This window comes from Pongo pygmaeus, chromosome 2, assembly GCF_028885625.2.
Source record: "Pongo pygmaeus isolate AG05252 chromosome 2, NHGRI_mPonPyg2-v2.0_pri, whole genome shotgun sequence".
In the NCBI taxonomy this organism is placed as follows: domain Eukaryota; kingdom Metazoa; phylum Chordata; class Mammalia; order Primates; family Hominidae; genus Pongo; species Pongo pygmaeus.
Window position 1 is genome coordinate 172,718,725 of NC_085930.1, and position 72,089 is coordinate 172,790,813.

The window sequence follows — 72,089 nt, forward strand, 5'->3', positions numbered from 1 at the left end:
AACTTTTTTGAGTATTTCTTTTTATGCCTTCACCATATGGTTGAGATCAGAAATAAGATTAAAAAAATACAATGTATAATTTCAACTGACGTCATATATCTCATCATTACTGACAGCTGAGGTAGCTGAATATTTTTGATGTGATTTGCAACAAATCAACTTCCCTTTATCTGATAATTTTTTTTATATTAAAAAGGAACTTTGAATAAGAAAGGCAGTTCTGTGGAAAGAGCATAAACTTTGATGTCTGAGGCCTATTCCAAATTCCAAGTCATGTTTGGAATGTTTCCTCATGCTTACTTATTATACTTAGTACAAGTTACCCACCTTCTCAGATTCACTGACCTTTGTTTGTATCCTGCATGTGTTGCTATATGTGAAAGGCATTTCCGCTATTCAGAAAAAAACTCAATGTACTAATACTAATAAGGTTATCAAATTTTCCTTTAGAAGATATAACACACTCATGACTTATAAACGTTGTTTTTGATTAAACAATACCAAGATGAACTCCCATTTCTGAACGGCAGACTACACAAAAGCAACAATGGAGAAAGAGTTAAGTCTGCATTTCCTCTGCAGAAGTCTTCTCTTTTGTAGCAATTCCAGCACAATTTATCTTTTGAAATATATGTCATTATACAGAGATGAGAATTACAAATATCAATTTACAGTAAAACTAAATTTTCTCTTTGTATGTTTTATGGTTTCTATATTTATATCCTATCAAGTAATATAATGTCAGAGCAGTTCTCTGTTCTTCACCAGAAATAGCCCAGTGTTCTCCCAAGTGGCTTGATGGTAGGTTATGTCACATTCCTAACATGTCCTACCTAGAAAGGAATATGACATGTAGTTTCAAGTGGTAACAATATTATTAAATTATGATGCATCTTTTGAAATATCAGTTGAAAAATATACAATATTCTTAGTTGTGTTTCTATTGTTTACTATTTGCAGATTTTCTACTGTATGGAACACTATTAGTAACATTTAATCTTGCTGATTTCAGAATCTGCCACTGAAATAGAATTAGATTTTATTGCAATTTTAATACACACTCTTTTACCTCTATTACTACAAGTAAAATACTATTTATTACTATTCATATTACTATTCCTATTAGTTAGTAGTATTTAATACTACTAACTTATGACCTGTATTACTACGTTTTAAGGTAAAATGTGCAATCCAATCAAATTGCATGTATTCACTAACTAGACCATTTACCCAACAACCATAATTTTAAACCTAACTTCCAAATTTTGAGTGGAGAACAGGAATGTTGCAGAGAAATATGAATAATAAGAACTTGTAATAAATAGCAATATTTTAGATTATCTGATATTTTTATTTCTTATGCTTTATTTTAAAAATATTTTCATAAGCTTACATTTTCCTAGATATCTATATTTCTTGTATCCTTAACATTGAAAATTTTGATTAGTTTTCACCACTGCTGTCTTATTTATTGATACTTTCAGACATTTATTAGAGTCCGTGACAGCAGATATTACCAGTTGGTTAAATGCCTCAGAGGGTTAAGATTTATATTAAAACAATAATCACAATTCAATATCTAAAGGAGAATAGGCTCTGAATTACCTGTTTACATTTTAGAACAGATATTATTTAAATCAGCATACACAAACTGTGGAAAAAAGAAAGGTGGCATAATAAATAAACTAGTAGTTAATTTTTGCAAACTTGATTTTAATTTGGAAAATAATATACAGTTTCTTTACGTTAAGGATCACATACAAAGTGAGCATTTTTTCTGCAATTATTTTAAGTATTTACCCATATCATTTTTGAAACTTTTCTTCCATATATACACTGTTGTCCAGCTGACTTTAAACAAAGAATTTCTGATTCTGCTACCCAAGGCAATCACTGTCGGGTGTTATAGCATCTTATCAATTTCAAGTGACATAATTGTGTATGTGTCTATAAACACTATAAGGATTATGTTAAATAATACTCAATTATTTTATGGAGGCCCCTCTACCCTTTACTACTGCTTTGTTCAAATTTGTGTTGGTTCCTTTATTATTTTTTAGTTGCTCTATTAGTATTCTTTATAAAATAAGACTAAATGTCTCATTAGATGAATCAGCTTATTGTCCTGAGAAAGATTCCAGGCTGTGGGTCAAAGAGTGGGATCCCACTTAAAGCCTGGCAGATTCTCTTAGTTGAAGAGGCAGGATTGAGAGTCTAGAAAACCCAAAAAGTGTAGAGTAATAGGGAGTATTATCATAGAAAAGGGGCAGCATAGACAGAGAATTCTAGACCACTGTGTCAGGGACTCCCTCAAATATCCAGAGAATACTAATATTTCATGGATTTAAGGAAACTAGCCCAGGCCAGTAAAAAGGAAACACCTAAAAAGATTAGAAGAAGCAGAGCCTTCACAATATCAGGAAGAGTGATAATTCCCCCTAATCAAATTTGAAAAATGTTATAATTTATTGAGAATTGGGTAGAGTTCTCAGAAGAATCTTTCTTTAAAAGTGTGGAATAGTTAGCTACCTAGGAATACATTTAATCAAGAAGGTGAAATATCTTTATAAGGAGAACTACAAAACACTGAGGAAAGAAATTGTAAATGACACAAACAAGTGGAAAAAACTTCCCATGGTCATGGATGGGAAGAATCAATATCCTTAAAAGAGCCATACTGCCCAAAGCAATCTACAGATTAAATGCAATCCTATAAAAACACCAATGTTATTTTTCACATAATTTAAACATAATCCTAAAATTCATAAGAAACAAAAAAAGAATGTGAATCGCCAAAGCAATTCTAAGCAAAAAGAACAAAGCTGGAGGCATCACATTATCTGACTTCAAATTATACTACAAGGCTAGATTTAACAGCATGGTAGTGGAATAAAAATAAACACTTAGACCAAAGGAGCAGAATAGAGAACACAGAAATAAAGCTACATACCTACAGTCAACAGTTCTTTGACAAAGTTGAAAAAAACACTGGGGAAAGGGTACCCTATATAATACCTGGGCTGGGAAAATTGGATTGCCATACGCAGAAATGTGAAAAGGGACTCCTGTCTCTCACCAAATACAAAAATTAACTCAAGATGAATTAAAGACTTAAGCTCAAGACCTGAAAATATTATTAGAAGAAAACAGGAAAAATCTTTTCTGAACATTGGCATGGGAAAAGAATTCATGACGAAGACCTCAAAAGCTAAAGGAACACAAAGATGGACAAATAGGACCTAATTAAGCTGAAAACCTGCACAGCAAAATAAATAGTCAATAGCATAAAAGATAAACTACAGAATGGGAGAAAATATTTAAAAGCTAGGCATCTAACAAAAGACTAATATTAAGAATTTGTAAGGAACTCAAACAACTCAACAACAACAACAACAACAACAAAAACAAATAACCCCATTAAAAGGAGGCAAAAGACATGAACACACATTTTTTAAAAGACATACAAGTGACCAACAAAAATACAAAAAATGTTCAACATCACTAATAATCAGAGAAACACAAGTTAAAACCTAAATGAGATACCATTTTACACCAGTCAAAATGGCTGTTATTAAAAAGTAAAAATAAAGTAACATGTTGGCAAGGATTCAGACAAAAGGGAATGCGTATACACAGTTGGTGGGAATATAAATTAGTACACCCTCTATGTAAAACAGCATGGCAATTTCTCAAAGAACAAAAAATACAACTAACATTTGATCCACTAATCTCACTACTTGGTGTCTACAAAAATAATACAGAAAAAATTATAGATAGATAGATAGATCTATCTTTAAATTATGTGAAAAATAACATTGGTGTTTTTATAGGATTGCATTTAATCTGTAGATTGCTTCGGGCAGTATGGCTGCCGGTATAATATACCGGGTTTGGGTGATGGCTATACTAAAAGCCCAGACTTCACCACTACACAAAATATTCATGTAACAACATTGTACTTGTATTCCCTAAATCTATCTGTCTACATAAAAGCTGTTTCCTAAAAGCTGCTTATGTCTTGCTTGACAAATCTTAAAAACAAGACCTGAAACACCAAACAGTTATCAAGTTATTAAATCCCATCGCTGAACAACATTCGGGAATATGTAGAGAACTACAAACTGTTCAGTATGATTTTTTAGAACAGTCACAATTTCTGGCATCATATAAAAAATTACTAGATATGTGAAACTAGAAAAATATGAATGAAAGCACAATGTATCAAAAGTCGTGGGATGCAGGTAAATGAATATTCAGAAAGAAATTCTTGTAGCACTAAATGGTTTTATTAAAAAGAATGTAATCAAAGAATGGTTCAAATTAATGAACCCAGCTTCTCCCTAAATGAATTTTAAAAAAAGAGAGAAGGAGAAAGAAAAGAATCTCAAAATGGAGGAAAAGGAAAAAAATAAAGATCACAACAGAAATTGAATTAAAAAGTAGAAAAAGTAGGGGAGATAAATAATAGGAAGTGGATTTTATTGAGACGGTTAATATGATTGACAAACCTCTGGTCAGAGTAATAAAAACATTACAGAAATGACAAAAATAGTAATATCAGGAATAAGAGAATGGAAATCATTACAGATACTACATATACTGATAATAAAATAAAGAGCTATTATTTTTAAAACTGCATGTGAATAAATTGTACAATCTTGCTGAAATAGGCTTAATCTTTGAAGAACGCAAGCTATCAAATCTGACTGAAAAAAAAATAATGTGAATACGTCTATATCTATTGTCCAATAAACACAAATCTGGACTTTAAGGAACTATTTTATTCAGAAGAAAGACTATTGCAATAGGAAGAACACAGAGTTCAGATAACTGCAAGCATTTCAAATTCAAACAAAAAAGGCTTTTCTTTATAGGGTTAAATTAGAAGGAAAGAAAAAGAATATTTTAAGGAGAAATTTGCTAAACAAGGGGAAATGATAAGTGGGGTTTAACAGAGACATTGTTTTGCTGTGGTAAGCTGACCCTGAGGATAAGCTGATATGATGGTACTTTCAATTTTTAGAGTTTACTCAGGCTTAGTGACAAGAAAACTTCAGGATCCTGTAGAAAGGAGAAAAGGTTGACTGAAGTAAGACAAAGCAGAGAGTAACAAATGGACGTTTGTGAACCTCTGAACACCCTAAGAGACATTGAATTTGTAGTTAAAAGCCATTTCACAAAGAAAATTCTGGGTGCAGATAGCTTCACTGGTAAATTCTACCAAACATTTATGAATCAAATAATACCAATGCTAGACCTCTTTTTCTAGAAAATTAAAGAAGATAGAATAATTCCCAACTCTTTCTATGAGGACATTTTATGATTCATTATTCTAGAAACAAAATCAGACAAGAACAGTTAAAAAACAAGTACAATCCAAAATCTCTCATAAATATAGATACACAACTTCCTAAAACAATTTTAGCAAATCAAATGCACAATTTTGTAAAATGAATCAGAATTCATGACCAAATGACTTCTTCCTAAGAATGCTGGGTTGGCTCAATATTGGAAACTCCATATCAGAACCAAAAAAAACTCTTGTTCATTGCTGGTGGGGATGCAAAATGGCAAAGCTACTTTGGAAGATAATTTTGGTAGTTTCTAACAAAGCTAAATGTAATCTTATGAAATGGTACAGCAGTTACACTCCTAGGTATTTGCCCAACTGATTTGAAAACTTATAACCACACAGAAACATTCACATTAATGCTTATATCAACTTTATTCTTAAACACCAACAATTGAAAGATACTACGAGGTCCTTCCATTAGGTGATGAATAAACAAATTGTGTTAAATCAGTGCAATGGAATACTAATCAGCAATAGAGAGAATGAGCTATCTATCTAGCCATGTTGAAAAATGTATAAATCTTAAGTGAATGTTGCTATTTGAAAAAGCCAGCCTGAAAAGGCTAAGTACCATAGAATTTAAATTATTTGGCATTCTGGAGGAGGCAAAAATACAAAAGTGGCAAACATATCAGTATTTAAAGTGGTCTGTTGATAAGCTAAGGTTGAAAAGTGAATCACAGTCCCGTGAAAGTATATAATTCTGTATGATACTCAGATGGTGATTACATGACATTATTCATTTGGATAAGCCCATAGTTCCTCACAGCAAGAACAGTGAACCTTAATGCATGCAAATCATATAAAACATTTAGGAAATAAAGACAAACAGACATGCAATGAAGATTGTGACAAAATAAACCAGTTGTATTATAAATGTAACCGAATGCAAGTCCAGCTGCTCACAGCTTTAAAGCAAAAATAGGAGAAGTGGGGTCTGGTGAAAGGAAAGCAATTTTATTCAAATGGCAGGTCGGAAATGGCCAGGCTCATTCCTCTGAAAGACCATTTCAAAATACTAACCACATAAGTTAGTTTAAGAAAGGTAACCTGGCATGGGAAGCATGTGGGAGTGGGTCGAGGAACAGGATCTGTGTGTCTTGTTCTGATGGCTATCTTGAGTAAACTCCCTTTAGGAGGTCTTGTTGGTACTGTCTTGACTTTGGCCCAGTAGTGGTGTACTGATTGTTCACAACTCCCTCTAGGCAAGAGAGGATTCTACAGCTGAGTCTCCATGCGTTAGTTTATTTCAGGTTTAGCCCCTGGTATTTCTAAACAAGCACTTAATTAGAGAAGCTAGCACAGTGCAAGGGAATATCTGGTCGAAAAGAAGAAAAACAAAGGGTTTCAAAGTACATTTCAAGGTTAAGACTAGAAAAGAGAAAAAAAGTTTTAAAATGTATTTTGAAACTAAACTGCACAGTTACACAACTGTAGGAAACCTCATTAAGAAAAGGTTTGTTGTAAAATATGGAGACTTTTGGAAATAAGTGAAACCAAGAAGTTTAAAGATAAAAAGAACTGCACAAAAAACATACTGCACCATAGTTAATAAAGTTGCTTAGTTGTCTCCCATGGGGATACCATATAACAGTTCTGAAATTGATATACATATAGACTAAAATTAAACAATCAAGTAAATAAGTAGTAGATGATGGGAGCAAACTTATTCACTGTTAGAAGGGGAAGTTACTGATAAGCAAGGCAAGAAGGAAGTATAATTTATTTGAAAAGATTAGAGTTGAAGAGATAGCTGAAAGTATGTTTAGCTTAACATAGATATAGATGGAAAACTTCAGATGGATAGCTAGAGAGATATTTGTGTATACATGGTTTGTATGCACACATACATAGATTTGCTATGTCAGCTGAGAGGATCTAAAAATAATGACACTGGTAGCAATGAGCATATAGAAATGCTCATTAGAAACCAACATAGTGGTTTCTAATATTTTTCCTCAGTAAATGAAACCAGACCTGCTTGAAGAAATAGTTGATTTTAGGGTTGAGTCAGGAACTATTGAAGAGGTGCCTGGAGTATCTCACAATACAAGAAAATAAGAAAGTGTTCAATTAAAACAAAGAATCACCCAAAAGTTTGGGGGTATGGCAAAGAGAGAAGGCAACTGAAACAATTCCCAAAAGCCAAAGCTGGAAGAAATTGAGCAAGAAAATAAAGTAGTATTGAATTATAACCCAAAGTACAAAATAAGTATTTATGAATCATTGCTTATAAAAACAAATGTTGACTAAAAATAAAATTAAATGAGTGTGGGTAGGGAAATTGGAAAATTCTCCAGTGCAGAATTCTAAACAATTTATTTGGAGACTTTACCCTTAAGGAGGTGAAATAAAATTTCCCACTTGTCAAGTGTGAGCTGTATACATGACTACCAAAGATTACAGTATGGAGACAGGGAAAAAGAGTAACTTTCCAGTAGAGGAACCTGATAAACACTATCTCAACCAGGAATCAAGGTCAATATCAACTCTGTTACATTGTGTTGATGGTGTGTACTTTTGTAGTAATGTGATGAAATGGCACTTTACCTGTGTTGTTTTCAAAAACCCGTGCACTCAGTTTAAATGGGAGAACAACATCAGCCAAATTCTAATTGAGAGATTTTCTGCAATATCCCTGACTAATACTCCTGAAAATTGTCAAGGTCATCAAAAGTAAGGAAAGTCAGAAAAACTGTAACAGCAAAGACGTGCCTCAGGAAAAGTGACTGATAAATATAATATGATATACTGGATGGGATCCTGGAAAAAAATAGACATTAGATAAAAACTAAAGAAATCTGAATATAAGTATGGATTTTAGTTAATATTGAAACATAAATATTGGTTCATTAATTGTAAAAATGTGCCATACGAATTTAACATATTAATAATATAAGATAAATTGATTGTGAAGCATATGGAGAACTTCTAAAAATTCTTGATAATTGTACTGTAAACTTAAAATTACATAAAAAGTTTTATTAAAAATTTATTAAAATCAACCAATGTAATATATCATATTAATAAATTATAAAAGATAAAAGCATTATATTTTAATGCCTGGAGAAGTAGAATTTGCCAAAGCAAATATCCATTCCTTGGGGAAAAAAGAACAAACTGCTTAGCCAGTCAAACCTGGGATTTTGTGTGTGTGTGTGTGTGTGTGTGTGTGTATTTTAACCAAAAGATTTTTTCCAGCCACTAAATCTTAGCTCTAAGCTCTCAGCTCTTCCTTGGATTATATACAGTATGAAAAAGAGGTGATCAAGATTTATTATTGTTGGAATATTTTCAATTTGGAAAGAAAATTACTGTTGAGATGGATATTGCACATCTCTCATGACTATCAAGGGCTAGGATAAGTAGTCAATAATGGTAATAGGTAGATATCATAACATTTTGTGTGACAAAGCACAGATTTCAGAGGATGCATAATCTGAGTCTAAAGAGAAATGGATCATATTTTATATGCTTCATATATGCTTTATGGACTTCATAACAACATAATAAATAACCAATTTTGCGGTCCTAGAAGGGATTGTCATTCTTTCCTTGGCACCACAATTCCATCATTTTCACCAATCAGTAATGGATTGAGACCCCACATTGGGTACTAATTTCCATATTAGTTTTAACTTTTGGTTGCAATGACAGGAACACAACTCAATCAATCTACTTTTGGCAAATGGATAATGCTTTTACTCACAGAATCCACACACTAGATGAAAGATAACTCCAGAAAGATGCACACATCTTGGACACTGAATTAGAAGGAACAAGAAAGTAAATCATCTAGGGTCTCATTCTTTTCTTTGTTTCTCCTCTTTGATTGTTAAGATCAACCTATCTTACTTTATCTGAATTTTTTGCACATTGGTTTAAATTAGTAAAGATAACTCTAATATTACAGCAATTATTTAGATTAACTTGAAACTCTTTATAAATGAGGCCCAAATGTTACTAAGAAACTCACTGATATAGTTTGTCAGGTGACATATAGACCAAACCACTGAATCTAGAAGAATAAAGATTTAGGAATTTCGTATCATAGCATGGTTATTAACCTGTGGGGATGATAAGTTGAAACAGGATGTAAGATCCTGCACTAATATTTGAATAGGGAGATTGGCTGTTCTACAGGAAAATGGTAATGGGCAGCCAATTCCGTTTGTTCATAACAATTGATCAATAGTACAGACTTAAACTTAAAAATTGTATTGTATATATGTATGACTCTCTCTGTATACACACATACATACAAACACATACACACACAATTTGGCTTAACTACAGCCATATTATTTAAGCAAGACAAACTTTAAGATTGATATTTATAAATGAAGCAAACTAGCTGCTATAAACTGAATGCTTTTGTTGCTTCTCCCCCAATATAATGACATTTGTTAAGTTGGACCTTTGGAAGGTAATTAGGTTTAAATTTTGTTATGAAGGTGGGGTTACCATAATGGGATTAGTGTCCTTATATGAAGAAGAAGAGAGACCTGAGCCTTCCCTCTCTCTCTTCACCATATGAGAACACAGTTAAAAGGCAGCTGTCTGCAAGCCGGGACCCTCACCAGAAAAAACAAATTTGCCAGCACATTGATCTTGGACTTTCAGCCTCCAGACCTCTGAAAAATGAATATCTCTTTCTTAAGCTACCTGGCATAAGGCATTCTCTTATAGCAGCCTGAAGAGACTAGTAGATGAGGTTAAGCAAAGCATGATGTATTAGGAAGCTGAGGTATATGGAGCAGACCAATATTGATTTTTATTTCAGTTCTTTTTACTGTTATTTGTACAATGCTGAACAAATGGTTTCACCAGTCATGAATCTAACTATAATTTCCCTACTTGGAAACATAGTTAACATACCTTATATGATGTTTGTGAGAATTAGCTTTAGTATACTATAAATAACTGAGCATAGTCACGACTCAATTTCCAAACTTATCACACGGGATATTCTTAAGGGGTGTGTGTGTGTGTGTGTGTGTGTGTAATATTTTAACCCAAGGAATTTTGATGTTGATCTTATGTATCATTTTGGATATATTAAAAAATATATCCCAAAGCAATATATTAAATAGATTGTAGAGTTATAGTTATATATTCTACATAAGGAATGGGGGAAAACCCAGGATACTTATATAGAGAAATATTTGTTCTTTGTAATAAAATTTATGGTGAAAATTTCAAATATAAATTACTGATATAAAGAATATCAAGGAATTAAAAATATGTGAAAGTAAAAGCTATAAAATACTTTATAATGCTACATTTATTAGCATTAGAGCCATTTTATTTTATGTTTTTGTTGCTTCTCCACCAATACAATGGTATTTATAAGTTGAACCTTTGGAAAGTAATCAGGCATTAGAGCCATCCTAAAATATATGCAAACACAAAGAGACTTCAAAAAGTTAATAGAAAATGCATATTAAGAAAAAAGCTATGCATAAAATTCAAAATTTATTACACCAAAATAAACTCATACTAACTCATTAAAATATGTCTGAACAGGATCCAGTTTGAGGCACTAAGGAGAATTAAAACATGAGTTTGAAAAGAGCCCTTATTAGAGAAACATGAAGTCTGCTAAAATGAAAGCAAGAATGAACATCAAATTTATGGTAAAGGTTGGGTGGAAGAATAGTACAATTATTGATTAATACTAATTTTAAAAAGTTTATGGGGTAAATACTCTAAAGAAATCAGCAATTTGCAAATAAATAACATTTTTTAAATTTTCAAGAACTTGAGGGGTACAAGTGGTTTTTGGTGACATGAATGAATTGTACAGTGGTGATAATATTTTAATAAAGATTGAAATAATGTTAAAGATGAAGCTCACAGTGGCTGAACATTCACATCAATTTGCAAGGAAAAAAATTAATCTTGTTCTTGCTCTGATTGAAAAGCAGCTACAATTAAAAACAGAAGAAAAAGCATCTCTGTAATTAGCTCAGCTTACACAATCCTGACTGAAAAAAAAATAAAGTTGAGCAAACTTTCCACTCAATAGAAAAAAACCATTGTGCCCGGATAACCTGCAGACAAGAATATAGCTTTCAACTGAAATTTTAAACAAGTGGTATCAAGATTCTGAAGCATGTCTTTGAAGAATAATAGTTGATAAAACATGGTTTTACTAGTACAACCCTGAAGACAAAGCACAATCAAAGCAATGACTACTAAAGTTGGATGTGGTTCAGTCAAAGACAAAGCAGACCAGTCAAGAGAAAAGGTCATGGCAACAGTTTTTTGAAATGTGTGAGACATTTTGCCTGTTGACTTTCTGGAGGGCCAAAAAACAATAACATCTGAGTATTATGAAAGTATTTTGAGAAATTTTGCCAAAACCTTAGCAGAAAAATATCTGGGAAAGCTTAATCAGAGAGTTCTTCTTCACCATAACAAAGCTTCTGCTCATTCTTCTCATCAAAAAAGGACAATTTTGTGAGTTTTAATGGGAAATCATTATCCACCTTATAGTCATGATTTGACTCCTAACTTCTTTTTGTTTTCTAATCTTAAAAAACATCTGTAAAGAACACCCATTTTTTCTTCAGTTAACAGTTCAAAAATAGACTGCATTGATATGATTAAATTTACAGGACCCTCAGTTCTTCAGAGATGAACTAAATGGCTACCATCATCACCTACAAAAGTGTCTTGAACTTGACGGAGCTTATGTTAAGAAATACAGTTTATATTTTAAATTTTTACCTTCTAATTTTAATTTTCCAGAAACTTTTTGAAATCTGTTAACAATTTGAATGATTTTTTATGAAGTGTGACAACAGAAAAATAATATGTTCAAATAAATGTGCACAGTGATTTAAGATATATGGATATCTGTTTTCAAATAAAATAACTTGATATCAGACATTTATTTTCTCATTTCTGAATATTTTAAATTTTCATATTGGACCAACAACTCTTGTTTCAAATCTTCTCCCTGAAGAAATAGTGAAGAATTAAAAAAGTATGGCATATATTATAATTAAGCACAATCTACTCACCTTTTTTATTATATTAGTTAATTTCATAAGAAAGCATTTTCGTAAAGGAAAATGCTTTAAGTGTGATATCTTATTTTATTTTAGTTTGTAACTCCAAAATTTTAATTACAGAATTAACATAGAAGTATCACTTCAGCAGTCTTCAGTAGTCATTTCAAATGCCACCTCTGCATTAACCTCCTAACCTTTATAGCTGATTTAAATCATTATTTTCTCATTTTTGATCATAATGGTCATGTATATCATTTTTATTGGATTATTAATCTCTTTCTTGTATTTTTAGGTAATGTATACTTGACTTTGTTCCCTTAGTAGGAAGTGATGCATAGTTTTTTGGAGGTAGAGGGTAATTTATTAATGATATTAGTAATATTTTTTATTTACCTCTTTTACCAAAACCCTTCCTGCCTTGCTTCAATGCCTAGGACTGTTTCTCGTTCAGAATAGATACTTAATAGTATTCTTATTTGTTTGTTGTTTTGCGATACAGTCTCACTCTGTTGCCCAGTCTGCAGTGCAGTGGCTCAATCTCAGCTCGCTGTAACCTCCACCTCCTGGGTTCAAGGGATTCTAATGCCTCAGCCTCCCAAGTAGCTGGGATTACAGGCATGTGCCACCACACTTGGCTAACTGTTGTATTTTTGGTAGAGATAGGGTTTCACCATGTTGGCCAGGCTGGTCTCCAACTCCTGACCTCAAATGGATAGCCCTCCTAGGCCTCCAAAAGTGCTGGGATTATAGGCATGAGCCACTGTGCCCAGCCTTAATAGTATGCCTCAAACAAATGCATATCCTCATTTGAGAAACTGTGCCTAATAGCCTAAAAATTTCTTCAGTGTTGATTTTGTTGTGTTTACCTAAAACTTCTAGGTGCATCTTTCTCTAGATTTCAAAAGCACATGGGAAACAGCACTTTAGGTATTCTTTTGAATATATAACCAGGCATTCAAAAGAATGTGTTTAAAATGTGATGATGTGATGTACAAAAAGAACCATTATATGTTATTTGCTAGAAAATCATTCCTGGGCTTTCACATGATGCCTTTTCAGTCTGGCTCTCTTAAATACCTAGGGCTAAGGATAAGGCAATTTGTACTTCTGTTGATAAGAATAAAATATTTAGGACAGTGTTCATGTGTCATTGACTGACAACTAAGTTACATTTAAATTAGCTGTCATTAGATATTAATTTTTCGCATGGTCATATATTATTATAATCATCTACATTATCTTCATTAGGTTTATTTTCATGCTTTCTTACTGTGAAAAATTAAGTGTTTTAGTTTGTTTCTTTCAAGGTTCTGCAGCTTTATCTGTGAAAATTATTGAAGTGATTGCAAATATAGTACAGCACAATTCCATCCTTCCCATAAAAGGTATTTGAACATCAGAGAAAATATATTCATCATAACAGATATGTTAAATATATAATATCTGGATTTATACATAGAAATAAACATAGTTATATAGATATATGAGTAAATCATTCTATATTAACAAATATAAAATCTATGAGAAGATAGTATTCTCAGATGCTAAAAATTAATCTTAACTCACACAATTTGAAATGTACACCTATCATATTATATATTTGTGCTCTTCTTTTAATAATCACCAAGGCACTAGGACTAATGAAATATAGTGGCTTTTAGTTTGCAAAATGTATATTAATTATGAATAAATGAATAGGCCTATAATATTACAAGTAAAATGTTTTCAACTCAGAATACTAGAAGGGCAAAAACTATGAAAATCTGTCTTCTTAGGCTGTCTCATAAAAGAGTTGTTTTTAAAGCATTTATTTATTCTTTTAACACATCTTTAACAGATACTTAGTTTGCATATAAAAATGTCTTAGACTCTAGAATGCTTTTGCCTTCAAAATTTGAATAGTGTAACAAAATGCACATAAAACGCTTTGAAATTCACGAATAAATTTTATTCTTTTTTTTCAATTTTATTGTCAATTACAGAGGGTTAAAATCACTATATATATTTAAAAAAAGGACTGAAAATCACCATGTTCTAAACAGAAGTAACTGGAGTAAAATAAGTTTGCATCCTCATAAAATTCAATACAGAACTCTAGTAGGTTAGACTATATCATAAGATTATTAATTCTAATAATCAAATCTTGAACTGTGTCCATCTAAGGAAGCATTGTCTTGGGAAAAAAATATAAAATATTTTACTATAGCTGCCATTTGTATTTTCCAGACTAATCTAAAGGAGGGAAGTTGAACAGTTTGATTTCTCCTCTTGCTTACTTGGCAATGCTCTCCTTCCTCAATTTCTAATGATGATCAGAATAGCTCAGTTCTCCATCCCAGTGATGCCTAAATGGCTATTCATGCAGTTCAGAGATTTTTTGGACAACTTCTGTCTTCTTTTCCCTCTCTTTGGATTTTTAAATGTCTTTTTCTTTTAATTTCTCACATTCAACCTCTTCTTATCATGGGTTAATTGTTCAGCTCCATTAGGTTTATTACATCCTGGAGTGCAAAATGAAGAAAAGTAAATGAATTTCAGAGTTCACTGCCCACAATATGTGGTATCTGAAAGATAACAAAATCTTTTACACTAGTTATGTTAGCATTTGGTGAACATTCCATAAGATTTTTGAAAATTAAAAGGGATTATGCAAGTTAAGTATGTGAAAACTTATCACTCTCTCTCTCCTGTCTCTCTCTGTCTTTCTGTGTATGTGTGTGTATGTGTGTGTGTGTGTGGTGTGTGTGTGTGTATGTGGCACATATCTGAATACAATGAATTTTTTCCAGTATTTTGTGTTTTTTTCTGAAACATTAATTCTTGATTTCTACTTGAATTTAGCATTGTTTCGTAGGGTAAACGCAAGTAGATTCAGGTATTAAAAGCAAGTAGATTCAGGTATTAAAAGCAAGTAGATTCAGGCCATGCACTGTGACTCATGCTTGTAAACCCAGAACTATGGGAGGCCAAGGTTGGAGGATCTCTTGAGCCCAGGAGTTTGAGACCAGCCAATAAAGCAAGACACTATCTCTACAAAAAAAAAAAAAATCTAGGCATGGTTGTTTGTGCCTATGATCCCATGATCCCAGATACTCAGTAGGCTGAGGTGGGAGGATTGCTTGAGTCCAGGAAGTCAAGTCTGCAGTAAGCCATGATTGTGCCACTGCCCTCTGGCCTGGGTAACAGAACAAGAGCCTCCTATCTCAGAAAAAAAAATAGATTAAAAAAACAGATATTTGTTTTTCAGAAACCTGATTGTTCTGTAAGAAAATATTATTTCTATATTTTTAAAATATCATATTTATTTGGACTTAAACCCTACTTTGATTTTTCTATATGAATGTAATACTTATTACCTATGAATCAAAGAAGAAACCACAGTTTGAAAATGAACAATAAAAGTATGGCATAATAAGCCTAAAGAATTGCCAAAAGAAACATTTATGACCTAAAATGCATATATTTAAAAAATAAGAAAACTTAAAAATTAGTAACAAGCTTTTGTACTAATAAATTAGAAAAAAACATGTTGGAGAAAAGCTGAGTGTTGGGAAAAAAGCTGAGGCAGGACTCGCATGTCTGACATAATGTAAAAGAGTCTTGGAACATGTCTAGGGTCCAGGGTCTAAAACCCCTTATGGCCTTTGGAACACCAAGCTCTGTGCCAAAGGGTGGAAGGCTGCCCTGACGCACCACAATCTAAGCCCAGGGGATAAAACCGCTTGTGGCATGGATGGAATCCAGAGCTCAGGGCATAAAACCCCTCGTGGCTTCTGGAATGTGTCTAGACTTGCTGGCTCCTTGCTTCTGGCACTCCCAGGCTCGTGGATCAATTGTGTCTTAAACTAGAACATGTTTCCCATTATCTCAAGTAGCAGAACATGTTCCATATGCTTCAAAGAAAAATGCTAAACGGTCACAACTGTAGACCATGTGCTTGATGCACCACTTTCTCTCAACCCCCACATCCTCACCACCTGCTTCTTTGTTTTATCACCAATAAATATCATGGGCTCCCAAAGTGCAGTGCCTTTACAACCTCCATACTAGCATTGGCCCTTTGGTCCCACCTTATGCACTCTTAAACTTGTCTTTTCTCATTCCTTTGACTCCGCTGGACTTTGCCGCCCCCATGGCCTGGTGTTGGATCTGATCACCCCAACAAAAACACACTAAATTAAGAGCAAGACAGTAAAATATAATAAGTAAAGATAGCGTAAACAATTAAAATAGAAAGAAGGTAAAATATCAAGAAAACAAATAAAGACAAAAAGTTATTTTTGGAGAGAAAATACATCCATAGATCCATAATATTACACCTTTGTAATTTATCAGATTGATTTTGGAAACTGAACATACAGCTACAATTTCAGTCCTACATGTGTCTGATAGAAGTACATATGTCAGCCAAAAAGACATGTGCAGGAATTTTTCATAAACACTTTAGACATATTATACAAAATCTGGAAACAAAAAAGATAATCAATATAACAATGGGTATATAACCCTGAGATATTACTGAAATGGAATACCCCACAGCAATCAATAATAAAGAGGACGTCCAGCTATGAACAATATAGAGGAATCTTGTACATGTTGCATCAAACAAAGCAAGTCAGGAGCAAATGAGTATGTGTAGTACATGGTATAATCTCAATTTATTAATTTCAAGAATAGGTTAATAAAATTGATGGTGGTAGATCAGAATAGTGATAACTTGTTGGGGAAATATTAATGGGGAAGGAACAGAAGGCAACATTCTTGGATGCTGGAAATATTTATATCTTAACCAGGAGTTGTTTCATTAGTTACCTTTTTTGCATGTAAAACAGCATTGAGTTGTATACTTGAAGTATGTTAACTACATTGTTTTTATCCACTCAAAAACTGTAGTCATACTGCATGTGTGAGTTTCAGTTGACATGATTTAGTGAAGATGTCATTTAGATTAAAAATTAAATGGTAAAAATTGAAAAGTGCTGTGAGATAAAAGAAATAAAAATATGAATTAAATATCAGAAAATATGGTCACATTTAATAATAAAGATTGAATGCAAATTTAATGTGCATTTTTATCTTCAGAGTGTGTTTAACTATATTTAATGTCAATCTATGAGAATTCAAGCCACCTAATTTAACTACTATTAGTAAAATTATAAGTTAACAAAATTTTTCTGGAGGGGATGCTGATGTTGTGTATAAAGAATAAAATGTATGGATTCTTTAAAAACAATGAAATAGCTCTAATAAATACTTATCATAAGGCAATAATAAAAGAAGTGTGATCATGTTTGTGGGAAAGCAATTGTGTTTTTCCAATAAATTAAAAGTAAAAATGAAAAATTTTATTAAAAACATATTTATATTACAAATAGGATCTTACATAAGAGAAGTAGAAATAGATTGTCCCACATGAGAAAAGATAGTCTTGGTTCAGTCACTGTTATACATTTACTCCATCTATCTTTTCCATTTCTTCCTAACTTGTGAGATGAGAGAAAGCAGACAGGGAGGATTATGATCATCTCTGTTTTGCTTCTTATCTATGATAATGTTCTCATTGTATGTTTTAACTACCTTCTCTCATAAACTCCAGCAGTTGACAACTCCTCTTGCCAAATGTGGTCTATTACCAGTCACTTATACTAAGAAGAAGTAAGGACACCATCAAATTTCTTTATAAGGTTTCATGGCTGAATGGCAAAATATTTTCACTTTTGAAGGCACTAAATCAATATTGCCTTATACATTAAATATGCATATTATGAAGTTGTTTATGTACATGTAATTATGTATAGTATTAGCTTCAGCTGATATATCCCCTATGGACTTAATATATATGCAATAATTTTTGATGTTTTGGGAAAATAAAATGGTAATCACAAATGATATGAAAGCAGTCACTTAAAATTAAGAATTTTTTCCTAGGAATTTTGAAGATGACATTAAACTATGTTTTAAATCAGCTTAAACTCTGTTACCATATCCTTAATTGTGAGAAACCTTGGTCCAAAGAGATTTTATTATGAGACCAAGCAGATAGTTCATAACAAAATTGTTAATTGTGTAGTGATAATATTAAAGCATAGTAAGGAAAATAAGGAAATCAACAAATTATTTGGTTAAAGCAAAAATATAGTAAGTATCCCTCTGTAACTCAGTAATGAAAGATGAATTGAGTATAGTCTCTTGACTTTATTTTTTTAGACATTTTTTGGGGGGATTAAGGGGGAGAATATATTTTTCTAATCATTATTGCTTCACAAGTACACAAATCTTAGGAACAAAATTTAAAAATTTTAAATTTTCAAAAATTAAGTTAAGTGTATGCCAGTATTGGTAAAGATTAGACTAAACACTTTTCCTTCCTCCCTCCCTGCCTGCCTTCTTTCTTTTCTCTCTCCCTCCCTCCCTCCCTCCCTTCCTTTCTTCCTTCTTTTTTTCCTTCCTTTTATCTTTCACTTCCTTCTGCCATTGTTTTTTATTCCTTCCTTCCATCATGGACCTGAATATTTGTTTGCTATAACTTAAATATTCTATGTTTATAATACAGATTTTTGAAATACTGATAAAAAGTGACTACAAAATTATCTTGTAAGTTAGCCACTTGGAGGCAACCACATTTATCTAGTAACCTTTTCATTAAAATGCTGACTCTTATGTACTCACACATGCAGATATACATAATCATTCAATAAATACTTGTTGAGAAATTTTAATAATCTGAAATTCAAAGAAAGAGAATTTTTAAAAAGCAGTGTAATACTCCACAATATTCCAAGTACTTAATAAAAAACTAAATTAATCAAAGAGTAAAAAAAACTAAACAGTTCCCAAAAAATAATTAGGTAACTACTGCAGTTAAAAGACAAACCCTGACACCATGCAATTGCAACTCTGTCTTAACTACAATAGAACTGTAAACAGTTTTGCAGCCCCCTCCTGTTCTAACATTTCCTGGGCTTCCCTTTGCCAATTTAATACCATTTTTATGGCAAAACACAATCACAGAAGCATATCACATATTTCCACTGAAGCATCAAGCTTTTAAAAAGCAGGGAAAACATTGTATGTGTAGGTAGAAATCCATTATTGCTGAATTACAAATTAAATGTACATACTGTAATTTTCTGACACAGTAGGAACACTGTAAAAAGAATCTCTCTTGAATTGGCATTTTCTTTGTTTGTAACTGGCCATAAAGTATGCTTTCTAATTAAAACTTCTAAATGCTTTTAATTAATGGAATATAAAAAATAGACCCATGCCAAAATTAGTCCCATATCTACTGACTAGTCATTAAAATATAAGGTCATGGCCTTGTTTAGCAAAAGCGAAGATAAGATTCAGTGGTTGAAATCTTAATATATGGTGAAACTTCTTATGGTTGTCTGGCTTTTTAGGAAACCCTGTGTTTCTGTTGTCTTATTTCAATAAATTATAAACTAAATGAGATAAATTAAAATTTTTGGAAAAAAATTACATGAAGAGGAAATTGAAGATAAATTTTTGTTTCAAAGAAAGAATTAGTCATTTACCTTGCTATAATTGACTACTTGGTAGTTTAGTCTATGACCTACCTGGTCATCTTTGGGAAGAATTTGTCAGAAAAAAAGAATGAGTTGGTGTTAAGAAGGTTTGACATGCTTTAAAAATACATTGTGGAATTAGATTTGGATGAGATAGATGTTTCCACATTGTTCACAGATGTTTAATTGTCTAACCAGACAAATGGAGAGAATAACATCAACCAAGCACAAAGGCTGTTTCTTCTACAAGTGGAAGTAAGCACTTTTTGTGCTTCTCTACTAGAATGTCAAAATATTTTCTCCATCTTCATCTGAGTGTTATAAGTGGAAGACTACATAATACCAATAACAATAATTTCCATGATTATTTTACATCATTCCATATACAAACTAAGCTCTGACATGTCTTGAGAATCTATGATCCCATGTCTGATGTTTTTCTCATGATTAGACTATAAAGACAAGTTTTTTTTTCTTTTTTTTTTTTCAGAAAGACCAAGGAAGTAAGTTGCCATTTCTATCACATAATGTTAAAGGTACATATGATCAAATTAAGTTATTACTGCTGATATTAGCCTTGATCACCTGGCTGAGGGTTTTTTTTTATGTTTCTGTACCATAAAATTACTTTTTCTTTTTCTTTTGTACACTAACTCTTTGGAAGGATTTTATATGAAGCTACCACTTAAAGGGTATGAAGTGATACTCCTCCTTGAGGATGGAATATGTATGTATATATATATATATATATATATATATATATATATATGTTGTTTAAAATTTTTCCGCACAGAAATTTTTTCTATTCAAATTTATTTATTTATTCAAATATTTATATTAATGTGGCTAATCAATAATTTGTTTCTCACATTGGAAGCTTTTCAGTTGTCTCTGTGTCCCTTTGATGTGCCTTCATCATAGTAGGTTTTATTTTTTATTTATTTAGAACTTTACTTTCCTGCACTACAAAATATTCTGGGTTTATTGTATCTCCTGTCCAAACTCAAACTTAGAATCAGCCATTTCACCAAGGAATCCTGATCTCTTTTTTGTAAAATTGGTTTTAGAAATCAAGATATGAGTGCTGGGTGCACTCTTTGCTATTATGGTTGCTTGTAGCCCTTCTGAGATGACAGAGAAGGAAAATACACAAGAGTGTGTTAACCCATATATCTACACATATCAATAAATTTTGCTATATGTTATCATCTATGTATTATGCTACACAAGGCTTCAGACTGGTATCTCCAACTCTAATTCATAATCATATGAATCATTCTAGCCTCCTCCCCTTGACCATTTATAACTTCCCTCTTCAGCAATGAGAAACATGGCTCCCACTGTTACTGGTGGGTCTTTGTTCTTAGAGATCCCAAGATGGTGGCAGGCCACTCCCAAGTTGGGGGCAGACCTTTTGTTCTCTGACCTGGAGTTCTTGGCCTCATGGATTCTAAGGAAAGAAACCTTGGGCCATGCATGAATGTTATAGCTGTATTAGAAGCCGTGGGTCACAGAAGAGAACCATGGAACCCAGTGACTAGTGTTCAGCTCAATTAGGATGAACCCAGGCACATAGCCACGCAGGAACAATGGTGAGCCTCTAGCTTGATCAGGAGCGGCAATGGGAGCCTCGCTGGATCAGAAGCACAGTGGACACCCTGCCTGATCCAGAGAAGTGAAAGTCGACGTGGGTCTGCAATGGCAGTGATCACCAGTGGTGGACGGTGAGGGAAAGCTCAGTTTGAGCCAGAACAAACATGGACTGGAAGATTGTGCAGTTGCAAGATTTAGTAGAGTGAAAACAGAGCACCCATACGAGGGGAGGGGACCCAAAGGGGGTCGCTCACTCCTGGCTCCAATGCCTGGGGTTTATATCCCAATCACTGTCCCTCCCCCTCTGCTCTCAGATGATAGATGATTTGATTATTTGTTTATCTCCTGCTTTTAACCTAATTGTTATTTTGGTGAGCCCTCTCTACTACCTGATTGGTCAGGTGTGAGCTGAGTTACAAGCCTCATGTTTCAAGATGGACGTGGTCACCTTCCCCAGCTAGGCTTAGGAATTCTTAATCAGCCTAGGAAATCCAGATAGTACTGTTTCTCAGTCCCCCCTCTCAACAGGAAAACCCAAGTGCTGTTGGGGAGGTTGGCTGACGACCTCTCTAACTGCTTCCTGCTGAACTGGGGCATAGTAGGGGTTGTGCAGTTGAGATTTTGTCAGGAGGGATGCCTTCGATGTCATCAACATTGGAGCATGGGCTAGCAGACCAGTCCAGGGGTCTGCGGTAGATCTTAGTCATGGACTGCTTCTGGGGCTCCATTTCAAGAACCATTTGTAGTTTTATAGCTTTGATTCTGGAAGAGGCAAACTTAACAAGGAGGTTAAAGATACCGGGATTGAAATGTGTGGCCTGAAGTGCATAGGATTATTTCTTTGGCACACTTCACAGGCCCTGACTATCTGCTTGATAGTTTTGAAAAGGCCTGGTCCAGTAAATTGTGATTTGGCCATCTCATGGGTGCTATCAATGCCTAAGTGAAAGGTTTGGTGAAGAGTTTTAAGTAATTTACATTGGTTAGCTGCAGACAAAAGTATTTTTCCTTCTTCAGTGGCTAGCCATCCTGAGGGGAGGAAACTATGTCCTTGTGTGATTACCCATTCTGTTTCTTCTGCTGTGTACTGGGGCTTGGTTTCCTGGAGGGGATTACCCCATACTAGGGGTCCTTCTATAAGCATTTCTAAAGGAGGGTCCCGCATTGTGGCTCTTTTGGCTTCAATATCTGCTTGGTGGTTTTCTTCTGTTTACCTTTCCTTTCCTTTCTGACAACCCCGGCAGTGTAAGACTGCCACCTCTTTAGGCTTCTGTACAGCCAGTAATAATCTCCTAATGGCTTCTTGATGTTTGATAGGTGTTCCTTCAGAAGTTAGGAATTCCCTTTCTCTCCATATTGCTGCATGGGCATGGAGAACTAGGTAAGCATACTTAGAGTCTGTATATATATTTTTCCTCTTTCCTTCTCCTAATTCTAGTGCCCGAGTGAGGGCTATTAGTTCTGCCAGCTGAGCACTAGTTCCTGGAGTGAGGGGCTTACTTTCAAGTATTCCATTATCATTGACCACTGCCTACCCTGCCTTTCGAAGTCCTTTTTCTACAAAGGAGCTTCCATCAGTATACAAGTTGAGGTTGGGATCAGTCAAGGGAACCTTTAGAAGGTCCCCTTGAGCAGTGTAGGTTTGAGCAATTACTTGTTGAAAATTATGTTCCATCTTTACTTCATTGTCTGGAGGAAATGTGGCTGGGTTAAGAGTTGCACAAGTGAGCAGTCGCAGCACTGGCCCTTCGAGTAATAGAGCCTGATATTTAAGCAAATGTTGTCTGACAGCCACAAGTCTCCTTTAGCAGTGAGTATGCCATTCGCATCATGAGATGTCCACAGGTAAGATCTCTTCCCTATATTATTTTAACTGCTTCAGATACTGAGACTGCTACTGCTGCCACTACCCATAAACAATGAGGCCAACCCTTTTCCACTACATCAATTTCCTTACTCAGGTATGCCATGGGTTGCAAGCGGGTCACTTGGACCTGTGTTAGGACTCCTAGAGCTATTCCTGTTTTTTTCTCTGTGACATATAAAGAAAAGTCTTGCCCCATTGGCAAGCTTAACACTGGGGCTTGGGTTAAGGCCTTCTTTAGGGCCTGAAAAGTTGCTTCTGCTTCAGATGTCCATTCTACTAAATGAGTATTTGCTTTCTGAGTTTCTTTAATTAGTGTGTATAATGGTCTGGCTATTTCGCCATACCTGGGAATCCATATTTGGCAGAAGCCTGTTATGCCAAGGAAAACTCTTAATTGCTTCAGGGTTTTGGGATGAGTATAAGCCAGTATAGGATGGATACATTCCTCACTGAGGGCCCTGGTGCCTTTGGATAATTTTAGCCCTAAGTATTTAACCTGCTATAAGCAGAGCTGAGACTTTGGTTTGGAAACCTTGTAGCCACAAGTGGTGAGGAAGTTTAAAAGCACTTGGATGGCTTGATGATACAAGGTTTCTGCAGGGGCGGCTAGGTGTAAGTCATCCATGTACCGAACAACATGAGTGTCCAAGTATGAGAACTGGCTCAAGTATTGGGCGTGGGCTGATGCCTGGCCAAATAGATGGGGGCTATCCCTGAACCCTTGGGGTAAAACAGTCCAGGTGAGCTGAGATGTTGGGTTCGAAGGATCTTCAAAAGCAAACAAGAATTGAGAGTCAGGATGTACAGGAATGCAGAAAAAGGCATCCTTAAGGTCCAGGACTATAAACCACTCTGCTTCCTCTGGCATTTGGGAAAGCAGAGTATAAGGATTAGGTACAGCTGGGTATAGAGGGACAACGGCCTCATTGATAATCCTGAGATCTTGCACTAACCTATACTGTCTGTTGGGTTTCTGTACTCCTAAAATCGGAGTAGTGCCGGGGCTATTCCATGGTTTTACTAGGCCTTGGGCTTTTAGGTCCTTAACAATGTTTTGGAGTAATTGTTGGGCCTAGGGTCTAAGGGGGTACTGCCTTTGGTAGGGAAAGAGGTGGAATCCTTTAGTTTGACTTGAATGGGATGGGCATTCTTTGCTCATCCATACTGTCCTTCTGTTGCCCAGACATCAGGATTAATTCCTTCCTCAAGTAGAGGACAACAAGCAGGTGTTCCTTCTCCTATGTTCAGGTGTATAATGGCCCCTGCTTTTGCTAGAATGTCTCTCACTAACAAAGGAGTGGGGCTTTCAGGCATAATTAGAAAGGCATGTGAAAGAGAAAACTTCCCCAGTCACAATTTAGTGGCTGGGAGAAGTATCTAGTGACTGCCTGTCCTAGGACCCCTCAGATAGTGACAGACCTGGAGGACAGTTGTCCGGGACAGGAGAGTAAGACTGAAAAGACCGCGCCAGTGTCCAGGAGACAGTTAACCTCCTGGCCCTCAATGGTCAAGCATACCCAGGGCTCTGTGAGGGTGATGGCATGGGCTGGCGCTTGCCCCTGGCACCCTCAGTCCTGCTGCTGGATCATCTGGTTAGTGGCTTCTGACTCAGAGGACCATTGTCCCCTGGGGTAGTGGGCCTTCTAGTGATTCCCTTGTCATAAGGGACATGGATGAGGGGGTGGCTTATTTCTATTCGGACAATCTTTTTTAAAGTGTCCTTGTAGACCACACTGCAAGCAAGCCCTATTAGGCATTCTATTTTCCCAGGCTTTCTCTTTTCCAAAGCCTCCAAAATCTGCTTGCCTGAGGGCCATGACTAAAGTGGTGGCCTTTTTTTTTTTTTTAATCCTGTTTGTCCCATTCCACCTGCTCCTCCTGATCTCTATTATAAAAAAATGGAGGTTTCCAAGTTCAATAGGGTTTCTAAGTTTTGCTCTGGGCCTAAGGCAGACTTTTGAAATTTTTTTTCTAATGTCTGCAGCTGACTGAGTGATAAACTTATCCTTTAAGATTAGTTGGCCTTCAATAGAGTCAGGTGACAGAGAGGTATGCTTCCTCAATGCCTCTCTTAGTCTCTCCAGAAAGGTGGTAGGATTTTCTTCCTTTCCCTGTGTTATAGTGGACATCATTGAATAATTTATAGCCTTCTTTCTAGTTTTCCTTAGTCCTTCTAGCACACAAGTTAGCAAATATCTGCAGCACCAATCTCCATGTTCTGATTCTGTGTCCCAATGTGGGTTGACACTGGGAACTGCCTGCTGGCCTGCAGGGAATTGTTCTCTTTCCTCTGTTGTCATCCTATCATTGATCTGACTAAGATACCAGAGATCAGCAAACTCTTGGCTGCAGTTATGGAGGCACTTCTCTTATTTGTGGTTAGTGTCTGATCTAGCAGTAGGTTATATCTCTCCAGAATAAATCTTAGGGGCATTTTTGCCTTGGGGGAACATTTCTCATCTGAAAAAAGAACATAGGGATGCCAGCGCCCCTAGTCATTTCCCGATGAGCATTAGACCTAGAGTGTCCTCTATGGTCCTAATGCTTATTCCTTTCCGGGGTGCATAACCACCCATGGACCTCTGCTTATCAGATTCGTTACACTCACCCATGTAGCAGTCCTGCACTTGCTGACCACCTTTCTTGACCACAAAGGGGTCCGGGCTGTTGGATTCTAGTGATCCTTTGCAAGCGTGCCCAACATTGCCTTTGTACTCAGGGGTGAGTTCTAGAGCTGGACTGGGTTCCTAAGGGATTTCAAAAAACCCAGTTGCCTCATTAGATGCATTCCCATAAAGAAGAGTTCTTATGCAAATTCATTCCAGAGAGGGTGTAGGTAACCTTTTGAGTCGGGATTGATACAGAGTTTTTGCCCACCAGGGCCTTTTGTCGTTCTTTTCCTTTGTAGAAATATGCTCTAATTATCAATCTTAAACCTTTTGTTGCCCTGGATTAAGTCCTTTTGGGTACAAAATACGGGAGATGGATCCTGTTTATCCTATGTGCCTTTTTCCTACGAGAAGGAGGGTGACGAGAAAAAGATGTGCTTGCTGGTTTTGTAAGTACTTTAAGGCTTGGCTGAATTCAAACAGCTTGAACGTTTGAGCAGACCAATTATTAGGCAATTTTCCTAACTCTGCTTTACAATAGTTTCCCTATCAATTACTGAATACCCATTTTTTTTTTCTCTCATTCACCTGGGAGGAACCATCTACAGTCCTGTCCTTAAGGGAGTACCTCCTAGGTCTGGTTGGACCTTCGTATGGTAATTAAGATTTAAATTTCCTGTTAGGAATCTGCTGGGTTAAAGGAATTTTCAGTGATTAACATTAAATTACCTTTTTTTAACAGAATAGCCCCATACTTCAAGATTTTTGAGTTAGTAAGCTACCTTTTTGCTTTTTTTACTTAGGATACTTCTGGTGAATTGTGCTCACGATGAGGTTTCCTCTAAAGGTTATTTTTCTACTTTCTTCTATTAGCAAAGCAGTTGCCACTACAGATTAAATGCATTTGGGCCATCCATGGTTACTGGGTTAAGAATTTTTGATAGGAAGACTATGGGTTGTCAGTGGTCTTCGGGCTACGCCCTTTTTTACACTGACAACAAGTTGGTATTGGAATGTTACAGGGTCATGGAGAAGACCTTCAATTACTAATTATAGGTTCTAAATTTACCTTGCTTTAAAAGGAATAAGGTACACTGTTTTCTCTTTACTACTTCTATCTCTTTCTCTTGGACTCCCTCTGTGTCTCTCTGTCTCTTTCTCTCTCTCTCTGCCTCTCTCTCTTCCTTTCTCTTTTTTTTCTCTCTGTCTCTCTTTCTTTTTTTTCTCTCTCTATCTCTGTCTCTGTTTGTGGATGGATTTTGGAAACACAGTGGAAGGACGTTCGTTTGTTGCCCCCATTTGCCACTATAGGAATATGTGCCTTCCTTTAATTTACTTAATTCCTTTTTCTCCTGATCTATTATGTTGTTGTAGACACAGTTCCAGTTGTTAAAATACTGAGTCATCAGTTCTAAGGCCCTGGCTGAGGAGCCAAGGCTTGGAGATTGTATTGCAGGTGGGGTAAGCTGGGTAGGAATCTGGGGAGGAGAGCAATTTACACAATGGGAGAGCAATCCTCCTAGCCATTTACAAATTTGGGGCCCTGGCAAGGGTGGTGGGGAATGGGTCCCACATAACTGCCCATGTCGAGAGCTGTATATCTAAATTGGGAGGGACACCAGGGGCAAGATTCCCTGGGTTCATAGCCTAGATGCCCAAGGACACAGTGTACAACTTCCTTAGATCCCTTTGGAGATACAACTTGCTCTAATACTTGGGAGAGGAAGTGAAAGTCTGAAGGTGGGTGTGGTCACCTTCCCCAGCTAGGCTTAGGAATTCTTAGTCAGCCTAGGAAATCCAGCTAGTCCTGTCTCTCACCACCATCTGCCACCCACTCACTTTATTGTTAAATTCCAGTATACATGTAGAGTCATTTCAAAATGTTTAAACTCTATCGCCGCAGAAAAAAAAATTATCAACTACAATTCAGTTATTTTTGCCCATAGTCTTTCTTACAGACTCCACTTATTTCCAAAGTCACTTAGGACAGCACTGCTTTTTACCCACCTTTTTCAGTGATATTGTTTCACGTATTTCTTAAAAAGTGATATTATTTTGTCAAATTCTGTATTCCAACGTGGAACTCTCTAACTTCACAAAGATTTACAAGGTAAGGTTTACTTCTTGTACACTACTGAGTAGCTACTTATGCTTTTTCTCAATGTGCATGATAAAATAGCTTTATCTCCACCCATATTACAAATAAGCTTTTAACACTGGGCTCTTTCTCCTACCTTCTTGGCTGTCATACTAGAGAGTTTTAAGGTTTTCATTTATTGTACATCACTTTTCTGTAATGCTTCAATGGTGAACCTACAAAAACTTCTTGTCTGGCCGAGTTTTCAACTTTGCATTTCTCTTTATAACTTCCCAACTCGCTTTTGGGTTAATATCAAAAAGGAGGACTCATTATCTATAGTCATGTGCCTCATAGCAATGTTTTGGTCAACAAGAAATAGCACACACTATGTAGTCCTGTCAAATAATAATGGAGCTGAAAATTTTCTCTCCCCTAGTAACATCATAGCTGTCATAACATAGCACAAGGCATTACTCATATGTTTGTGTTGATGTTGGTGTAAAGAAACCTACTGCACTTTCAAGCATAAAAAAATATAGCACATACAATTATATACAGGACATATATGAAGATAATCAATGACTATGTTACTATTTATGTATTTACTACACTAGACTGTTTATTGCTTTTTTAGAGTGTATCATTTCTACTTATAAAAGTAAGGTAACTATATAATAGCCTGAGGCAGGTCCTTCAGGAGGTACTCTGGAAGAAGTAATTGTTAGTGGACAGGACAGCTCTATGCATGTTATTAGCTCTGAAGACCTTCCAGTGGGACCAGATGTGGAGGTGAAAGAAAGACAGTGATATTGATTATTCTGACCCCACGTAGGCCTGAGCTAATGTGTGTGTTTGAGTTTTAGTTTTTCACAAAAGAAGTGTAAAAAGTAAGAATAAAAAAAGCCCTTGAGAAACAGAAAATTTTGTAAAGAGAAAAAAGCTTATAGAATATAAAATAGAAAATATTTCTGTATAGTACAAATATTTTGTACAGTATGTGTTTTAAACTGTTTCATTACAAGAGTCAAAAAGTTAAAAATATTTAAAAGTCTGTAAAGTAAAATGTTACAGTAAGCTAAAAACAATTTATTATTGAAGACAAACTTTTTATAAATGTAGTATAGCTTAAGTATACAGTGTTAATAATGTCTATAGTAATATACTGTAATATTCTAGGCTTTCACATTCACTTGCCACCCACTCATTGATTTAGCAGAGCTTCCATTCCTGCAAGCTCTAATCCTGGTAGGTATAGGTATACCTATTCAGGTGTACCATTTTTATCTTTCATACTGTATTGTTACTGTAACTTTTCAATGCTTAGGTACATTTAGACTCACAAATACTTATTGTATTGTGTTACAGTTACCTACAGTATTCAGTACAGTGACATAGTGACATGCTGTCATAACCTAGCATCATATACACACCACATAGCCTAGGTTTGTATTAAGCTATACCATCTATGTTTGTGTAAGTACGCTCTACGATGTTCCTGCAACTATTAATAAATTGCCTAAAGACACACTTGTCAGAATGTATCCATGACGTTAACCTGTGTATGACTGTACATATATTTCAACCAATCTTATTTAAATTGATAAATGTTATGGAAGAGTAAGTATTATCACTTTAAAATTTCATATTACAAAGTTTCATTATGGAGAGATGTCTGCATTCACTTTTTTTGTATGTAGGAGTGTGTTGTGTGCTAACTTGTAAAATATGAAATTAAATATAGGTTTGAGTTGTATATCATTATGAAAGGTAAGCACAATACACTAAACAAACAAATTTCACAATTTATTATATTTTGTGCTTAAAAAGTATAACCATTTTAAAAACTCTAAACTTTGACTCTTTAGGTTAGTTTTTTCCATTAGTTTATCTTTTTACAAATATAGTTATGTTTTTAAATCATCAACTGAAAATATTATAACAAATTATATACTATAAAAAGCTCCTTTAATATTAACATCATTAAAGCTCATCCATTTTGTAACCAGGAATATAACATTTATAAAATCTGCTTCATATATTAATAAATGTAGACAGAGGCTAATTAGGTGATTTGCTTAAAGGTCAGACACAACTTTAATGCCAACAAATAATCTGGAAGCATATTTGTGTTAGCTTCATGTTTTTTTTTTCAATTGTTCAACAAAGAGAGAACTTTTTTTTTAAAATAGAAGAACTAAAAAACAAGAGAGAAAAACAATTCCAGATGGATGTCTGTGCTGACAACTGCACTAACAATCTGTCTCTTTAACTCAGATGTTAGCTTTGCTACCAAGGCTAAAATATTACTCATTCTTGAGCTAAAACTTGTTTTCTAACATGTTTTGTCTATATTCTTAAGATGCTATTAGGCTTACACATAATCAGCAATCATTCTTACCTTTACCTGCTTGTACCTTAATTTTGGCTCATGCTGTAATCAATCTTCACCTAACTTTATTTCATTTTCCTAGAATTGTCAAAACCTTTACCCTATATGAACTAAAGCTGTAGTGTAGCATAGCTTTACTTTTGCAAGGTAAGAACTGCTCAAAATAATTTAAATTTAGTGTTTCTAAACCCAAGTAAAATAATCTTTTTAGATATATTTGCTGAAAAAATACTTTCAATTCACAGAATACTTATGTATTGTTCTTAAAAAGAATTAGCTCTAGATTCAATTCAGACATATGTACACATTCTTTAATAGTTGTATTAATGTATATTCAGAATTAGAGATTTATGCCACAGCATAATTTTATTTTGTATGTCATTTTCACATGTACATATGGTAATAATTAAGTTACTTTCAGTTGATGTTTCACGAGTGGAATTTTAATCATTGTTAAAAATAGTTTTATGAGAGTTATATACACTTTTTCAAATAATTATTCACAGTTTATTTGAAAAGATCTTACCTCTATTATTTACTACATAGAGAGATAGAAAAAAAGGAGTCTATTATCTAAGTACTCCCTATTTTAAATCATTAATCAAACATTTTGTAATAACATTAATACTATAAAAGTGCCTCTAACATTAAAAGGGCTATTATCTATCTATTGTCTGTTGTGGTACATAGCAATTTCAATAGTAATTAGTACAACTTTCTGGATACTTAATATATTTTTAAGATAAGTCAGCTCATTCTGTGAAATAAAAGTGTATATTTTTTTCTAATAATATTTTCTAATGAAAAGTGTATTTTTTTCTAATTTCTAATTTCATTAGAAATTCAAAACAAAAATGTCTTATTCAAAGTTTTTGTGTGTGTACTTGTACATTTGAGAAAGTGGAATTCAAAACTGTAGGTCCAATGTCAACAGGTGCCTTCAAGGTAATTCAGTTCTGAAATACATAATTTCAACTCTATTTTCTTATTTTCTACCTTTTTGCCTACTCAAAGTGACTTAAATTTACTGAAATAAAACGAGTAATCTCGTATCCTCTGAGAACAAAAACAAACACTTTTTTCTCAAAATATGGTTCTTTTTTCAAAGTTGTATTCTGTAACTTACATTAAGAAACATCAGTAATTGTTAGATCATTTCCAAAAAGCAGTGCTATGATATTTGTTCTGCAGCAGAAATGAAGATTCTCAAGTAAGAGTATGCTTGCTATCCAATAAATGATTCTTAAATTTTCTGCTTTATTTTTAATAATTATATATATTTGACATATAAATATATTATCTTACATTTTATTTAAATTTAGTCTTACTAAATACTAAGTTCTATTCAGACAAAAGCATATTTTAAAATAATTCACATTCAAGAATCCGAATATTGCTTTAAATTTTTTTTTATCAATAGCAATTTATTTCATTTGTCATAAAACTCCTACATGAGGGACTAACCAATAACCCTTAAAACTTCTCTAACCAAAATACAGCCCACATATCATTTTTTCATATGGCTTTTTTTCCAGATGCATCGAGTGCACGTGTGCCACTTCCACAGTGGAAAGTAGCCTCTCATTGACTGCTTGTTCAGGTAGCTAAGCTTATATCAGCACTTTTCTTTGCAGTGGGGAACCTCTAGCATCAACAAATGCTCATTGATCCAGTAGAATTGGTAATCAACTGATAATTTATTAAGACACATATCATACACATAAACATAAACATGGTATGCCAATGTAGGAACTGATAGAAGTGTAAAGGATGTTGACTGGTGATTATGATTCATAGCTAATGGCAAAGAGACACTAAATATCCCACTTTAATGGATAAATTTCAATAATTTGGGCCATATACTTCACTCATGAAATTTTGGGAGGTTAAAAAAAAAAGAGCAGTGTTACCACCAAATAGCATCCTAGCTTTCTGAATACACAGTTTATCAAAGTCGATTAAGCAAGGGATGGAGCAAAGGAGGGAGAAGGCTGAGGGAGAGAGTGACTGAGAGAGAAAGAGAAGACTATAGAAGGAGGCTCTGAGAGACCTAGTGACCCAGAGTGTGTATAGAATGAGACTACATGACTACATGTTTGTTAATTTGAGAAGTCTGTAGGCCCAACCTGGTGGTCTAGTGGACAGGGAAGAACTTAATAAGTAATTTCTTAGAAGAATGTACCTTGAGTCCCCTGGAGGGTGAAGGCAAATATTAATGCAGGGAATAACATCCCTTTGGAGGCAGGCTCCAAGAGGTAGTTTGTAGCAAAATGATATGTAGAAACCATGATGTAATTGCCTGGGAAGAAGATGATGATGGCTAACTCCAGTTGCCTGTGACCTTCAAAACTCAAGTGAAGGGCTTTAACTTTTGCTGTGAATGCACTTAAACAAGTGTGGTAGTATTTAAAGAGAAAGGAAACCCTGGAAAGGTTTGGCTCAAGGAGTGGCTTTGATTTGATCATTTTAGTACACGCTATGTATTTGTATGCTGAAATAAGCTTTAAACCCATATCAACCATAATCATACAGACAAAATACTTTTCTGAAGCATTTTCTCATGCTTGAGAATTTTCAGTGCTATAGCCTTCCTGTGAGTAAGGTAAAGTTTCATATCTCTGATGACTAAATTGAAAATCACAGAGTTTGAAGAATTTCTCAGAGCTATACATATGGTAAAAACTGCATGAAATTTCAACATCGAATTTTTTATTACATCCAGTTTTGTCAGTTAAAAAACTGCTTCTATCCTATTCCTTTACATAAGTTTACACGTAATATCTTTATTCATTTTTACCATTCACAGTTTGTAAAATGAGTCATACATTTCAAAATTTTTTATAAAAGATTTTAATTATTTTTTACTTTAATTTTTATTGAGATATAATTCACATGCTTAAAATTCACTATTTTAAGGTGTAAAATCTAGATGTTTTATGTATACTTACAGAATTGTGCATCCATCACCACCATTTAATTGCAGGATATATTCTGCACCCATAAGAGAAACTGTGTACTCATAAGCAGTCACTCCTTATTCCCTCTACCTCTAGCCTGTGAACACCACTAATCTTTCTTTCTCCCAGCATTTGCTTTTTCTGGACACATCATATAAATGAAATGATATAATAGGTGACCTTTTGTGTGTGGCTTTTTAAAAATACTTCTGTCACAGCTTCATCCATGTTGTATCATCTATCAATACTTCATTCCTTTGAATGGTTGAATAATGTTACATCGTGGGGATATATCCCATTGCATTTATCCATTCATCAATTGACAGGCAGCTGGATTTTTCCACTTTCCAGCTATTATAAAAAATGCTGCTGAGTAATTCATATACAAGCACTTTCAATTCTCTTGGGTAAGTATCTAAAAGTAGAATTGCTGAGACATGTAGTAAGTCTATGTTTAACTATTTGAGAAACTGCAAAACTGTTTTCTAAAGTGGCTGGTACCATTTTAAATCCTCTCCAGCAAAATGTGAGTGTTCCCATTTCTCCATATTTTCACCAACTCTTGATATTGTCTGTCGTTTTTATTCTTGCCATACTAAGGGGTGTGAAGTGGTATCTCATTATGGTTTTGATTTCTATTTCCTTAAAGACTAATGATATTGAATATATTTCATGTGCTTATTTCCCATGTGTACATCTTCAATGGAGAAATGCCTATTCAAATAATTTGACCATTTATTAATTGGGTTATCTGTTTTTTATTGTTAACTTGTAATAGTTCTTTTCTTCCATTCTGAGGGTTGTCTTTTTACTTTCTTGATGGTCTCTATTGAAACACAAGTTTCTAATTTTGATGAAATCTAGTTTATCTATGTTTTTCTTTTGTCAGTTGTTTTAGTTTTTATATATAAGAAATGATTTAATCCAAAGTCATAAAAGTCCCAACAGACTTTATGCCTATATTTTCTTCCAAAGGTTTTATAATTTTCAATTTCACATTTAGATCTTTGATCCATTTTTTCACAACAAATTCTTTTACCTCTTAAAACTCTGTTTCTATAGTTCTACATTTAAATTTATTGTTAAAGTTGACACATATAATAAAACATTTCAAACAAAATAAATTTAGCAAAATAATACGTTCTCTTCTGCAAACATAGGTAATTCTTTAGTATTATGTGTTTATTTGAGAAATGACAAATTCTGTTTACATTGGTGTGTGGGTGTATACATACACATTTGTATAGAGTATTAGTTTGTCAAATAATACACTATCATATTACTATTCTAGTGAAAGAATATAACTGTAAGGTCAAAATGTTCTTTTTTTAAATATCAAAGCATTATTAAAAATCATGTTAACTTTTGCTTTGCTTCTTTTATTGGACCATTACTTCTTGAATGTATTTGCATTTATCTTAAAATATTTAATTCTTTCTTTTTTATGAGAAATATATCTTTTTCCTATAATCTCAAGATTATCTCTCATTGTATAAGGCCCTTTGGAGTAACTTTTTAGGTTCCCACTTACCACCATTATACATGGAATCCATCTATAAATCTTCCTGACTTTACTTTCACAGTATATTTCAAACCTATCCATTTCTGATATGAATCAACTCCTTGACTTTTAATTCGTATCTAGCCTGGATCATCTCATGCTTCCCAAATGGTCTCACATACATGTGTCTGCTATCTGTGCTCACAGACTAGTCACAATACAACATTCAGAGTGTTTCTTTTTAAAAGGAGACAAGATATGTCACTCAGTTTGGACTCTACTTTTGGCCTTCTGTCTTGTTCATAATAAAAGTGAAAGACTTTACATTGGTCTAAGTGACTTACATTAGCTGCGGCCCTGCTACTTCTTTGATGTCTTTTCCTCTCCTTCTGCCATTTTTTCACTCTAGCTACAAGTATCTCATTTTTCCCCTTAAATACACATGACAGCTCCCACATTGGGACCTTTGTAGTTGTTTGTCCTTCTGCCTGGACTATTCAACAAATTCACTCCTCCATTACTCTTGCTTTGTTTGACTCACAAATTAAACTATGAATAATGTGTTCTTTGACCATTTTATTTATAATAACAACTCCCAGATTGTTTTACTCTGATTTACAGCTTCACTTACCTCTTTATCACCATTGAACAGATTTTATATTTACCTACATGTATATTGCGATCCATTTCTCCCCTTGTTAGAAGATAAATTCTGTGAGTGCAGATACTATTCTTTTTCACTGCTTAATCTCCAAGTTCTAGAAAAACACATAATAGAAGCATGATAGATAGTGATTGCATGAATGAAATATCCATTCTCACAATCACACAATTGATGAAATTGAATTCCTTTTTTTTACCTAAATACATCCCTCTTGAAGTTTTATTTATTTATTTATTTATTTTATGTGTTTATTTTGAGACAGAGTTTCACTCTTGTTGCCCATGCTGGAGTTGAATTTTTTTTAAACAATATTTCTATCTGAGCTACTTTTACTCAAACCCTGCTATGTAACTTTTATGCACAAAATTGTTTTTATGGCATTTCTGAGAAGGAACCTTGGTTTCCATATCCCGTATGTTTCTGTGTTTCATCTTTATTTTGTTTCCTTGTATTTCTTATTGTGGTTTACTAAACTTTGGAAGAAAAAAATGGCGTATTCAAATTTTCACTGTTCAATTTAAATCAAATAGTACTTATTGAGACTAATTTTGCTTTTCAGTCATGTTAGGGAATGCCGTTAATAATAAACAATAGGTGCTGGAGAGGATGAAATAGAAACACTTTTACACTGTTGGTGGGACTGTAAACTAGTTCAACCCTTGTGGAAGTCAGTGTGGCGATTCCTCAGGGATCTAGAACTAGAAATACCATTTGACCCAACCATCCCATTACTGGGTATATACCCAAAGGACTATAAATCATGCTGCTATAAAGACACATGCACACGTATGTTTATTGTGGCACTATTCACAATAGCAAAGACTTGGAACCAACCCAAATGTCCAACAATGATAGACTGGATTAAGAAAATGTGGCACATATACACCATGGAATACTATGCAGCCATAAAAAATGATGAGCTCATGTCCTTTGTAGGGACATGGATGAAATTGGAAATCATCATTCCCAGTAAACTATCGCAAGGACAAAAAACCAAACACTGCATGTTCTCACTCATAGATGGGAATTGAACAATGAGAACACATGGACACAGGAAGGGGAACATCACACTCTGGGGACTGTTGTGGGGTGGGGCGGGGAGGGATAGCATTAGGAGATATGCCTAATGCTAAATGGCGAGTTAATGGGTGTAGCACACCAGCATGGCACATGTATACATATGTAACTAACCTGCACATTGTGCACATGTACCCTAAAACTTAAAGTATAGTAATAAAAAAAAAAATTGATATTAACACCAGCATCACCACTGTTAAATACAAGTGTTTGTAAGAGTTACAGTTTTTGAGACATGGCGAGAGTCAATAAATTATTATCTATTTTCTAAAAACTTAAATAAACTAGTGCCGCTATTTTTTAAAAAAAGTTACTTATTTGTTTGACTATTTCTGTAATTACCTTAAATAAATCATGTATATTTTAAAGTACACTTAAAATGTCTTCCATGCAATCTTAAAATGAATTTACCATTCAATTGATAAAATGGCCAAGATTGATGACTTGGCTTGACAGATTATATCTAGAAATCATTACATGCCCTTTTATAGCTCTGTAGCTTTGTGCAAGGCATTTATATTGTAAAACTGCCTTTTCTAATACCTAAACTAAAGATAATAATATCTACTTCCAGCACTATTGATGAGTTCAATTAGATAACGTATTTAAAATCTCTACCACAGAGTCTAGGAGTTTATGGGACATTGATAATTGACAATTTTTTCTTATTATGTGATATGGTTTGGCTCTGTGTCCCTACTCAAATCTCATGTTTAGTTGTGATCCTGAGTGTTTGAGGTAGGGCCTGGTGTGAGGTGATTGAATCGTTGGGGCAGATTTCCCCCTTGCTGTTCTCATGATAGTGAGTGAGTTCTCATGAGATCTGATTGTTTAAATGTGTGTAGCACTTCCCCCTTTGCTCTCTGTCTCCTGCCACCATGTGAAAACTTGTCTTGCTTCTTCTTCATCTTCTGCCATGATTGTAAGTTTCCTGAGGCCTCCCCAGCCATAACTCCTGTACAGCTTGTGGAACTGAGTCAATTAAGCCTCTTTTTCTTCATAAATTACCGAGTCTCAGTCAAGTAGCTCTTTTTTCTTCTTTTTCTTTTCTTTTTTTTTGAGGCAGAGTCTCCCTCTGTCGCCCAGGCTAGAGCGCAATGGTGCAATCTCGGCTCACTGCAACCTCCGCCTCCTGGGTTCAAGCCATTCTTCTGCCTCAGCCTCCCTAGCAGCTGGGATTATAGGCACGTGCCACCATGCCTAGCTAATTTTTGTATTTTTAGTAGAGACGGGGTTTTGCCATGTTGCCCAGACTCGCCTTGAACTCCTGACCTCAGGTGATCTGCTCGCCTCAGCCTCCCAAAGCACTGGGATTATAGGTATGACCCACTGTGCCTGGCTCAGGTAGTTCTTTATAGCAGTGTGAGAATGGACTAAAATATTACCTTTTCACAAATCTCCAACAAGTGCCATGTTTTCAATTGCATTACTATTGCTTCTGTGAGTTTTAAAATTCAAACCTTATATATTCTTATGAAATTATTTTGTTCCCAATGTTATATTTTTGAACTATCTGTATAATTGTATGATAGTATGAATTTTTTAATGACTAGAAAACTTTTTCTGAATATTTATATAAGCATATTAATTTATCTTACGGTCTAAATAGGTTATAGAGAAAAACAACACTCTCTTTGCTTATAGAAACATGACAAAATCTTATGAAGGTTGATTGAAGCATTTGATTTAAGAAAATTACTTTTCCACATGAAGAAAGGTGTTTATACAACAACATGACTATTAACTACCAGGCATGATAATTTCTCCATTCTACCAGCTGCTCACATTTAATATTTGCATAATAGTATGAATAGTTTCTATAGTTATTGGTCTATCTTTATTCCTGTTCTATGTGGACACAATTTTATCAAAATAATCACTTCTTTCATAAGCTTTCTGTTGGGTCTAATTTTCTTTTGTAGTTATATGGTAATGAGGACATAATGTTTTTCCTACAAGGTAAGTCTGTTGAGTATTCTAAAAGCATATCAAGTTTCATTTTATTGATACACACTGTGAAGACTATTTGATTTCAAATCTAATAAATATTCAGCACAGTACAAAACAGTTTGTGTTTCATGGTTTTTATAAGGTGTTCATATTTCTAATACTTTGTTGAACATGTTGTCTCCTTTGAAATAGGAACCAAATTACGTGTTTTCCCTGAATAATTATTCATCATTTATATTGTTGTATTTTTCCTTTTGCAACACATCTATAATTTTTAATAGAAAGCAACATCTTATATTTCCTTCCTCATATGACTTAGTTAAAATATACTGTGAATATGCTTGTATGTCAATAATTATATGTAAACACACATATACCCACATACATCCTTACACATACATGGGACTTTACACCCAATATGTATATCTGTTTGAGCTATAAAAGAAGAGAAGTAGAAAACATATTATTTCTGTCTCCTATTATGTATTACCCTGGATTTTCAGAACAAATCTGCCAATCACAATTAATACGGTCACTTTTTTAAAAATTTTTTTATCACTGACTTACCGTGAATATAAAAAGCTAAAAAAGAGATAAAACTGAAAGCCTTGAAAATTGATAAGATGCAAAAAATTTATATTGATGAATTTTTATAATATTGAGATCATGGATTTCTGGGACTTATGTGATAAATTCTAGTATCATCTAGACCAAGTAAGAAGGCTCACATTGCTTCCCCCAATGAAGAAAGGAAACCCAGAAAAGATATGCCTCCATCTTAAGGGGTGAAAAATAAAGTATCAACAAGCAAGCAACTTGCTAATGTAGATTTTGAAACTGGGTTTATGGGGATAATTCTCCACTGAAAATCCATGCTCATGAGTTGGACTTCACAGACAGTTCATCTGATATTCAAAGCATTTCAGGATCTATAGGTGGCAGAATGGGAGAATTCAAGCAGGTAATTTTAATTTAACAGGATCCAGATTATCTTCTGTTTTTATTTGTCTGACACGTAAAAAGGTAAATACTTTTCGGTATGATAAAATTTGACTTCAGCTGTAAACATTGCCATGAATTAATATTAATTTAGTGAAATATCACAAATGCACAAAGAAAGAAGCGTCCTGAGGCTTAACTAGATGAAACAAATGTGAGCAGAATCAAGAACCAAAAACACTTCCAATACTGAAATTATGAGACACAGACAGATTTTATTTAGTTAATTACATGAAAGATAAGTTAAATATATGAGAAAGGAAGAGGAATCTATAAAAATTAAGAAGTTTTGAAAATTTAGAAATTTTAAAACTTAAATTAATGACTAAATTAAAAAAATACTAAGTTAAACCACATATTAGATCAAGCTTAAGAGGTATCTGGTTGGTCAGTTATGTAATAGATTTGAAGCAATAAACTAGAATGCAATTCAGGAAAACAAAAAAAGGAAATGTGAAAGATTAAGGTGCATATCAAGGAGAATAAAAATATGTAAATTTTATTTGATGAAGTTTCCAAAGGGATACCTGGAAAATTATAAAAGAGAAAATTATCAAAACAGTAATGACTGACAGAATCTGTCAGAATTACTGAAAAATTCTCAGTTCTATAAACACAAAAGTAATCAAGATAAATGAATCCTTGACTAATCATGTAATAATAAAAATGAAAAAAAACAAAAACCAAAGAGAACCTCTTATAAATAAAAACCAAAGGAAAGAGAGACTATTTTCAAAACAATTCAATTAGATTGATGATTGATTTATCAACAACAAAGGGAACTAGAAGAACCTAGTATGTTTTCCCTACTTTAGCGTCCTACATTTTGATGTTTCGTGAGAATATTTTTATGAATATCGCAAAACAGTTCATTTAAGACAGTGTTTTTATTCGTGCAAAATTTCTGCTCATAGCAATTATAAACTCTAAACAAAATATACAAAACAACTATTTGCAAAGAATAAAATATTTATTTGGTTTTTATTTAATTTTATTTTACAGTCCTTCATAATACCACATAATATGGCAGAGATAGTAATATTTGACGCTGTGTTCATCAATAAAAATAACAGTATTATTTTCCATTCTTTAAAAAATGATTTTTTTTTAGGCATCACACATTCTTAATAACTGCAAAGGTGAAGAGAAGCCATTGTTTACTAAATTGCAAAGTACCTCTTGTTGTAAAAATAGCTCTATTCCAGATAGTATAGTGTAAGATTTTAAAGACAAGAATTTAGGTATTCTTAGGTAATACTGCCCATTTACCTTCTACAGGGATTATACAATGCTTTGTTTTTATCAGTCCAATGCCAACAATTTCACCACCAAGACGAAGAAGATGTTATAACATGAGAAGACATTAGAAAAACTAACCAGGAAGATGTTAGAGAACAACAATAGAAACAACACTTTCCAGTGATGTCCTCTCATAACAGATTTACCAGAATGTCTCTATCAATGCAGCTCCATAGCATTGCTTTCTAAACTCTCAATGAATGTTTCTAACGGCCTTCCAGAAGCAAAGGCAAATCATCCTTGGATAAGTCTCAAATTATCTCTATAATTTTTAAATAATATATCCAGCATTTAATTAAAAATTGATTAGAATAAGAAGAAACAAGATGAAATTTCCAAAATTGCAACAGAGAAAGAAGGTCAATATTCTTATAAGAAATTCAAATATTTATTTTCTCAAGAAATTGAAGACAACATGAAGGATTTTGAAAGAAGGAAGTATTGTTTTTACAAAAATTAAATAGAAATGTTAGAACTGAAAAATGCAATAACTAAAAGTAAGAACTAAAAATAGGGGTTTAACAATAGCGTAGACACAGAAGAGGAGAAGATTAGTAAATAAAAATAAGTCATTAGAAAATATTGTAACTAAAAGAGAAAGAGAAGGAAAGAAACTGAGTAAAAGGGCAGGAGTTATATATGGGATACCATGAAATTTCTAACATACTGTGGAAGATATAGAAGAAAGAAAGGAAAACATGCAGAAGAAATAGATAAAAAGATAGAAGTTTTCCAAAATCAGTTAAAACTTCAAGCCATATATTCAATAAACAAAATCCAAGCAGAATAAATACAAAGAAAGTAATATTTTAACGTAAAGAATTATCAAGAGATCCAGGAATGGAAAAAGCAAGAACCAGAGAGAATGAAAATAAAAAACCTAGTGAAAGTGTCATTCAAAACTGAAGGCATAATATAGACATTTTAGTACCAAAATAATCTGACCAAGTTTGTCACGTAAACACCTACAGCAAAGAAAACACAAAGGAAAGACTTCAGGCAGAAAGATTATGTGCCAAAATAGAAATAAAAAGATGCAAAAAGGAATGAAAATCTAAATAAATCGATAAATATGTAGGTAAATATAAATGAAAGTTAACAATATAAAATAATAACAATAATGTCATGTGGATTTTAAAATATATAGAATTAAAATACATGACAAAAAATAACACTAAAGTCACTAAGCTTGCATATTGAATTAGTTTTCTAGGATCCTAACACTGAAAAGAATATAACATAAATATTAATTTATACTCTGCTTTAAATAATCAGAGGAAAATGCTGTAATCTGTAGTTAAATTACTAAGTCAAATAATATATAGCTAAAAAGTTGCTGTAGAAGAGTAATGAAACAGGAAAATATAGTAAATTGAATGAAAAGAATGGAAGACAGTGAAACAAAAAGAAATAAAGAATGGATGAGACAACTAGAAAATGAATTTCAAGTTAGTAATTTAAACCACACATTTCAGTAATGTCATTAGGTTAAAATAATATAAAACTCCAGTTGTAAAGCAAATTTTGTCTGACTTATAAATACAACAAAATGTCACTCTCTGCTGGTTGAAAGAAACACAACTTAAATATATTTTAAAAATTGACAGTAAAGAAATGAAAAGGACATGTCACCCCTATGTTTATCAAGCGTGAGCTAGTGGAGCTATAGTTGATATCATGTAGTCATTATTAGAGATAGAGAGGTATATTTTAGAGTGATGAAGGGGCTAATTCATATGAAGATATAAAAACTCTTACTGGGCCAGGCACAGTGAGTGGCTCATGCCTGTAATCCCAGCACTTTGGGAGGCCGAGGCGGGAGGATCACAAGGTCAGGAAATCAAGACCATCCTGGCAAACACGGTGAAACCCTGTCTATACTAAAATACAAAAAATTAGTTGGGCGTGATGGTGCACGCCTGTAATCTCAGCTACTCAGGAGGCTGAAGCCTAGGAATCACTTGAACCCAGGAGGCAGGGATTGCAGTGAGATCGTGCCACTGCACTCCAGCCTAACAACAGAGCTGGATTCAAAAAAAAATAAAATCATCCTCTTACTTAGTATAAATTGAAAAAACAAATAGCAAAACATAAACCTACCCTCCACCCCCCAAAAATAAAACCATACTTATTGTTAGAGATTTAAATACACTTCATCTAGTAACTTATTGAAAAATGGGACAAAACATCAGTATGGTTACAGAAGATTTAAACAGCATATTTAATTATAGCTAGAATTTACTGAAAATGAGTCACTGGAAAAATATCTAAAGGTTTAGAAATTAAGCAATGTAACTCTAAATAACTTATGGGTCAAAAGATAACTCACAATTGAAATAAGTATTTAATCTGATAAATATTTTGTAATACAGCAAAATTTGTTGATACACACATAATCAGAGTTATATGGAGAGCCTTAAATGTATATATTAGAAGATGGAAATTATTCATTTAAGTACTATTTTTAGAAGTTTTGAAAAAAAGTAAGGGCAAAGAAAATAGTAGACAATAAAAAAAAGTATGCTAAGAGCAGAAATGAATGAAATAGGAGAAAGAAAATAAATAGAAATAAGAAATTCAATTTTGGTTCTTTGAAAACACTAATAAATTTGGTAAATACCTGACAAAACTAGTTGAGAAAAATAAGATAGAGACAATAGAGAATACTCACGTTTTTAATGGATAGTACTACAGATCCTACTAAAAATAAACAGAGATAAAGAAGACATGAACAACATTTTTACCAATAAATTTGAAAATACAGATCAAATAAATTTCCAGATAATCCTAGATGGACAAAAGATTTTTTAAATATTCAACAATCATTTAAAATATAAGGTCTAGATTGAGGGTCGGCAAATTCTTACTTAAAGGGCAAGATAGTAAATATTTCAGGTCTGTAAGCCATACAGTTTCAGTCATAACTCCAGCCCTGCTGTTGAAGCATGTAACTGCCCAGACAATATGCAAATAATCACTATTATGTCTCAATACAATTTATGAAAATAGACTATAGTTTGCTAATACTACTCTAGCAGGTCCTCACAGTGAACATAAGAGAAAAATTAACCGCAGCTTCCAGAATGGAGTGAGAAAATGCATTTTGCACTATGCCGGAACACCTTTCTCGTAACAATCCTGCTGTCAGAAAAAAACAAAACTAAACTAAATGAACAAACAAACAAAAAAGATTTTACCGGAGCCTAACCTGCTGGGGTTTTACCAGTGTCTAAACATTTAGAGGAAGGAAATACCCAACTTCATCCCCTTATAGTCATCCTATCCCACCTAAGGGGTAAAGTAAATACTGAGAAGCACAGATAAAGTTCACAATCCAGAGACACAGCTTACCAAAGGGTGACATAGTCATAAGACTATAAAACATGTCCTTATAGTCTTATGTGCCCCACCCCATGTACCCCACGTGCTTCACCATTATAATACTAAAAGCCTACTTACCCTAGTTTCATCTACCCAGTACATCATGGCAACCAACCTTTCAACAAAAAGTTACAGAATATATTAAAAATGCAAAAAATACCAGCTTAAAGAGAACGAATACACACCAGAACCAGAGTCAGAAATGACAGGAATGTGAAATTAGATAAGAAATTTAAAATAAATATGCAAGGGCTTTATTAGAAAAAGTAGAAGGCACGAAAGAATATATGCACAATGTAAGCAGGGAGATGGACAGTCTAAGAAAAAAATGATAATAATAGAAAACATTGTAACAAAACTAAAGAATACCTTGCATGAACTCATTAGTAGACTGGACTCCACAGAGGAAAATATTTCTGAGTTTGAGGATATGACATTGCCTACTTCCAAAACTAAAAAGTAAAGAGAAAAAAATGGCAAAAACAAAACAATACAGAAACAAAAATCAGAATAGAATTTACAAAAAATATGAAACAACTACAAAAATATATAATATATGCCTAATTAAATACCAGAAAGAGGAGAGAGGAATAAAGCAATATTTAAAGCGACAGTGTCAGCAAATTTCCCCAAATTTATCAAGCACCAAACCATAGATTCAGAAAACTCAGAGACCAGACGCGGTGTCACATGCCTGTAATCCCAGCACTTTCGGAGGCTGAGGAGGGCTGATCACTTGAGGTCAGGAGTTTGAGGCCAGCCTGGCCAACATGGTGAAACCCTCTCTCTACTAAAAACACAAAAATTAGCCAGGCGTGGTGGTGCATGCCTGTAATTCCAGCTACTCAGGAGGCTTAGGTGGAGGTTCACTGGAACCTGGGCTGTAGAGGTTGCAGTGAGCCGAGATCATGCCACTGCACTCCAGCCTGGGCAAGAGAGTTAGATTCTGTCTCAAAACAACAACAACAACAACAACAAAAAAAAACAAAACAAAACAAGGAAACAAAAACTCAAAGAATACCAAACCAAAAGCAAAGTGTAAAAAAAGAGAGAGGAGAGGAAAAAAAAAGAACACACCTGTATCTAGACATATCATATTAAAACTTCAGAAAATCAAAGATAAATGATCTTGAAAGAAGCCAGATTGAGGAAAAAAGGTCCACAATTATCTATATAAGGACCAATGTAAGATTAATACCTCATTCTCCTCAGAAACCATGAAAGCAAGAAAATAGGGGACTGAAATATCTACCACACTGGGAGATAAAAAATGTAAACCAAAATTTCTGTACCTAGCAAAACTATTATTCAAAAGTAAAAAAAAAATAATAAAACCTTTCTCTGGCACACAATATTGAGGAAATTTGTTGCCAGTACACCTGCCTTGCAAAAAATTGTTAAAAGAAGTTCTTGGCCGAGGCATGTGGATCACCTGAGGTCAGGAGTTCCAGACCAGCCTGACCAACATGGAGAAACTCTGTCTCTACTAAAAATACAGAATTAGCTGGGTGTGATGGTGGATGCCTGTAATCCCAGCTACTCGGGAGGCTGAGCTGCGAGAATCGCTTGAACTGGGGAGGTGGAGGTTGCAGTGAGACGAGATTACACAATTGCACTCCAGCCTGGGCAACAAGAGTGAAACTCCATCTCAAAAAAAAAAAAAAAAAAAAGAAAGAAAGAAAAAGAAAAAGAAGTTCTTCTACAAAGATGGAAAATGATGTAGGTCAGAAACTGAGCTCTACATACAGAAAAGAAGAATGTTGAAGAATAAATAAGATAAAAAGTTTCACGTTTCTTATTCTAAATTGATCTAACAGATAAGAGTTATTCAAAGTAATAATAGCAAAATTCACACAAGAAAGACAATCTGCATAGGTCTATATATATATCTATTAAATAAATTGAATCAGTAATGAATACGCTTCTTAAACAAAAAGCACCATACCAGGATGAGTTCACTGGCAAATTTTATCAAATATTAAAATAAATAATTGCACCAATTATTTGTAACTTCTTCCAGAAGATACAGAGAGGCTTTCTAATTAATTCTATGAGACCAGCATTACCATAATACCAAATCCAGATGATAACATTACAAAGAAAGATAATTACACACCAATAACTCTCATGAACATGAATGCAAAAATCTTCAATAAAACTATTAGCAAATTGAATCAAGCAAGGTATAAATAGCATGATATATCATGAACAAGTAGAATTTTTCCCAAGTATTCAAGGCTGGTTCAACAATAGAAAAACAGTTAATGTAACCCATCACATCCATAGGCTCATAAACAAGAATCACATGACCATATCATTAGACATATATTTTTTAATTCACACAATTTAGCACTCATTAATAATAAAAACCCTCAGTAAGCTTGGAATAAAGGGAAAGTTTCTCAACTATATTAAACAACATCACCAACTAATATCATATTTAATAAGGAGAAATTCAACCGATGGTTTTTCACTAAGGAATAAGGTAAGGATGTCTCCTCTCACCCCTGCTTTTCAACATCATCTTGAAAGTCCCAGCTAAAGCAATAACAAAAGACAAAACCCAAAACATGAAAAAAGACAAAAACATAAATGGTACACAGCCTGGAAAAGAAGAAATAAAATTGCTTTTTTTTTTTTTACAGACTACATGATTACTTTTGTATTTTTTAAAATTTATAAGTAAAACAAAACTCCTGGAACTGATAAGCAATTATAGCAAGTTTGTGGGATATAAGATTATACACAAAAGCCAGCTGCTTCCCTGTGTATCCGTAATTAAAAATGAAATTTAAATTTAAAAAGATATTACCATTTAAATTAGCACCTCAAAAATGAAGTACTTAGGTATAAACCAAATATGTTCAAAATTATATGAGGAGAACTATAAAACTCTGATGAAAGATAACAAGGAAAAAGTAAATAAATGGAGAAATACTCTATGTTCATGGGTAGGAAAGAAAAACATTACCAATATGTCAGTTTTCCCATCTCAATATATAGATTTAACATAATTTTCATCAAAATTCCAGCAGGTTATTTTGTGCATATCAACAAATCAATTCCAGATTATATGGGAAAGTAAAATATCCAGACTAACAAGTCAATATTGAAGGAAAAGAACAAAACTAGAGGACTCTCTCTAACTTAAAGACAAACTATAATGTTACAATAATCAAGACGTGGCAATGATGAAAGAATAGACAAATAGATTAATACATTAGAATAAAGAGTTCAGAAGGAGACCCACATACTTATAATCAACTAATTGATCTTTGACAAAGAAACAAAAGCAATGCAATGAAGCAGAGAGAGTCTTTTCAATCAATGGTAAAACAATGGATCTTAGACATTACATGCAAACAAACAAATAATCTAGACACAGATCTCACAATATTTACAATAATTAACTCAAAATAGATTACAGACACAAATGTAAGAGCCAAAACTCAAACTCTTTGAAGATTACATAGGAGAAAACCTTGATAACCTGGGATATTGTGATGACTTTTTAGATACAACATAATCAGCATCATCCACGAAAAAAAAATTGATAACCTGGACTTCATTAAAATTTAAAACTGTTGCTCTGTATATGACTATATGTCACAAAGATTAGGATAATATAATTACAAACATATATTGATAAAGGTGCAGTATCCAAAATATACAAAGTAACTCAAAATTAAGAAAACAAACTGATTTTAAAAACTGGGCACATTGCGCACATGTACCCTAAAACCTAAAGTATAATAATAATAAATAAATAAATAAATAAACAAACAAAACTGGGCAAGGGATCTGTACACATATTTCACCAACGAAAATACACAAATGGCAAGTATGAAAATGAAAAAATATTAAAAATCATGTGTCATTAGATAATAAAACATTAAAATTGAAATAATAATTAGATTTCAACAACATTTCTGTTGAACTAGGCAAAATCTGAAACACTGATAACACCAAATCATGGCAAGCATGTGAACAAGATGGAAGTCTCATTTATTTCTGGTAGGAATACCAAATAGTATAACCACTCTGGAAGTGAGTTTGGTATTTTCTTATACAAATAAAACATATTAATCCCATATGATCCAACTATCACATTCTATAATATTTACCCAAATGAATTGAAAACTTATATCCACACAAAAACTATATGTAAATATTGATAGCAGCTTGTCATAATTGACAAAATTTGAAAGCAACCAAGCAACCAAGATGTTCTTTAGTAGATGAGTTGATAAACTATGGTACATCCAGACAACAGAATACTATTCAGTGCTGAAAAATAAATGAACCACCAAACTATAAAAAGACATAAAACAATATCTTAAATGCATATTACTCAAAGAAAAAAGCCAATCTGAAAGGCTTTGTACTGTATGATTTCAACCATATCATTCTAGAAAAGGCAAAACTATGAAGACAGTAAAAAGATAAGCAGTTCCCAGGAATTAAGGGAGAGGGGGAGATGAATAGGAAGAGCAAAGAGGATTTCTGGGGAAGTGAAACTTTTCTGTACATTGTGGATACACATTACTATATATTTTTCAAAACCCATAGCATAAATAATGCCAAGAGTGAACTGTAATGTAAACTATGGACTTTCGGTTATGATGATGTCACAGGATCCTTCAGGTGTTGCTTTGCCAGCTGGAAACCTCTGTGGCGGTCAGTGTCTCTGCCTGAGTTTCCCTCATGCCCACTGGGCTCGTTCCACCTACTGGGACCGGCAGGCAGTGCTCTGCTTGTACTACCAGCCTGGATCCCATGCCTGCCAAGGGCCAGCCAGGTGCAGAGGAATGAGGGATGTGTGAGCACGAGTGAGTGCAGGCCACTGCACACAGCCAGGCATGCCAGCTGCTGTGGCAGGGTGGGCAGCTCCAAGTACTGTCACAGGCATCGGCTCCATGCGAGGCAGTAGCTGGACTAGGCGTACAACAAGCCACTTCTGCTGCAGGTGCCAGCATCAGGTCAGGAAAAGGGGAATGCCATGGTCCCAGAAAACTTGGAGATGCCAACAGCTGCAGAGCTCCTAGGGTTGGGGTGCGTGCTACAACTCTCTCATTCCCACCACCCACAGCTGTGCAAATGGGCAGGGACATGTTTCAGCTCCTTCAGTCCCATGCTTTGCTCTGTCCAGTGTCTCCCGGGCTCCCCTCCACCACTTCGTGTCACTGGAGCAGGAAGGCTATCGTGTTAAAACTCTGGCTTGGAAAATCCTGAGGCCTGGGCCCCGCAAAGGGTTGCTGCACTTCACTTCTGGTCCAGCAAACAGGAGCATGTCACCACCCAGAGCTCAGCAATCTGGCCAAGAACGTGTTACAGCCCTTTTCACGTCCTCCTTTTGGTGGATCCCAAGTTCTTGTCCTGTCTCCAGGAAGAATGCAGTTATGTGGACAAATGGAGAATGAGCAAGGCAGAGAAGAGTTTTACTGACAGACAGAACAGCTCTCAGTGAAGAGGATCCCCCTAGTGGGTAACTCCTACCTACAGGCAGGTAGCCCTGAACTTGTGGCTGAGTCCCGGGTTTTATGGTCTCAGAAGGGAGGAAGTGCATTCTGATTGTTCTATGGGCAGGAGGAAGTGCATGCTGATTGGTCCATGGGTGGGCCTGGAAAAAGCACCATTTGATTGGCTAAAAAGCATCAAGGAAGTTTTCACTCCAGGTGGTGAATTCTACCCAGAACTGGCAGCCTACTTTTCAGGCTTCAGGTTGTCTTTGGCTTGAAGCTTGGGCTTTAGTGGGACCCGCCCCTTCCTCCCTAGGAATTTGTTTGCCTCCTGCCACTATCGATATTTCAATGTAGGCTAATTGATTATAATGTACATACCAGTGTGGTGCAGCATATGGATAGTGGGAAGTTTGTGTGTGTATGAAGACAGGGGGTGTATGGGAACTCTGTATTTTCTGTTAAATTTTGCTATAAAGCTGAAACTGCTTTAAGAAATAAAGTTTATTAATTAAAAAAAGAGACGTATATTTTAATAGAAAATATCTCATATTTAAAACATTGTAGGGTCCAATGGAAATATAACCAAAGGCTGAATTTTAGTCTGTAGGCAAATTTCCTCCTATGTATGTATAGAATGCTATGTATCACAGCAGAAAAAAGAAAATAATCTTATTCACTTTCACAAACTATTTCTGTTGGAAACAAAATACATATGTTTTCAGAAAGACCTGGTTTGGGACCTTAAGTAATTTTTATAGGATTAAATTCTCATTACCACTTAAAGTATTAAGTCCTATAATGTATAAGATCAAAAATTACATTGAAAGTGATTTTTCAATCCTATTGATCTCTTCATTTTTCATGATTGGTAGTTAAGATGGTAACAAAACATTTTCAAAAGAAAAATTATATATTTAAGCCAAAACTTTTAGAAAAACTCAAATTCCCTTAGTATATAAATTTACATAATATTTTCAGTGACTAGTTTCTAAAGACATAATAACAAAGAATATTGAACATACCTATTACATGTTATAAAATGAAAGGTCATTACTATTTATAATTCTCTACAATGTTTCATTTAAAAGTAAGTATGTAAGTTATTTTATGCAGGAGACCCAACCTAATTTAAGAATTACCTTGAAAATCTTCTCTAAAATTGGAAAATCAACTATCAATAATTTGGTCACATATTTAGCTAACTTCCAATTGATGACATTAATTTATATTTCTCATATCTTAATGTAAATCTTTTTGGTGTATTTATCAATTTACTAGAAAGAAAATTAAACACATGAGATATAGAAAGAGTAATGTTTGCCTGTGTCACTGATATAAATTGGGAGCATTGTTATAAATGATGTCTTCAAAATTCATTAATTTTTTTACTCTTGTCACACAGATCTCTCATCATGAATAAAAAAGCAGAAATTTTAATGAAAGAAATACTGCCCCTCTTTTTTTTCTTCTTCTGTTGGTTGAAAAGTTGCTTGAAAATATGTTGAAAATACGTTTGTAGCATTTCTATGTGTAAGTAAACATTCTGAGCACAGCAGCATGTATAAAACCATGGGAATAAAATTCAACTACTTTAATCTTTCCATTTACTTAATAACTAAATAAAAATAGGTCTAAAGACTAAATGATGAACAGAGTTACATATAATTTGTTAACCAAACTTATGTTTCTAGATATGTTGGAAGTGTAATTACAATGAATGACATTTTTTCAAAGAATATTGCTTTGTATTACACATCGAAAATGCATATAATTATTTCAGTTTCTTATTTGCATAGAAGAAACACAATTAGTTTTGCTTCAATAACTTAAGCAAACCTTAAAATGATAAACCAGCTCATCATGTGTATATATTTATCATTGCTTTTTATTTGGGAAAACTAAGTCTTCTTCAAAAGTAAAACTACAAAATTATGTTTATTATTTTTTGTTGCATAAAAACTTTTCTATGTCATATTATCCAAGAAGAGAAAACTCTTCAGGGAAGTCATATGGTCTTTATTAGTTTAGGCACACCTAGCACAATGCATGACTCCTACAAGATGCTTAATAGTCATAGTTTGTCATATAAGAAGTTGCAATTGATGAAGTATAGTTTGTTCTTTTTTTTTTTTTTTTTTTTTTTTTTGACGAAGTCAGCCTCATGGATTCAGGCAATTCTTCTGCCTCAGCCTTCCGAGTAGCTGGGATTACAGGCGCATGCCACCGCGTCCAGCTAGTTTTTGTATTTTTAGTACAGATGGGGTTTCACTATATTGGTCAGGCTGGTCTTGAACTCCTGACCTCATGTGATCTGCCCGCCTCAGCCTCCCAAAGTGATGAGATTACAGGTGCGAGCCACCATGCCTAGCCAGTTTGTTCTTTTTTATAAGGAGCAAAACTATCTCTATTCATATTTAGCATAATCCTGTATATAGAAAACCATAAGCAGCCTACACACATTAAAAAAAACAACTATTAGAACTAATGAATTCAGCAAGTGTCAGATTATAAAATCAAAATATAGAAAGTATTTCTGTTTCTATACACTAACAATGAACAATTTGAAAATAAAGGAAATTATTTTATTTACAATAGTATTAAAAACAAATAGCAATGCCCTTTAAAAAAGAGGTGTAAAACTTACTCCGTGAAATTATAAAACATCATTGCTATTGAACATTTTTTTCCTTTTAGTATGTCCCAAGATCTAGGTTTTAGAAAAACAAGAGTTAATACTTCTTAAAAATTATGAAACCATGGAAGCTTAAGGGATCAGTAGACAGGTTCTAATTCTGTTTTCATCACCTATTAATTGTGATACCTTGGACAAGTTACACAACTCCATTTGACTTTTCAAAGAACTGACTTTAAACATGTAACTGTATTTACCTATAGGTGTTGTAACAAATTACTGCAAATTTGGTGGTGTAAAATACAAATTATGTTACAATTCTAAGTTCAGAAGGTCTAAAATCAAAGTGTTGGCAGGGCTGTATTCCTTCTAGAGGCTATAGATTAGAGTCCATTTTCTTGCCTTTTACAGCATCTAGAGGCCACCTGCATTCCTTGGTTCATGACCCCTTCCATCATCTTCAAAGCCAACAACACAATATCTCCAAATCTCTTCCTCTCCACTCTCACTCTCACTCTCATTCTCCTCCTCTCATCAGGCTCACATCTCTTTGTCTAATTCTCACCCTCTTGCATGCACTGATAAGTACCTTTGTAATTATATTTGTATCACCTAAATAATGTCCCTCACTGCGAGATTCTTCATTTAAGCATATCTACAAATTTCCATTTGCCATCTAAGGTAATATAATCACAGGTTCTGGAAATTAGGATATGGATATGTTGAGGTGGAGGGAATATTATTTGGCTTACTATAGTAACATTTACCTTAATTTGAATATATAAACATTTAGCATAAAGGATTGACCTACCATAAAGGTCTAAAACATAATTTTGTATCTAAAATATAATTTTAGATAATGTATGTAAATATTAAAATTTTAATATGACTATAATACTCAATACAAAATATTTATTGTTATATATGTACATATATATCATATATTAAATATGCAACTTTAATTAACAAATATATTTTTAGATATTATATTAATATATAAATTATATTGTATTATATATAAACATATTTTATATCTGTTTATTAACATTTCCTCTAATTAACACATTAAATAATATTTTTGCATTTTAATATACTGTACTATATTTTCATATGTCTCATTTTGAGAACATGGTTCCACATATTAATACAATGTTAATTTATAGAAAACAGGGATTTTGAAAGATTGAAATTTATAATACTAACATATCTTAAAAATCAAACAATAAGATGTTGAAATAGGCTTGGGAGCCTAATATAGTAACATGATTGAAGTAACTGGAGTATACTGTCTTGGTAGCATGTCCAATTTTACACAATAATGGATTGTGCCTAAGTGTTACATCTCAACCTGTTTAGCCAGAAGTCGCAGTCTTATTGTGTCTGTGTCAAGTCATTTAGCTTCGATCTGTCACCGTTTCCAATTTCCATCATGCCTTCTATCCCTGCTTTGGAAAGGACTAAAATAATTAAATACAGCATTTCATTCTTCACCATGACAATTTTCACACTATCATTTTTAAATAATAAAACAAAGGTCTCAAAATCTATTCTTCTTAAATTAATTTGTATACTCTTGTGAAAGGATTTTATCTAGTTATTCACTTTATTTTATATTTCACAATATAAGCTCCTACTGATCTCTAAAAACCTTTTAGTAAGTCACGATATTTTATCTACAAAAGCAGTGGAGCAAATTGTAATTTTATCGAGTATTTAATATATGTGTTTGGCAGTATGAAATCCACTGAAAATGGTATATTAAAGTTAACATTAAGGAAATCTTAGTGTCACACTTGAAAACAAGGCTGTGATGCCTATTTTCTGTATAAATAAACTTTATTTTCATATATATGCCATAAAATCTTAATTTACAGGTTACATTTATGAGTTTTATTTCATATTATGACTTACTGCACTTTCTACAATCTATGAATTGAAATGTAAAATGTCAGTTGATTCCATAGTGTGAGCAAAATCACAGCTGATACAGTATAATGTTGACTATTTAGGAGGGCGGAACCAACTGGTAAATATGTACAGATACACAGACACAAACTCAACATCAATCTCAATCCATAAATTACTACTTGTGAACTTGAGTGAACTTGGCGTCAACCAGATAACAGAGAAACAGACATTGTACATTCAATAGGTATGATACCTTGTTTATTGTACATAACATGCAGATACATTTTGTATTCAGCTAGATATTGTACATTAGTAAAGTGATGCTTCTTTCTAGGAGAATAATATAAATACAAGCTCAGTGAAGTGACAGGAAATATTATTTAAATAAAAATTAAACAGTACAACTCAGCGCAATGTTATAAGGAATAATTGGAATAAAGGCCATTACTATATTTTTACATATAAAATATATGTAGTTCTTATTGATATCGTGTTAAAAAGTGAATTTTTCATTAAAATCTAATAAATAATGGCTCTTTTAATAAAAATAAATGTAGGATTTATTCTTTTGTGTGTATAAATTTGAGATAGCCATATTAACTCTGATAAAGCAATATTTTTATTACTAAAATTAATTCTTATTTCTTCATAATCATTTATCAAAACAAAATGTTAATGATCCAAATATCTGCTGGTATTGAATTGAAAAAGAAAATAATTCTGTAGGGATGTTTGTAGAGTAGCCACATTCTGAAATATGGATTCACAAATACAGAAACTGTTTGAGAAATCTGATAATTTTTTAAATTATATTTTCCTAAGATCTATAACCCATGGTTTTAAGGAATGATATCTGCTCTAACAAAAAATAGTTTATGATAGACAAAGCATTATGTCTTATTTATTCCCCAAACAGTAAATAACAAAAGTATTCCCTGGAAGAGCATTATTCTAGTTAGAAGATAAATAACACACAAGTCTTCACATTTTGATTGTAGGTGATACTATTTTGCAAACCGAAGACACAAATGAATTAAAATGGCTCTTCAAAATGTGGGTTTTGATGTTAGATGCCATGAATTAAACATTTAACTCCATCAATTACTACTTGTGTGAACCTGAGAAATGCACATAATCTGTTTATCTATAAGTGGAAATACTTATAGTATTATTCATAAGGGTATTTATGATAATTAAATTCTTGTTACTGTGTCTGGTATGGATAGCATATACATAATTCTATCAATAGAATACAAAAATATTAACATTATTACCACTTTTAAGATAGTTCTCATATTTTACATGTAACTTATTTCATGACATCTATATTCAGATTATCTAACATACTTTTCTTTTTTGCTTTTGTTTGATTATTATTTATCCATTTTCTTTTAAGAAACGTGATGCCTTGTTTACACATTTAAATGTATTCTTACACTATTCACTGTAATGTGCTTTAGGCTTGTTTTTAAGCTACAGCTTTTGTCTTAACTCCTGGACTACACATTATTTAAAGATCTTTTCTAAACATATTTTCTAACCATACATATATGTAGTTAGTCAATAAACACTTGATGGCTGATTGCGGTTAGAAGAGAAGTGAAAAAACTCTTATATCTTTATAAATCTTAAGCAATTAATTTATAAAGTGGTGAAACTGTTCTATTAAAAAAAGATGAATATCTTACCTATAAACCAAGGTAATAGGAAACTTGCTAGGAATCATACTATGTTAAATGGTCACGCATTTCTCAGAGTCCAGAAAACCCAGAAAGCTTGCAATAGAAATAATCTCATTTTGAGACATTTTATAGTCATGAGATTAGTCTGCCACAATATCATTATAGTGCATTTATGTTTTTATTATTGTACTACTCTCATAAAGTTGTCATTATTCCTACACCTTGTATGAAGCTCCAATATCCAGACTCATATATGGAAAACTACTAACAATAATTTTTTTAAAACAACTTTTCATTGAAAAACCTAAGTCACTCATCAACTATAATCAGTTTTTTGGGAAATATAACTTTTTCCACAGATAGTGCATATACCATTTTATTTTTATATTTATTCAGAAGAAATGAAACCAAGCCTTCTAATATTTTCTCCAAATATTGCAGAATAATAATTTTCAGCAGAGTAAATAAAACTACATAACAAGTACCATCTCCACACAAACTGAAAAGAGAGACCATCCACACTTCAAAATAACTAAGAAAAGAAAAAAACATCAAATTCCAGTGAACTCCCTCTTTTACTCAGTTCCATTACAAATTTTTGTGACAAGCAATGTCAGCCCAGGAAAAAATTTAGGGGAAAGAAAAGGAAATCTAGGTAAATCCCAGTTTTCAAGAATAAGTTAACCCTAAGCGTAAAATATTTTTATAAGTAGTGGTTCTCAACTTGGGGCATTTTCCCTTTCAGAGGACAATTGGCAATGCCTGGAGGCATTTTTATTTTTCACATTGGACAGGTGGTTACTAATGGTACGTAGTGGGTAGAAACCAGAGAGGCTGGTAAACATTCTACAATACAGAAGAAAGCCCCCACAGGAAAAAACAAAAAAAATGCAGTGCAAAATGTCAGTAAACCTGTTGTTGTAATACTTTGAAGGGAAGGAAATTAGGTATGATTTGCCACAGAATTTGAAAGGCCTAGGTACTAGGGCATATAAACATGTAAAGAGAGGGGCACCAATTAGCATTTCAGTGCTAATGGGGTAAAAGTGCAAATGACAGAAAATTTAGAATCTAATAAGAAAAAAAAATCACAAGAAATAAAATTCTTCCTTTCATCAACAAAAAGAAAACTTTTTTGAATCTGTAACTTGCTACACTGATAAAAAAGATAATATTGAACTAAAAATATTATAAATCATCACAAATTCTCATAGTGCATGGAAAATTGAAAATATTTACACATCTTTTTTGCAAATATTATAATATGTGCTTAAAATAATCTGAAGAAAATTTATTGCCAAAGTCTATAGCAAAGTAGAAAAACTATGTGGGACAACCTTTTAAATAAAATATATTCAAACAAGTATTTATGGATATGAAAAACACACTGAAACAAGAATTATTTTAAACTTAAAAAAGACATGAACAAAGCACAAAATATTGAAAGTTTATTAAACTCAGGATATAAAGAAAGAGAATAATGAATAGAAATAAAAACTAAATCGTAGGAAGATAAATAAATAATTGATATTTTATGAGGAGTATTGGGTAAAGGTAAAACAGAGAGTGAGTGAAATGAGATAAAGAGTTAAAATGGTCATAAATATAGGCAAAAAAAATCAAAAAAAGAGTAACATTTGTATAATAGATGGCCCTGGGAGGGTAGCGGGAAGCAAAAATTAAATAGTGAAACAAAGCTAATGTTTGAAACTATCATTCAAAAAAATTTCCAGAAATATACTGAACTTAGAAATCTAAATATTGAAAGGATCCAAAAGTCACCTGAGAATATTATCCCCAAACAATAATCTTCTATATATATTCCAGAAAAATACATTACATCAAATAAAAAAATTCATTAAACTTTTAGACAAAACATCAAATAAAGTACAAGAGTAAAATATTTAAAGTGACATCAGACTTTTCCAACGCAACATATAAAGCAAGTCATCAGTGGAGCAGCAGTTTCAAGACCCAATGAAAGAAAATGAAGCCTAAATATTTTATAGCTAACTAACGTGAACTTCAGATGTTAAGGCCATGAAAAAGTCTTAAACATACGAGAGGTTAGGGAATTCTGTACTGATAAGAATTTCTTGGATTTACTACAAGTTAATCTTTATTCAACCAAGACAGGACTGAGAAAACCTTAGTAAAAGAACTGTAGGTGAGCATGAAACATTTATATATTAATATGCCTCAGACTAAGATGATGATGAGGGTAGAAGACTAATGCACAAATAGATCTGTTTGACAAAATAATGCAACCTAAAAGAAGGATGATGGAAAGGAAAACAGGGAAGGAGAATAGTCTCCTTGATTTTTCATATTAGGCAATAGGTGAGAGTTAAAGTGTACCATTTAAAAATGACAAACTAGTTAAAATCTAAACAGGGAACTTAGGGTCTTAAGGTATAAGTCCAAAGCTAACTGGAACAAAAATATGAACCATGTGAAATATAAATTTATTCTTAAAAGATGATAATACACATTTTGTCAAAAAATGTATTCACACACGTTTAATTATAAAATAGTATGATGGGGTGGATATTAAACTTATCAATAAAAAAGATTTTCTTTAATGGACAAATAAAAAAGTTCTAATCTAGCTGAAAAAGCAAGATGCAACTATTTTCTGTAAAATGGACATAAATTAAAATTAATCAGAAATACTGAAATTAATGTGTAGTCAAAGGAATATGCAAAATATGGGAGAAAAAGTAAGAATACTCATCATGATATTTTACAAAATGTAATTCAACTAAACAGCATCAAACGTGAAAAGTTTGTTTTACTGATAAAAGTCATAATTTACAATGAAGAAATATTGTCCCTCAATATTTATGGACTAAATTAGTCAGAAATTATCTTTATGAAACAAAAGCTACAGAAGACGTAACGCTATATCTGGAGAAAAACATTAATAGTAGGGGAATCAGTACTAGAAAAATCAAATGAACATTAACAAAAAATAGTTGAGTATTAAGAAACCTAAAATAATGAATAAAATGGATGTAATAACTATATAACTATTAAACTTCACTTCTTATACTAGAAAATATATCTTTATACCAAAAAAAGTGGTTTTTTTGTTTTTTTATTTTTGCATGGCAACACTGCTATTTGCCCAGCCCACATCCATTCTCACTTCACTCTTCATTTCCCAATAATCTCTTGTACCAGGTGGTGATCTTGTGACCCAATACTAGCCAGTAAGTTGTTAGACAATCTTTTTTGGGACTTTCGAGATGTGGATGTTATTGTGGTTGTCTAATTTTGTTGTTTTAATTTCCTTAGGGGAATAAAACCAAAGCCTTCATTTTTTTTTTTTCTTTTTGGCATCTTACATTTTGCCTGTATACAATGAGAAGCTGAAACTTCAAGAACAATTCTTAACCGTGCCATAGAAATAAATGGTACGGTTAAGAATGTTGGATCAAAAGCAAAGTGGAAGGCTGGAATATTTGCAACATTGAAAAGTCTCCCATCAGCTCTGGACCATCCACTTAAAAGGAAACATCTTGTTATGTGAACAAAATTAAATGGGGATTTGTTAAGCCATTGGAATTAAATACGAGTTATTTGTGCTGTTGCCAATTTATAACTGCAACTACCTTCTCGTACATGGTTGATTTTATAGATGTGAGTGTAGAAAATGAAGTGACTTTAATACAATTAGAGTTTCTAAGGATCAGTAGTTCCTTGTTAAATGTTTATATTAAATTCCTTTCAGTTATTAACAAATGATATTTCAATTGATATGTCTTAGTGCTCAGTTTTGAGGTAAATATTCTGGTTTTCAAGGAGGAACATATTTTAAAGGTACCCTCTGCTTTATTCTATAATTGTGAATAACCAATGAGAATTTATTTCACACAGCTGTTTATCTTGGAAGTTTGGGCTTTTATTCACTTCTGTTTAAATAATCTTCAATAATGCATTAACACATTGAGGGCTAATGACAGTTTTTTATATAACTTACCACAATAAATATTTTAATAACTTCTTCATTAGAACATTCCTTGAAGTATTTATCTTTTTCATTAAGAATACTTCAAGGTAGTTTAGCAGAGAGGAAGAGGTGGAAAAACAAGAGAAAATATTTTTCTTCTTATGTTTAAATAATAAAACTGTGAAAATAATTTAATTTCAGGATAAATATTCAAAACAGAGTTATATTTTAAATAAATATTTTCACATGTGTTAAATATTGTTTTTCTTTGTATATGAGAAAGTGAAAATCTGAAATTTTTAGTTGTTCCTATCCCTCAGAATTCTTAAATTTGTTATTTTAATTAAATTAATTATACTGAAAACCTAAGAATTAAGGGATATGCTGTACTAATAGCTCTATGTGGGTAGTGACTTCAGATACTTAAAAATTTAAAGGACTTTTTCTATGGCCTCTCGTTTTCTTCGCATAGCTGATTAAATTAATACAGAACCAAAAGGGGTTGCAAACAGATTCTGAAGCTGAATTACAACAGTGACAAAAGTCACAGCATATTTTGGCTTCAGCATATTATCTTCACAGGGTTGAAAATGTGAGCTTAAAATGATAGCAAGATTGAAGAAAAATTTCCAGCAGTTGCAAAGATATTAGGATTTAAGTAGACTTCAGCATTTTTGAAGAAGAAGAAATCGAGTTACAGATGGCATACATTGAAATACATTAGGCTTTGAGGAATGGAGATTACTTAAGATTTGTGAAGGAAAATTGAAAACCATAAAATCTATTGAGAGTATAACATTCTATTCAGGCTGGAGAGAATGTTTAAGATTACCTTGAATGTGTCTCTAAGTTTGGTGAATACATGTCTCAGCATTTTAGTGTATTTATAAAAACGAAAAAGAAAATGAAGAAGCACGAGTATGCAAGATAAAATGTAACCTTAGTGTCTCTTTTAATGAGAATATTTTTGCTTGCTTAATTAATGTAAGAAAACAGATGATGCCAAAAACATATTCACTGAAATATGTTCTTTACCTTTACTCCAAAGTATGTGCATTAATTTATGTTTAGCAAACTAATAGGTTTTGATGACAATTAAGATAACTAAAGTCTCAATCTATCAGCTGAGACTACAGTTGTTTACACAATTCATTAATGCCCGAATTCATATTGATTCAGTCTCTTCCTTATCTAGGGGTTTGGGATACAACTATGAGCAAAGTAAAAACATATCTCCTTTATCCTAGAGGGATGATGAAGGAACAGACAGAAAGATTGCACCGCACTGTGACAGACAATAAACTTTCAATATAAAAATATTAGCAAAGTGTATTTATATATGAACTTGATAAAATATTTTGGGAGAGGATGAAAGTAGAACATGTAAGGGACATTAAGCATGTTATGAATTCCTAATTCATTGGTATCTTTAGTTACTTTTATCTAAAAAATAGAAAGACACTTGTATTATTACAGCTACAGTGATATCAATTTCTCATTCAAAATGTCTATAAACCACAACCACAACAAGAACAACAGAGCCTTTCTCACCCCCACCCCACAAAAAAAAGAACAATAAACACACAACAATTGCCATAAAGTTGAAAGAGAACAGTGTTGCCTTGGCTGAGGAAAATGTGGTTTTAGTTAGAATAGATATTCACCCTCCTGTCAATAAAGATGTAACAAATTATTCTAAAGTGGATCTTCCTCATGAGCATTGGAACAGAGATCAACATTACAAATGTATTTTATGAGAAGATAAAAACAGGCTCACTAAAACTTTGTCCCAAAATTAACTAAAAGGAAAAGCTGGGAATTGCTGTGTAACTTGAAAGAACACTTAGGAAAATACTAAAGCATCAGTACAGAGTATTGCAGCACCACGCACACCCCTAACTAAAGAATCTAGATCATGGCTTATAAAATCATTCTTACCAAACACTGCAAAAGAGATTTCTGTCTATTGTAAATTTTTGTTTATTTATTTATTTGTTTATTTATTTATTTTTGAGACGGAGTCTCACTCTGTCGCCTGGGCTGGAGTGCAATGGTGCAGTCTCAGCTCACTGCAACCTCTGCCTCCCATGTTCAAGTGATTCTCGTGCCTCAGCCTCTCGAGTATCTGGGATTACAGGCATCCGCCGCCACACCCGGCTAATTTTTGTATTTTTAGTAAAGGCAGGGTTTTGCCATGTTGGCCAAACTGGTCTCGAACTCCTGACTTCAGGTGATCCACCTGCCTCGGCCTCCCAAAGTGCTGGGATTACAGGGGTGAGCCATCTCTCCCGGCTAAATTTATTTAAAAGAGTAAAATAGTCTTATAAGTATAGGCAGCTTACTGAGGTATCCTTTGTTTGAATAGCAACTTTGCCATTTCAAAAATGGCATAACATTAAACGGTGTTAGGTCAATGAGAGGAAAAATCTCATCTTGAATTTTAAAATAGCTCTTTTGAGTTTTTCAATGAAAGTCATTTATAAACACATTTCAGCCCCTAAGAAGTTTTCACCAGTGATGATGAAATCATTTTTGTAGTGGTTTGCAAAATTATCCTCTAGCAAATGCCAGAAATCAAGTGCCTATGGATGTAAGCAAAAAGAAACAGAATGACTGGTTAAAATTTGCATAAAATAAAAGAAGTTATATGACTGTAATATAAGCTTGTCTGAAGATATTGAAGTAATTTATTTGCTGGAAATTTGTACTATTTACAAAAAATAAATATAGCATATGTGCAGAATTTGTCTTGCCTTCCAGATTTATTTTGTTAATTTAATGTATTTATCAAAAGGATATTTAACATATAAAACACCATTATAGAACTTTTTAAATTCTGTGAAACTGTTAATGGTGTAATTAATCAACATTGATTATTATCTGCTATGTTTAAAATCATAACAGATAACAATTATTTTAAAGCATAGTATGAATATTTTTAAATTTAAAAAAACTGATTGATGAGAGTAGGTCAAATAGAATCCGAGTCTTTTGTTAATGCCAAACTATGAATAAACTATATGTTTTCTCAAAAGTTCTCCAAAACATTTTACATAAATTTCAAAATCAGCATATTTTCATTACATCATACTAACCAAATGGGAGTAGATTTGAGACATAAGAAGTTTATTTCAATGATTATAAGATGTTTGTGCTACACTGTACTAGTGGTAAAGACAGCAAAGGTTGTCCTTCACAAGGAATCACAAATATGAGACCCAAAAATGGCAATAGTAAAGATATGGGGTTTAGTTCTTATATAGGATGCATTTTAGGAAGATAAGAATCAGTTGGGATAATAAAACTTGCATTTCTGATTTAATAATATTTTTAAACCCAGCCATGTTTCACTAATTCACTCATGTGCCTAGATTATTCCCAACATCTTTACTATAATATTTTACATAAATATAAACTAAAATGAAATAGATATTTTTTCAAGGTAATATGGTCTCGTAAAAAATATCCAATCAGTTTCCTATTTCAGTAATTCTGCACCCTCTAAGTTACAACAGAATCTATAGCATAGTCCAATAAGTAATGTAGGACTACACCATAAAAATACTCCAGACATTCCTGCAACACACATATTTGGCATGCACATATCCAAATATATAAATCACACATATTAAAGACCAACTATGATGTCCATGCCACTTTCAAAAAAATATTTTGGCTGATATAAACTTCTCCTTTCCTAAGATTTTATAGGCATATATTTGCCACTTTTTGTGGTATTTATCATTTTTTACTATGCACTGTAGGCTTTTAGATATTTGTCTTTATCTTTTGAAATATGCATAAAGATCTTCAAAGATATTATACACACTGAAATTTAAAACTTGATTTGTATCTATTTAAAAATAAAATTATGCATTTATTTTATACTACTGACACATTCAAGACAGAAAATGATAATATATTTGTAAGTTATGAACTTTAACATCCAGTACAAAAAAAGGGGAACACATGAATTAACATCTAAAATTAAAAACTTAACACTACAAATAACCTTGAACCCCCTCTCATCCCCTATTCAATTTTCCTGACATTTTGGGATTGAGAATATACTGAATTTTATGTTTTCTATTCGTTTGCTTTTCTATAATAGCTTATAAAATAATGTTATATATCATTGTGCAACATATGGTTTGATTTCTTTTTAAAATGTTTCAAATGTTAACATAATTTATGAAGTATTTTACAGCTTGCATTTTTTCTTTGGACATTTTGCTTCTGTGATATATATGTACATATATATATGGCCTATATATTTTTATCTATGTATGATTTTAATGTATTCATTCACTAATAAATAAAATGTTTAAATACATTGCTGCTATATGCATTATTATAAATGTCTCCTAAAGCAAGTATTCATAGGTTTCTCCAGATTATATAGGTAGAAACAAAATTATTGAAACATGGTTTAAATTACCAAATTTTTAAATGTTATTCAAATTAATATTTTCACTAGCAATATATACAAGTTGTTCCATATCTTTAACAATACTTTTCATTATTAGACATAAGTTTTGACGAGTATATTGGATGTATTATGTTATCTAAATTCACATTTCTGTGATGACTAACAAACTTGAACTTTTTTGCATGTGAGTACTCACCCTGGTTCTCTTTGTAACATTCTCAATCATGTCATATATCATCTTTTCATTTGGTTTTATTTTATTTATTGACTTGTTAAAGTCTAATAATAATCTCTGTGTGCTGTACTAACATTTTAGATGCTGCAAATTGTAGAGGTTACATATATGCTGCAAAGATCTTCTCTGAGCATCTGAATTTTTTTATTCTTTTTAAAGTGTTTTAATTAACAGTGTTTTTAAATTTCAACTATTTGAATAAATTTGCCTAATTTTTTATTATTTGGGCTTAAGAAGTCTTAAAATAAACACTTCCCTATGCACTTAGCTTAAAAATATACTATATAGATAAGTGATGTCAGCAAGATTTCAGAAGAAGGAATCTCAGACTTCACTACATCTCACATAAATTTTATCTAGCAACTATCCCCAGGCAAGAACACCTTGTTGAAAACTTCTAATCTTGGTAATAAGTTGGAGACTCCTGCATGGCGCACTAAACTGATTAAAAACTGCATTAAAACAGTGAAAGAAATTTTCTTACTTTGTGTCATCCCTACCTCTTCCTGAAGTTGGCACAGGAGCACACAGAGAGGATTCCCCAGGGCCCATGGTTTCTACAGTGGAAACAGAGAACTGGAGGTGGACATACAGCTTCCCTAGCATTTTGAGATACTTCTCAAGAAGCCCATTCCCATCTCACCTCACAGGAAACACAGGGGTGACAGTGTAGCTAGACCATCTAGGGTGAGGTAGAAACAAAACAAGTAGCCTACACCAACAAGTTTGCAAATCATGGTGGTAGCTTTGTATACCTGACAATAGTGGCAGCCAGTCATGGGTATCAGCTAACAGCACAGTCGACCCACAAAGCCAAGCTGAAGTGGTGGAAATTTTTACCTGTCTTTAATCCCTAGAGGGCATCCTTTAGAAGCAGCTTCAGATCCCATCTCGGGCTACCCAGTGAAACAGATGCATGCTGCTGTGTACTTCAGCAGGGGGAAGGGACTAATTTTGCCACACCTGGGAATTTAAACAGCACTCTGCTGAGATTCAGGCAGGGAGGCAGGCAAACCTCAACCATGCATTTTTATTGAGTACGTAGCAGAATGTCTAATTCATCTAAAGCAGTGACTCTAACTGAACTCAGAGCCCCTCCAGAAACACTGTACAACTGAGGAACTCAAATAGAAGTCTACATGGCCTAGGAATACACCCTCTAGGCTAACCTTATCAGAGGCAATTGCAGAGTTCATCCAGTCTCTCAGCCTGATTGATGAGCTCAGCCAGTGGTATCAGCAGACGGCAGAGCTTATGCAGCTGTTGCACTCAAACTCAGAGCAAAGGCAGCAATGACAAAGAATTCAGAAGAATTCTACAAAAGTTTAGCCAACTCCAAAAAATAGATGAATAAGAAATAAAATGTGGAAAGCAATAGAGGAATTAAATGAGAAGTTGGACAAACAAGGGGAAATAATTTAAGAAAGAAAATAGAAATCCTAGAGATGAACAAGACAAGTGATATCAAAAACACAATAGAAAGTTTTAACAGTAGGCTCAATCAAGCTGAAGCAAAGATTATTGAACTCAAAAACAGAATATTCAAAACTATTCAATCAGAGAAGCAAGAGATAAGAGAATGAAAAACAATAAAGAAAGCCTATAAAAATTATGGAGCACCATCAAGAGATCAAACATTAAAATAATTAAAATTCAATAAGGAGAAGAAGCAAGAGAAAAAGAGCCAAAAAGTCTATTTAAAAAAATAATGGCTGAAAATATTCCTGATGTCAACATCCAGGTACAGAAATTGCAGAGGTCTCTAATAACATGAAACCCAGGGAGTCCATCAAGACATGTACTCAAACTATCAAAACACAAAGACAAAGAAATAAGTCTAAAAGCATAAAGAGATAATAAATTCATCACATTAAAAAAGTGTAAGTATGACAACTGGTGGATTTCTCAGCAGAAATTATGCAGGTCAGGAGAAAATGGGATGATATACTCAAAGTGCTGAAGGAAAAACAAAACTGCCACTCATGAATACTTTATCCAGCAAACCTATTTTTCAGAAATGGGGAAAAAATAAAAACTTTCTGAGACAAATTAAAGCCAAGGGAGTTAATGATCATTGGGTATGCCTCTAAGGAAAATTGCTTAAGGAGTTATTTAAGCTGAAACAAAAGGCTCCTAATAGTAACAACATAAAATTTATGAAAGTGGAAAACTCAATGGTATAAGAAATGCAGATCTATATTAGAATACTCTAGGACTGTAATGCTGGTGTATAAAGCATATTTATGATTAATAAAACAGTTAAAAGACAAAGTGATTAATAACAACTATAGCTAGAATAAATTGTCAAGAAATATATATTACAAAATGTAAATTCTGCCCTCATAAACATAAATTGTTGGAAAAGGAGTAAAAGTGTTGTGTTGTATGCAATCAAAGTTAACTTGTTGTTAGGTTAAAACAGACTATTATAAATGTAAGGTATTTTTTATAAACCTCGTGGTAACCAAAAAGCAGAGTCTTTAGTAAATGCACAAACTAAAAGTAAAAAGAATTCAAAGCATAAAGATAAATATCAAACCACAAAGGAACACAGCAAGAAAAGAAGTAAAAAAAAAAAGCCAGAAAATAATTAATGAAATATTAGTAGTAAGTCATTACCTGTCAATAATTAACATTAATGTGAATGGATTGGGTTCTCCAATATAAAAATAAAGTGACTAAATGCATAAAATAGAGAAGACAAACTATATGCTGCTTACAAAAATTTACCTCGCTTTTAAGGACATTGACAGATTGAAAGTGTAGGTATGGAAAAAGGCATCCACATAAATGAAAACCAAAAGAAAGCAAGAGTAGCTACACTTATATCAGACAAAATAAACGTTAAGTCAAAATCTGTAAATAGAAAAAAAAGGAGTACATTATATAATGATAAATGGATCAATTCTTCAAAATAGTATAAAAATTGTTACGTGAAGTCACCCCTTGCTATCAGGCATTCATTTCAGGATCCTCTGAAAATATGCAACTTGGTGAATGCTCAAGTATCTTATATAAAATTGAATAGTACTTGCATAAAACTAATTCATACCTTCCCATATAATTTAAATCATCTCTAAATTATTTATAATACCTATACAATGTAAATACTATCACAAACAGTAATTATACTCTATTGTTTTCTATTTGTATTGTTTTTATTAGTTCATCTGTTTATTGTCTGTTAAAAAGTAGTTTTGATTGGTAGATCTGTGGATGCAGAGCCCTTCGATACAAAGGGTTGACTGTTTCTCCCAATATGGAAACACCTACAATATAAAGCAAATATTCAAAAATCTAAAAAGAAGAGGTAGATTTCAATATAATAATAGAAAAGCATTTCAATAACAAATACATTCAACAATAAACATATCATCCAAACAGAAAATTAATAAGGAAAAACTGGACTTGAACAATACTTTAGACCAAATGAACCTAACAGACATTTGCAGAATATTTCTTCCAATAGCAATGGAACACACAATTTTCTCAAGTACACAAAAAATATTATCCAGGATAAATTATATGTCAGGTCGTGAAGTAAGTATTAGAAAATTTAAGAAGATTGAGATCATATAAAGAACCTTTTCTAATCACAATGCTACAAAACTGGAAATCAATAACATGAGGAATTTCAAAAAAAATGACAAATATAATCATGTGTTGCTTAATAATGTGAATGCATTCTGAGAAATGTGTCATTAGGCAATTTCATCATCATGTAGAATCATAGAGTTTGCTTACATAAACATAGATAACACAACCTTGTACATACTGTGGCTAAGTGGAGACTGTTGCTCCCAGGCTACTTATGCACCATGCTACTGATGCTTCTGAACAACCAATGCATCAAATAAGAAATTAAAAGGAAAATTTCAAAATATCTTGAGGTTAATGAAAACATAACATATCAAAACTTATGGGATACAGCAAAAGTTCTAAAATAAATGTTTATAAAAATACACACTCACATTAAAAGAGCAGAAAGATTTCAAATAACATTATACCTGAAGTGAAGAGGAAAAGAACAAACTAAACAAGATAGATGCAAAAATTCTTAACAAAATACTAGCAAACCAAATCCAACAGCATATCAAAAAGATAATACACTGTGATCAAGTAAGATTTATTCCAGGTTTTTAAGATGGTTTGACATATGAAAATCAATAAATGTGATACATCACCATCAACAGAATGATAAAAAAATCCATATGATCATTGCAATAGCTACAGATAAATAACCTGTTAAAATTGAACAGCCTTTTTTGATTAAAAAAACTCAACAAAATAGACATTGAAGGACCATATCTTAAAATAATGAAGGCCATATATGACAAACTCACAGGTAACATGATACTGAAAGTGGAAAAGTTGAAATATTTCCTTTAAGATCTGGATCAAGGCAAGGATGCTTACTTTCCCCACTTCCATTTAACATAGTACTGGAAATTCTAGCCAAAACAATAAGGTAAGGAAAAGAAATAAATACATTTAAATTGGAAAAGAGGCATTTAAATTGTCCCTCTTTGTTGATGACAGGAACTTGTATCTAGGAAAAAAAAAACAGAAAATTTTTGGAACTCATTAATTCATTACATTTGCAGGTCTCAAAATCACGATGTGGAGAAATAGGAACATTTTTACACAGTTGGTGGGACTGTAAACTAGTTCAACCATTGTGGAAGTCAGTGTGGCAATTCCTCAGGGATCTAGAACTAGAAATACCATTTGACCCAGCCATCCCATTACTGGGTATATACCCAAAGGATTATAAATCATGCTGCTATAAAGACACATGCACACATATGTTTATTGTGGCAGTATTCACAATAGCAAAGACTTGGAACCAACATAAATGTCCAACAATGATAGACTGGATTAAGAAAATGTGGCACATATACACCATGGAATTCTATGCAGCCATAAAAAATGATGAGTTCATGTCCTTTGTAGGGACACGGATGAAGCTGGAAACCATCATTCTCAGCAAACTTTCACAAGGACAAAAAACCAAACACCGCATGTTCTCACTCATAGATGGGAATTGAACAATGAGAACACAGGGACACAGGAAGGGGAACATCACACACCAGGGCCTGTTGTGGGGTGGGGGGACAGGGGAAGGATAGCATTAGGAGATAAACCTAATGTTAAATGACGAGTTAATGGGTGCAGCACACTAACATGGCACATGTATAACTATGTAACAAACCTGCACGTTGTGCACATGTACCCTAAAACTTAAAGTATAACAATAAAAAAAAAGCGTGCAGCACCACTCTCCTCTCTCTCTTTCTCCTGCTCTGGCCATGTAAAACATGCCTGCTTCCCCTTTGCTTTCCATCACGATTGTAAATTTCCTGAGTCTTACCCAGCCATGCTTCCTGTAAGTCTGTGGAACCTTGAGCCAATTAAAACTCTTTATAAATTACCCAGGCTCAGGTATTTAATTACGGCAGTGTGAGAACAGACTAATACAAAGACACCTGAATGTCCAACAGGTATATGAAAAAAAGTTTTGCATCACTAATCATCAGAGAAATGAAAAGTAAAACTACAATGAGATACCACTTCACCCCAGTTAAAATCTTTTATGGAATAGGCAGCCAATAACAGATTCTGGCAAGGATGTGAACAAATGGGAGCTCTCATATGCTGGTGGTGGAAAGGGAAATGTGTACTGCTACTAAGGAAAACAATATGTAGTTTTCTCAAAAAACTAAAAATAGAATTACCATAATATTCAGAAGTACCACAGCTGGGTACATATCTTAAAAAGGAAATCAGTATATCAAAAAGAGATCTGCACTACCATGTTTATTGCATCCCTATTCTCAATAAGGAATCAATGAAAGTGTCCACCAGCAGATGAATGGATAAATAAATGTGGTACATATACACAATGGAATATTATTCAGCCATTAAATGTGAAATTCTGTCACTTACAACAGCATGGATGGAAAATGACACTGTTAAGTGAAATGAGTCAGGCACAGAAAGACAAATATTACATGCTGTCATTCTTAAGTGTGAGCTAAAAAATATTAACTGTGTGGGAACAGAGAATAGAATGTGGTTAGAGAGGCTGACAAGGATAGTGGGGAGTGAGGAATAAAGGGCATCGTCAATATTACAAAAAAATATATAAAAGAAATAAGATCTAGTGTTCAGTAGCACAATAGGCTGACTGTGGTTAATAATGATTTATTGTATATTTCAAAAAACCCTAAAAGATAGACTGTCGCTAACTGTATTAGGCTATTTTTGCTTTGATATAACAAAATACTTAAGACTGGGTAATTTATTTAAAAAAATTAATTGGCTTACAGCTCTGCAGACTTCACAAGAAGCATAGTGGTGGCATCTGCTTGGCTTCCAGGGAGGCCTCAGTAGGGAATATGTGCAATGCACTTTGAAATGACCAGATTCCATGTAAACTCAGATTCTCTAAATGAGAGCTCACCTGTCAAGAAGACAATGACACAATAACTCATGAGGGATCTGCTCCTATGATCCAAACACCTTGCACCAGGCCCCACCTCCAATATTGGGGTTTATATTTCAACATGAGGTTTGGATAAAGACTAATATCTAAACTATGTCATTCCACCCCTGCCTCCCTAAATCTCATGTCCTTCTCACATTGCAAAATACAACCATTCCTTCCCAAGAGTCCCACAAAGTCTTAACTCATTCTAACATTAATTCAAAAGTTCAAAGTCTCATCTGAGACAAGGCAAGTCTCTTTCACCTATGAGCCTATAAAATTTAAAACAAGTTATTAATTTCCGAGATATGGAGGTATACGTGTTGGGTAAACATTGCCATTTCAAATGAGAGAAATTGGCCAAAAGGAAGGGACTATAAACCTCAGGCAAGTCTGAATCCAAGTAGGGCAGTCAGTACATCTTAAAGCTTAAAAGTAACCTCCTTTGACTACACATCCTGCATACAGGGTACACTTGTCCTAGGGGTGGGTACCCAAGGCCTAGGACAGCTCTCCTCCTGTGGTTTCACAGGGTGCAGAGTACACAGCTGCTCTAACAGTTTGTTGCCAAGTGCCTAAGACTCTTCTAGGTGCACAGTGCAAGCTGCATGTGGATCTACCATTCTCAAGTCTGGAAGATAATTGGCAACCTTTTCATTGCCCCACTAGGTGGTACCCCAGTGGGGACTCCTTGTGGGGTCTCCAGCCTCACCTTTGCCCTCACATTGCTATAGCAAATGTTTTCTGTGAAGGGTCTACCCTTGCAGCAGGCTTCTGCCTGGACACCCAGGCTTTTCCATACATCCTCTAAAATCTAGGGGGAGACAGCCAAGAACACACATTGTCTTGCACTCCACCACCTTAAGGCCACCTAAGCATATGGTTTGAATTTTCCAAAGTGGCAGCCCAAGATGTACATGTGCCCCTTTGATCCCCAGCTGGAGTTGAAATACTCTGGATGCAGGGAGCTGTGTCATGAGGCTGTCAAGGGTGGCAGAGCCCTGGGCCTGGCCTACAAAACCATTCTTCCCTCCT